The 72,089-nt window shown below is 40.8% G+C and overlaps 1 pseudogene across 1 annotated transcript; it reads left to right on the forward strand.

The window, feature by feature from the left end:
- The first annotated feature begins 23,238 nt into the window (after positions 1–23,238).
- On the forward strand, positions 23,239–31,979 carry LOC144890832 (perilipin-3-like; annotated as a pseudogene). Its single transcript, XR_013622527.1, has 9 exons — positions 23,239–23,375; positions 23,459–23,537; positions 25,781–25,976; positions 27,231–27,313; positions 28,815–29,058; positions 30,615–30,800; positions 30,951–31,154; positions 31,382–31,561; positions 31,685–31,979. The product of XR_013622527.1 is annotated as a perilipin-3-like (transcript).
- Positions 31,980–72,089: the final 40,110 nt, after the last annotated feature.

Consider the following 72,089-nt stretch of genomic DNA (forward strand, 5'->3'; position numbering starts at 1 on the left):
AGATTAATATTATGACAGGTAATACCACCCCATCTTCCCACTACCAAATCGGTTTGTATTCCTCGGCTTTCTATCCTTATCTCATTACCTTCCTTCTTTGTCATGCGAACCATCGCTATACTATCATATATTTTTCTTTTCTTAAAATCACGTATTTGTTGTTTACTAATTGTACTTCCACATAAATCCTTATCCTCACCAAGTGGATAATATTCTTCTTTACGAGACTGATTTAAATCATGTAGGTCTTCTATGTTTATTGAAAAAGACCAATTATACCCTAAATCAGGCATATCATACCCCCATTTATTAATTCGCATATTAACTAAATGTCCTTCTTTATAAAATTCAATTGTAAGCAGGTAGTTAAATTCAATGAGGAAAGGTGTATGGTCAGTATAACCAGGTGTTGTGGTTGTAAATTTTACTTCTTTCACAAAACGTGCTGTTTTCTTTAAAAATATATATTGTGATAAATCACTTAATCTAATTAAGTCATTCGCATCTGTAGGGTTTGGATAATTGATTAATTTATAAGTATTCTTCATATTAATATTTTTACTTACACTATATTTTTGTCGTTCAGCCTGTGCCTTTGTATAATAATTTGATAAATCAATATCCTGAGAGGATTTTCCAAAGATAGAACCATCTTTTCCAACATAAGTCATTTATATTAGATTAAAAATGATATCATAAAAATTTTCATTATTGTTGAGTTGAAATAATACATATAAACATAATTGACCACAACATTTAGAATTAATTTCTTGAACTTGAAATGTTTGATAAACACCATTCTGTAAGAATTGTATTACTTCAACAGGTGGTGGCATACCATAACTATCAAAATAATATTTATCCTGACTATTATGAATACAAACCCAATGAGAACCATTCTGTGTGTCTAAATTCATAATAATATTCTTTGTATTCTTATTTATATGTATTAATTCATCTCTCATACAGATTACCACATTATCAATTTTTAGTGTTTTACAATACTTGGCTAGTTCTATATTTGACGTTGTATTCTTTCCAAATTGTTTAAACCATTTATCCATTTATTTATGAGAAAGATACAATCCATTACCCCGTTTAGTTAGTTTAACACCCGCTTGAGCGATAGAGGAAAGCATATCACCAACCAACAATCTAGCTTTATCAGGTAGACTTTCAAGTTTTTGAGCAAAATCTACAATTACACCACTTCCACTAATTTGTTTCTCCAACTCCTTGTTATGTCTTTCCAATTCTTTTTGAGCTTTTAGTTGTGCCTTCCTTTCGTTAGCAGTTTTTACCGCTGCTGAAATACCACCAGTCAATGCTCCCGCCGCACTTAAACCAGCAAATAAAGGAATTAGAAACGGGAGAAATCCTCCTCTTGACTCGTCTATTGAATATTTCTTTAACATAGGTTTCGTCATTTTAATTTTAAGTGATCCAACATCATTTAGTGTTTTTACTTGTGTGTGTGTGAGTAAAACATCAATTCTTACAGCTCCTTTTCTTTGAATTGTATTAACATTAATAATACAAGGCTTTTGATTTTGAATACAAGATGTTAATTTATTAAGATTGATTTGATTAACATATACCCCTACCATTTATTTATGAGAAAAAACCTATGTGATATTAATCATAACACCATTATCTGTATTAATCTGTAATTCTGTTTCCTCCAAAAGCAAACAATAAGCATCAACTTCTTCATTCTCCCCTCTTTCAATGTATAGAGAAGTATCCACTCGATTAGACTTTATAGTTTCCTTTTGAGAACTCAGGTCAATTGCGTAGATTGTATATAAACCTTTAAATGCAACCATATCCAAAATAGGATCATTATTACCATTACTTTCACACACTTTTTGGTAGGACTTGTAGGCTTCCGCATAATCATTTTTTTCCCAATCAATTTCCAATCTATCTCGCGGATAAAATGTGCCATCAAGAGAAACCCGAAGTTGTTTCACCTTAGCATTATCACTCAGCGCATTATTCTTATTAGTACCCTCCTCTCCATCTGGTTTTTTAAAAATGAGCCATAGGTATCGTGGCTTTCCTTCAAGAACACCCAAATTCCAAGTGTAGGTAGTGTGTTCCAGTTTAACGTGTTGACATCTTCTTTTAAGGTATGATACATTTAGCGGTTTCTTTGAGTTAAGTCTTCTATTTAACATCTCTTCCGTTTTAAGATTAGGAGTATATTCACTGATATACCAACACAAATCATTAATAACAAATTTATTATTTTCTCCAAAAGCATTTTCATCCCCAAAAAGCAATCTATTTACATTATCATTCCTTTGTAGTTGAAATCTAATTTTAAGCCCATACAAAACTTTATCATAATCACAAAATCCAAATATACCTTTCAGAGGTACTGCTACGGTAAAACTATTCTCAGCTTTTGCGTCATCATTATACATTGACTTCCTTTGACTATAACCAGGGTCTGCGTTTGTACCCGTTGACATATCAGGAATAAAACCCTCAACAGCTCCCTTACCCATTCTATCACTAAACGAATATAGTGTAAATTTCATCATTTCAGATGTAGCAGAGACATAATCAACCGCTTCAACCTCTTGTGTTCCAATATACAGGCGGACACTGTCAAACATTTTCCAGAAGAAATCATTTACGAGTGTAGCATTAGTATTATTCGCAGCCTTAGTGAATTTAAATTTACACAGCAAGAAACTATCAGCTATATTCAAGTAAGTTTGTTGATTATTTATTTCAAAACTTTTTGTTCCGTTTGAATTCCAGTCTGTTCCTGTTATAGCATTTACCTTAAAATAGTCTTCCTTTTTAGTGGAGTTTGAAATGATAATCGTATCATCCAAATCATAGATACTATCAATCGCTTCCATACTTGTATTTATATAGCATTAAAATTGTTGAAACCCTGACCCAAGTATTTTAATGATTTTTTGTCGTTCTTGTGAAGATAGTTGAGTTTTACCTTTTTTTATTTCTTTGATTGCTTGTAATTTATGAGACTCCTTTTGAGCATCTTTTATACTCTTTATAGCACCCGCAACGGAGCCCACGGCAGAAGCAGTTGAACCAATTAGGTCTTTATGTTTAAGGATGGTTGAACCAATACCCATTAGAGTATCAATTATCCCATCTCCTTTATTTCGAAATTGATGACCTACACCTCGTTGTCTCTTAGGTTTATAGTATCCTCTACCCACATACCTTGTATAGTCTGGTGAAAGGAACATGCCCTCCCCTGTAATTATTTTATATTTTCCCAACTCGTGTTTTCTCACAATAACCATTATTTATTTATTGAAAAACTTCACGTAGGTGAATTCTGATGGATATAATTTCATCATTAAAGGATATCATACGATTATCTTGGTCGGTTATCCTAAAATTTACTCTGTATATGGTTTTTCCTGACACAGGTAAATAGACAAGATTTTTTGGTTCCATATTAAATTTATAACCAATCGGGGTTGAGTATGCACTGAATGAAAATATTGTATTTGTTCTTATTCCATCGTTATAAGCACCATCAATCAAATCACAATGAATTAATACTGAATTTATACCGGAGGATATTTGGATAACATTATCACTGTAAAACGTCCCGTTATTTTCAATCTTTTTTGAAGAGAAACCCAATAGCTCTCTAAACGAATTTTCAATCGTGAAATCAACTTTATAATTATTTTTAAGTTTAATAGTTGATTTTGAAGTGTGTTTTTGAATATCTATTACAATATTTTTTGGTTCATCACCTTTTTCTTTCATAAGGCGAGAGACTTCTGAAGATATTTGAGAAATCTCGTAAGCTCCAGGTGAAACGGTTATAGTTTTATATCCACTTCCTGGATTATAACTAAACTTGTTGTTTTTCTCTGTGATATTAAAAAGGGTATTGTAAGTTTCCATTGACAACAAAGATGCCTCATATGAGGTAAGGGGGTCAAGTTGTAGTGGGTAAGGGAATGAAGCTGTGTAATCGCTCGTTGTGAAATTAAAACTAAGAATTGTGCTTCTCATCTTATTTAATATCTAATAAAATATCTTTGTATTGACATTTATTAATTATTTTCATGTTCATCAACTGATCTAAAATGGCTGAGGATTCATTAAAACAATTGTTGTTTCCAGCCTTCTTACTACCTAATAACAATAATAGCCTATTAACTAATTGTGATGGGTCATTTGGAAGAAAACTAACACCCGAACCAAGCTTACTTAAAGCATCAATAATATGTTTCTCCTTCTCATTCTTCTTACTTTTACCAGCAACAGAAACTCCATAATCAAGTGTATTTAACAACTCAATATATACCCTATCTTCCTCTCTTTCCATATCAAGTGGTTCCTCAAAATATTTTGAACCGCTGAATCCGGGGTTTGTTAGAAGAAACATTAATCTTGGAGTTAATTTAACATTTGGTTGAGTAGAACTCAAGAACATCAATTCATCATTAAATATCAATACCTTTTCTTCCACAAGATGAAACACTGCTGGTTCTTCTGTTGGAATGAGACCTGCTCTGGTTTTTGAACCCGCAGAATATTCATTGTTTTGAAGAGCTTCCACAACATAATTAGGGGGTTGATTTACCTGCTCAAGTTTCCGAAATAATCCCTCGTCATCATATTCTAATTCACCAAGTTCTTGTTTTGTTATCTGACTAAAATCTTTGAGCATTTGAAGTTTTTTCGGAGTAAATTCTACCGTGGGAACTGTAGGGTGTTGAGTTTTCAAAAGTGGTTTAAAGAATTTCTCTTGTTTTCTTTCAAAGGCTTCTTCACCAGTTAGTTTCTGTCTCCGTTTCTTCTTTATCTCTTCCTGTTGTTTAACAACTTTTGAAACTAATTGTTGATGTTCCTTAAACTTTCTTTCTCTTTCTTCAGTATTCATTTTCTGTATTTATTTATTGAAAAATATCATTTAGTATCTCATCTTGTTTCACAACAATATATTTATATTTTCCAATCGTGTGTTTCATATAATTTTCAAATTCTTTTTTACTACATAACGTAGAGCAATTATCTCTCCAAAAATTATTTACATCTATTGAATTTAACTTAAATAAAATAAAAGTATTGGCATTGTTTCTTATTGAGCGTCGAGGGAGTTGAAAATATGATTGACTAAGATATATACAATTACAAGAAGAATGTCTCCCTCTTGTATAGTAGCTATCCATTACTGTTTGGTTTCTCTCATTAACACAATCATCAAAGATGACGAGGTTCTTTTTTGATTTATCTAAATCTTGAGGTGAAGGTATATCATCCGTATTATCACTGAGAATACAAGTTATGGGTTTCGATTTTGATTTCTGTGTATCACAAAATAATTGTATTATATCTTCAATATTATAATCATTCAGTTTGTTTTGAAGTTTAAATAAACCGATAATGTCTTCCTTTTTAAGACCTGCATTAAAACCCTGTGAGAGTAGTTGATACTCGGGTTGAAAACTTGACTTTGTAAAAATTATTAAATTATCATAATCTAAAAAATTAGGACCAAGGAGCATCTTTAAAAGTAAACAGGTTTTCCCACATCCGCTTGAACCAACTATTAGACATCTCAATGAATTTGGAATGTTTTTATGGTTATTAAATTTTATCTTATTTTCCCAAACGGGTAAAAAATCATTCATTTATATATTTGGAAAACAAGTCATCCAACTTTTTTTGAGCTATTTTAGAAACTCTATATTTTATCCTGAGTTCGGGTTTAATTTCAAAATAATTCATTATTTTATTTATGTCGTATCTTGTATTAACATTTCCATTAAAATTATTTTGAATAATAAATATCATTAAACCCTTATACATTTCCTCAATACAAAGAGTCTCTTTCCTTGTAAGAAATGGTGTATTATCACCATAATGCTTAACATTCATCTCTCTTATTAATCTTGTAAAGTAATTCATTTTTGGTTCTAATTTAAAAGAGTTATATGTTTTTTTATATTTCTTATTATCATTAATTAGAATATAATCACAGAATAAACATTGTTTATATGAATCCTCATCATTAAGCCCCACTCTATCACAAGCCGGACAATTCTCTAATTTATCATATGGAGAGTCTGGAAATTCTAAATATCCTTCAGAACTTATCATATTTATGTGGTAAATTTTTACTTAAACTAAACGCAAGTTTATTCATTAATAAATACAATGTTTCAAAGCACAAAAGACAAATTTCAATCAATCTCTACTTCGGTGGAAGATATAGAAAAATATGTCAAAGATGTTAAATTGAACAAAGATAAATATGGAAATTTTTGGGTAAAACCAGTTATGGAAAATAACATGAGCCCCTCTATTTCATTTAAAGGAAGAGCTCTAACTATACCTGGAAAGACATCCATTAAAGTAAATCTAACAAAAGTTTCTCCTCTACTCCTGGCAATTTATTCAAAGCTTGAAAAAGTGATTGACCACGATACTTTGAAAAAGAATGATAAGACCATTAATAATTCTAGAGGAGACATTTGTATTTTCTTTAATAATCCAAAGGGTGTAGATCTAAGTAAAATGAATGATGTTAATATTTCTGGTGAAATGTCATTTCGTTCTATGATAGTTAGAGATTATTTAAAGATAACTTTTGATATAAAAATTGTAGAGATTGAATCTGTTAATGAAAGAAAGTATATAGATATTGATGGGAATATTTTTCTTGCTAATTAAATATGAGTCAATACAGCAGTGAAGATTTTACTATTTCATTGAACTCGGACGATAGTGATGATAGTATTTCATTGAACTTGGACGATGGTGATGATAGTATTTCATTGAACACAGATGATAGTTATGATACTAATAGTTTGTGCTCAAATGATAGTTATGAGAGTAGCTTTATTGATGACTCTGAGTATGATTCTGAGTATTCATGTGATAGTTATGACTTAGATGATTCTGAGTGAAAAAGTGTTTTAGTTTAAGCACAGCGATATATATAAAACGGAGCTGTAAAGCTCAAAAGTGTTTTATTTTAAGCACAGTGATATATATAAAACACCACGTTTTCTCACGCTATAAATATGGTTTATTGTGATACTTGCGAGAAGGAAGTAAAATATTATAAACAACATATTCTCACCGCAAAACATACATACAACATTTTAAACAAACTTTCCCCTCTTCCACCTGAAACAAAACACTGTTCTACATGTAATAAAAATATCCTCAAGAAAGGCTTCAAAATACATCTTAAAACAAATCTACATTTATCAAATTTTATCACAACTAAAAACTCTGATGGAGCATTCAAAGGACATATTAAAATAAGAGTCTTTAACTTCAAACCTCCTGAACCAGAGTCTATAGTTGATGCTGTAGAAATAGTTAAACCTGCTGTTCAAACGTTGATTGAAAAAACACTAAAGGAAATGAAACCACTTAAATTTTATATGGGAGTAAAATTAGAAATGACAAAGGATGAAGGAGTTATAGATGCACCATACATGAGAACTGAGCCACACTTTATATCTTCATATCAAGATTTTAAAACATCAGGAGTCTATGATGAACTTATTAAACAAGAGCAAGATGTGGATAATTCAATCGTAGGAAGTGGATTCAATATAGGAAAAATTATTTACATAGACATTCATATTCTTAAATCAGATCCTCTAAAAGCTTCTTCTTACATTGATTTACCCAGTGTTATCAAAAATAGAAAAGCAGTTATCAATATCAAAAATAAAGACAATAAATGTTTTCTCTGGTCTATTTTAGCACACTTACATCCTCCACATTTTCATGATGAAAGAGTATCTCATTATAAAAAATATGAGAATACATTAAATACGAAAGATCTAAAGTTTCCGATGACTTTAAATGATATTCCTAAATTTGAAAAGATGAATAATTTATCAGTTAATGTTTATGGTCTAACAGAAACAAACAACATTCAGGTTTTAAAGCTTTCTGACAATTGTAAACAAACTCATATTAATCTTCTATATTTTAATTCAGACGAAAATTCACATTATACATACATCAAAGATATTGCTAAATTAATAAAACCACAAGTCTGTAAGAGAACAAATAAAATATATATTTGTTTGCGTTGTCTTAACTTCTTCAATTCACAAGAAAGATTAGATAAACATTCAAATTATTGTGGCGAACATAAATCAACGGTAATCAATATGCCTAAAGAAGGCTCAAAGATCACATTCAAAGATGAAAATAAAAAGATCAAACATCCATTTGTTATATATGCTGATTTTGAAAGTATTTTAGAAAAAATTGATACTGCTTCTCAAGATCCAAAAGAATCATACACAAATAAATATCAAAAACATACTCCTTGTGGTTTTTGTTATTATATCAAATCATCCGTTGGTGATAAATATAACAAGTTAGAGATGTATAGAGGCTCAAATACCCCAGAGGAGTTTGTGAAACGACTAGAAAAAGACTGTGTTCGATTAACCAAGATAATGAGAGAAACCAATAAACCAATGTCCTTAACAAGTAAAGAAAAAAGGGAATTTATAAAAAACAATGTCTGTCATATTTGTGAGGAGAAAATTGGTAAAGGTCTAAAGGTTAGAGACCATTGTCATCTCACTGGTAAATATAGAGGTCCGGCTCATCAAAGTTGTAATATTAATTATCAACTCCCCTCTTTCATTCCTGTCTTTCTTCATAACAACGCTCATTATGATACACATCTATTTATCAAGGAACTCTCAAAGACTTCTGGAAGTATCTCAGCAATTCCAAACACGGATCAGAAATACATTTCATTCACAAAAACAATTCACACATCTCCTATTACTCATATCAGATTTCTTGATACATTTAAATTCATGGCAAGTCCATTGGTTAACTTGGTTCAAAATCTAAAAGAGTTTCCATGTCTTTCAGAGTATTTTTTAGATAACGATTTTCTAACACAAAAGGGAATTTACCCCTATGACTATATGGACTCATTTGAGAGATTCAATGAAACACAACTTCCTTCAAAAGAAAATTTCTATAACAAATTAAATAATAGTCATATATCTGATAAAGATTATGTACACGCACAAAATGTTTGGGAAAAATATAACATCAAGAATCTTGGCGAGTATCACGATTTGTATCTCAAAACTGATGTGCTTTTATTGGCCGATGTATTTGAAGCCTTTAGATCTGTTTGTCGCACTGGATATGGATTGGATCCTGCTCACTACTACACAGCACCTGGATTGGCCTGGAGTGCGATGTTGAAAATGACAAAACAAGATTTGGATTTGATAATCGATGTTGATATGCTTTTGATGATTGAAAAGGCAAAAAGAGGTGGAATTTCACAAGTCTGCTCGAGTAGATACGCAAAAGCAAATAACAAATATCTTCCAAATTATGATCCAACGAAAGAGAGTTCTTACTTGATGTACTATGACGCGAACAACCTGTATGGCTGGGCAATGTCTCAGTCTCTTCCTTATGGAAAACTTAGATGGGTAAAGGAAAAAGACTACAAAAACGTTTTACAAGATGTATGTATCTCTACACAAAAAGAATTGGATGAAGAAAAAGTTGGTTATTATTTTGAAATTGATTTAAAATATCCAGAGGAACTCCATAACCTACACAAAGATCTCCCATTTGCTTGTGAGAAAGAAAGTCCAAAGAAAGAATGGTTGAGTGATTATCAACGATCGTTTGATATAGGTGAATCAACAGAAAAATTACTTACTACATTATATAACAAGAAAAATTATGTTCTACACCAAAGAAATTTGCGACAATATTTATCAAAAGGTCTAAGAGAAGAGAAGATCCATAGGGTTCTAAAGTTCAATCAAAGTCATTGGTTAAAGGGGTACATTGATTTTAATACACAAAGAAGAACAGAGTCAAAAACAGATTTTGAGAAAGACTTTTATAAATTAATGAATAATGCGGTCTTTGGTAAGACTATGGAGAATGTGAGGAAAAGACAAAATATCAGACTATCAACATCTTGGGAACAAGCATCAAAATTAATTAATAGACCGAGTTTTACTCGAGCTGAGGTCTTTACTGAGAACTTTTGTGCGATCCATTTGATTAAAGAGAGTATTGAAATGAACAAACCTATTTATATTGGAACAACAATTCTTGATTTATCAAAGTCATTAATGTATGATTACTTTTATAATAACTTGAGGAAGAAATATCAAAATGATGTTAATCTACTTTATATGGATACAGATAGTTTTATTTTGAAAATTAATACCAACGATGTTTATTCAGACATGAAAAGAGACATTAATATCTATGACACGAGTAATTACAGTCCAGAGAGTGAGTTGTTCTCTTCTAAAAATAAAAAGGTGATTGGAAAGTTCAAGGATGAATTAGGAGGAAATGTTATGAGTGAATTTGTGGGATTGAGGTCAAAGGCTTATGCTTATAAATACATTGTGAATAACGTTGAAAAGACTGATAAGAAGTTAAAAGGTGTAAAGAAAAATGTTATTAAAGAAACAATAAACTTTAAGGATTATTATAACTGTTTAACAACAAAGAAAGAAGAGTTTAGAAAGATTAATGGAATAAGAAGTTATAAACATCAATTATATTCAGAAGAGATAAATAAGAAAGCATTGGGGGCTTTTGATGATAAGAGGTTTATTTTAGAAAATGGAATTGATAGTCTCCCTTATGGTTATATAAGTATATAAGTGATAAGATATATATAAGTGATAAGATATATATAAGTGATAAGATATACATAAGTGATAAGATATATATAAGTGATAAGATATATATAAGTGATAAGTTAAAAAGGGGGGGGGGGGTTGGGGATTTTAACGGGCTACCGCCGCCTTTTTTACTATTATATAAATGATAGAACCAAGTATCAACCAGACTAAAGAGTGGAGGTGTAATCAACCTTGGTATATAAATGGAAAACATAATGAATGTGAAAAATATCAAATAGGTATAATTGAAAAGGCAACTGGTAAAAAAGTTCACAAAACAAATAAGAGAATTAATTTAAATACCGGTGAGTTGGGTAAAAAACATGGAAATATTTTTGAGTGGACGGAAAAGTGGACGGAAAACTTTGATGGTTGTCAGGAAAATATATACTATAATTTTAAAATGGTATGTGGCACTGGAGGTGCTCAAACAAGAACATTGAGGGAGGTTTACCATTTTATCTTAGCTCAGTTAAAATATCTTAATAAAGAACCAAACTCAAACATATTTTTTGTTAATATATTAGATGGTGAAGAGAGTTGTAGGAGAATTAAATTATTTCCCACGCATAAACAAATATTTGTAGGGTCGTTGTTTGAGTGGGTTATATTCACCAGATGATATTAAGAGTAAAAGGTTAAAAGGTCCATGAGGTCAGAAGGATCACAGGTGTTTAAGTGGTCTAATGAATAAGGATAACATGTCAAAAGGTTAGAAGGTTCGTAAAGAACAGGGTGAGAGAAATAGAGGTCTTTAGGGGCAATGAGGGAGGGGAAAAATTAATATGGAAGTGAATGGGTCAATGTTTGAGTGGGTCAAAGATTAATCTGCCAGATGATATGTAGAAGAAGGATGATAGGTCTATAAGAGAAAACAAATATTTGTAGTGTTTGAGTGGTCTAATGAACAACATTAAGGATAGGTACTACAGACAAAAGGTTCATAAAGATGAGGGTGGGAGAAATAGAGGTGTTTATGATTTTTGAAAAAGACAAGGGGGTAAATGACATTAGATAGGGATTTCACATGTTAAACGGAGGTGTCCCAGAAGCAACATTATTACACTACTCATCCCAGTTCCAGAAAACTCATGGAAACACGAACCAAGGGCAATCATTGAAATGAGGATGTCATGCTCACGTACGACCTGATGATTCCATCGAGCGTGAACATAGAATACAAAGCATTGTATCCGGACATTGTACTCAGGAACAAAAAGGAAAAGCCAGCATTGATGATTGAAGAATCAGTACTCAGCGATTTTGGCCTAAACAATGCAGAAAATCAAGAAAATGACAAAATACCAGGACCTCAAAATAGACGTCAAGAGATCTTGGAAGATGAAGAGCATCAAAATTGTACCAGTGATAATTGGAGCATCAGGAATGATGAAGAAGAACCTCACTGAGATATTAAAATCCATCCCAGGGAATATTAACACAAATGAACGACAACTGGAGGCAATCCGGGGTTCGGTAACGATCCTGAAAAGAGAACTTGGAACAAAACTCTGAAAAGTTGAACAGCTTGGTCTATGAACTGTGATCGCTTACTGAAGAGGAGGTGGATACTTTGGGTCCTGGGAGGACTCCGTTCCACCTCCTGAAACCCGCAAATGGAGATAACCAATTACACACACACACACACACACACACACACACACACACACACACACACACACACACACACACACACACACACACACACACACATACACATACACACATACACACACATACACAAACAGACATACACACATACACACATACACAGGAGGGGGGAGGGGGGAGGGGTGAGGGATGGGAGGGTGGGGGTGGGAGGGGGAGGGGAGAGGGGGAGGGGGAGGGGGAGGGGGGAGGGTGAGGGATGGAGGGTGAGGGATGGGAGGGTGAGGGGGGAGGGGGAAGAGAGAGGGGGAGAGGGAGGGGGAGAGGGAGGGGGAGGGGGAGGGGAGGGGGAAAAGGGAGGGGGAAAAGGGAGGGGGGAGGGGAGGGGGAGGGGGAAAGGGGAGGGGAGGGGAGGGGGAAAAGGGAGGGGGAAAGGGAGGGGAGAAAGGGAAGGGGTAGGGTGCAGAGGGAAGGGAGGGGGAGGACAGAGGGGGAAGGGAGGAGGAGGACGGATGGGGGAGGGGGAAGGGGAGGGAAGGGGAGGCATACCCGGCATTGCCGGGTGGGGGAGGGGAGGGGAACGGGGGGGAGGGGAGAAGAGGGGGGGAGGGGAGAAGAGGGGGAGAGGGGAGAAGAGGGGGAGGAGGAGGGGGAGAGGTGGAGAAGAGGGGGAGGGGAGGGGGAGAGGGGAAAAGAGGGGGGATGGGGAAGGTGAGGGATGGGAGGGGAGGGGGTGGGAGGGGTGGGAGGGGGGAGGGTGAGGGATGGGAGGGTGAGGGGGTGGGAGGGGGGAGGGTGAGGGATGGGAGGGTGAGGGGGGAGGGGAGGAAGGGGGGTGAGGAGAGGGGGAGGGGAGGGGGAGGGGGGAGGGGGGAGGGAAGGTGAGGGCCAGTCAACAATGACGTTGCAGTTCTCATGGTCGGAGAGCAGCAAAGCAATCGCGACATCGTCCTGCATCTTCGCAAGAGCACGAAGCAGATTTTGGAGACTCACCGATCCTGTGACCCACGCCCGCCAGTACCGGCGTTGCCGGGTGGGGGAAGGGAGACCCACACATTCCCAACCCGTACATTCGCCCTCTCGACTCAAACTCGTATTCGATTCGTATTCGAAATCGAAAGGGGAAATCCTTCGTATTCGAATTCGTAAACACGAAATATGAATTAAAATTTAATTCATATCGCACAAAATCGACACAAAACAAGATCGCATAAAGGTGAAAAAACGCAATGGCTTTTCGCCCTGAATTACGTGCAAACGTGTGACGTGTGACGGGATGGAACATCACGTGATCGCTCTGAGCGAATCAGCGAGCTGCTCGCACTGGCTGAGATTAGCGAGTACTTCGCTGAAATGCGCTGAGGTAAATATGAATAAAAAATATGGATCTCGTCAAATATTGTCTCGGCCATGTTCGTCCCAGGCTCAATGGTCATGTCTATGCCAAATATCAAGCACGTGAGCCTCTCCGTTTCGGAGTCTATCGGTAACACTACACACACACACACACACACACACGCACACACACACGCACACACACACGCACACACACACGCACACACACACACACACACACACACACACACACACACACACAAACTGTGTTTTATATATATAGATTACGTTTCTTGTAGAGCACTCGCCAAGTGGCTTACGCACTGAAGCAAGCACTCCATCAAAACCGTAGATAAGGAACGGCCAGCTTGGCAAACGCTAGCTAGTTGATTGGCAATGAAAGACACACCCCAACATTTGCAAGGGTGTGTTCAGTTACCAAGTTTTTCTGTAGAGACTCACCGATAGGTAATGGAACACCTTAACATGGCATTTTGTTTTCCAAAGGGGGGGGGGGGGGGGGTTGGGTTGTGGAAGGCAATAAAACATGGGAATTCTTCCGGATTTTTTGCAGTCAAATCTAAAGCACGGAGGGAGTGAGACCTCATAGGTGTGACACAAAGAAGGGTCTGAAGCATAATTTATGATAAATACCCTCGCCCACCAACACCGGGAGTGGCGCCACACGATGCTGAGACAAACACGTACCTATAGTGTGTGCTTTATTAACTCAGTGTAACATTGAATGGAGTCTATGTATTAATGCATTTTCATCCATTTGTGTTTTTGGGGGATGTTTTGGGCCAAAATATTTTTTGTGCCCAGGGCCTCAAAATATCTTAATCCACCTCTGGATGTAAGGGAGGATGCTATAGAATAATAAACCACCCTCCTCGTAAAATACGCCACACTCGGAAATTGCAACACAAGAAGAACCAAATTGTCCACAGCCTGGATGGACTACAAAAAAAGCTTTTGATAGTATCTCACATTCATGGGATCATAGTAGTGTCCCACATTCATGGATGATAAAATGCATGCAATTATATAAGATCAACCCCCAAATAATCACACTGATAGGGAAAGCAATGGAGCTTTGGAATACCACATTGAATACCATATTGCAGCACTCTGAAGGAAAGATTGAAATACCAGGAGTGCAGATACGTCAAGGAATCTTCCAGGGAGACAGCCTTTCACCCCTCTTGTTTTGCCTGGCCATGGACCCACTGAGCAACCTCATTAATGATCAAGGACATGGATACACCTCGACATCAAATAAGAGAATGTCCGAAGAGAAAAAAAACCGTAACACATCTAGTGTATCTGGATGTTTTTAAATCTTTGCACCAAACGACAAATTCAGATTGTAAATAAACACGAATACAACAAACCAGAGAAGGTATCCCTAACCCACCAAGCAAAAAAATTCCAAAGACAGGTGTGAATGGAAGATGTCACACAAGAAACCAAAACAACAATGAATACAGCCCCAACAATTGCAAAAAAGACAAAATAAAAATATTGTTACGGATAAAGGGAGGGTGTTCATGGGGTTCCAACGTCCCATTCTTGACACCAGAATGTTACGGTTCTCCTGTCTTCCATTTTTGGGCATCGCCTCTGGATAACTCCAAGAGGACGGCGTGTCTACTAGACCCCGGATGCTGTTTGCAACTATTAACTCTGGCCGGAGCCTCCCGCCCAAAGTCGGTTTACTGTACCAGTGAGATAAACGAAGCAAATGGGCACAGTCCGTGGGTTACGTGACAGATGCTAGTCAGTCAGCAGAGCGAAACCAATTTCATGTAATCAACCTGAGATCAAACTTGGATGACAAATCTGAGTTGGCCAAACGCCTCAGCAATCTTATGTCGCCATCGAAACGGACAGAATAAGTCAAGACACCATTTCCTAAAGAAATGGCATTTAATGCCCGTAACACCAAAAAAGGGCAAGTATCTACAATGACAAGCCAAGCAGGTATTTACAGGCAGATGGAACAATACAATTGCATATATGTCCAATAATTACAGCATTCATACATTCCCCTTATCCTCTACAGTCCACGCGAACATTCCCGCTCTCGGATCCTTATATGCAATGATATAACACTCTACAGTACATATGTCGGCATCATGCATCCGATCTGGAAGGGAAAGATTGGTGATTGACAAAGAATGATGGGCGGAATGATTGGCGATGAAGCCGAGCTGATAGACAAATAAATAGATGGGCAAAATGACGGACCCCTGTACACCTTACACTTGTTGACTCTGGCTCCCATGTCCTGACTGATGCTAGGACCCTCCGAGCTTGAGCTCCCTCCTGTACCTTAAATAGCTTTAAAACGCCCTTTCCTCCCTCCGCCTCTCATATCCGCTCATGCAGCACCCTTATATAATTCTCCGTATCTCCTCACACAACAATACAAAACGAAATATCAACAGATATACACTAACAACGAGGAGAATGACAAAAGCACAGGAAAATACAAAAAAATTATTGCACAGAGTGGAGATAGACAAAGAAGGCTCATTGGAATGGCTAAGAAGAGGTCAGCTCAACTGGGATGGAGAGCGAATCATAATAAATGCCAAAAATCAAAGATACTACACCAATGGATTAAAAAAGATGGCGGGACTGTGCCAGAGGGACAAGTGCAGATTCTGCAAGACAGAAACAGAAAGAACGAGTCACCTGCTCTCGGGATGCAAAAAACTACAATCAGAACTACTTTATTGGAAAAACGAAGGTGATGGCAAGTGGTAAAGCATGTGGTGAGGTGGAAAGAACTGGGAAGTGGCCGTGTGCTGTGTGCAGGAAAAGTGTCGGAGTGAATTACATTCAATGTACAATGTGCGCTGAGTGGGTTCATCAAAAATGTAGTGATTTGAGAGGGTCATTAACCAGTGTGGCAGCTACATTCAAGTGTAAGGTGTGCACAGAGGAAGCTGCAGATGGAGGAAATGTTGAGTTGGATCTTGGAGACGGCGTGAAGCTGGAAGGTGTGAAAACATTCTGTTAGCTTGGAGACATGCTGAATGGAGAAGGTGGATCAGACTCAGCAACGGTTGCTAGAGTGAGATGTACATGGAAGAAGTTTCGGGAACAGTGGCATGCTGACGAGGAGGGGAGTGTCGTTGAAGCTGAAGGGAAAGGTGTATGCTGCATGTGTGAGAAGTGTTATGATTTATGGGAGCGAGACATGGGTAATGAACGTAGAGCAGCAACGAAGGCTGGAAAGGGTGGAAATGCAAATGGTTCGGTGGATGTGTAGAGTATCGTTGAGAGAGAGGAAGACAAATGATGAATTGGGAAAGATGATGGGAATAGAGCCTGTGATTGATGCTGTGAAGAGAAACAGGTTGAGATGGTTTGGTCATGTGTTGAGGAAGGATGAAAGTGACTGGTTGAGAAGAGTGATGGAAATGAATGTAGAAGGAAGTCGATGACGGGGAAGACCGAGAAAGACTTGGCTAAAGATGGTCGAAGAAGAAATGCGGGCAAGGGGGTTAACAAGGGGAGATGCAGAAAATAGGGCAAAATGGAGAACATTGTCATGGGGACCACAAGGCTAACCCCCGCTCTAGCAGGGAAAATGGCCTGAAAATGCCTGTTGTTGTTGTTGTTGTAGAATTACTTTACAAACAATGTTACAACAAAGTACGCAAAGTGATTCATTGGCATATCTGCAAAAATGTAAACATCCCAGTTCCAGAAAACTCATGGAAACACGAACCAAGGGCAATCATTGAAATGAGGATGTCATGCTCACGTACGACCTGATGATTCCATCGAGCGTGAACATAGAAAACAAAGCATTGTATCCGGACATTGTACTCAGGAACAAACAGGAAAAGCCAGCATTGATGATTGAGAAATCAGTACTCAGCGATTTTGGCCTAAACAACGCAGAAAATCAAGAAAATGACAAAATACCAGGACCTCAAAATAGACGTCAAGAGATCTTGGAAGATGAAGAGCATCGGAATTGTACCAGTGATAATTGCAGCAACAGGAATGATGAAGAAGAACCTTACTGAGATATTAAAAACCATTCACGGGAATATTACCACAAACGAACTACAACTGGAGGCAATCCGGGGTTCGGTGACGATCCTGAAAAGAGAACTTGGAACAAAACTCTGAAAAAGTTGAACAGCTTGGTCCATGAACTGTGATCGCTTACTGAAGAGGAGGTGGATACTTTGGGTCCTGGGAGGACTCCGTCCACCTCCTGAAACCCGCAAATGGAGATAACAACCAATGACACACACACACACACATACACACACACACACACACACACACACACACACACACACACACACACACACACACACACACACACACACACACACACACACACACACACACACACACACACACATATCTACACACACACACACACACATACGCATATACGCACACACACACACACACACACATACACACACACATATATACACACACACACACACACACACACACACACACACACACACGAAGGGGGATAGATACATCGAGACCTGGGAGGGATCCATTCCACCTTCTGAAATCGGCATATGGAGTTAATATCCAATGACAAACAGTAAAGTGATTGCAGAATCCCCTTACCCCCGCGCAGACAGACAAACAAGCAAGACAGATAGACAGACAAACAGCGTCCCCTCCCCTCCCCTCCCCACACATACCCCCTCCTCACATCATCCACTCCTCGTCCGCATATCCTTTCCCTCTCCACTCCTCACATCCCCCCTTCCCCCTTCACATCCCCACACCCACACATATCCCCTCCTCACATCCTTTCTACCCCTCTTCACATCCTCCTCCTCTCCTCCCCTCCTCACATAGTCACATCCTTTCCCTCCCCCTCCTCACATCCCACCCCTCCTCAGTCCTCACATCGCACCCCTCCTCAGTCCTCACATCCCACCCCTCCTCAGGCCTCACATCGCACCCCTCCTCAGTCCTCACTTCCAACCCCTCATCAGTCCTCACATCCCACACCTCCTCAGTCCTCACATCCCACACCTTCTCAGTCCTCACATCCCACACCTCCTCAGTCCTCACTTCCAATCCCTCCTCAGTCCTCACATCCCACCCCTCCTCAGTCCTCACATCCCACACCTCCTCAGTCCTCACTTCCAACCCCTCCTCAGTCCTCACATCCCACACCTCCTCAGTCCTCACATCCCACACCTCCTCAGTCCTCACTTCCAACCCCTCCTCAGTCCTCACATCCCACACCTCCTCAGTCCTCACATCCCACCCCTCCTCAGTCCTCACTTCCAACCCCTCCTCAGTCCTCACATCCCACCCCTCCTCAGTCCTCACATCCCACACCTCCTCAGTCCTCACATCCCACCCCTCCTCAGTCCTCACATCCCACTCCCCTCAGTCCTCACACCCCAGGCGTCTCTCATTCTCCCCTCACAGCCTCCTGAAGGATCGACGCCCCTATTCTTTCCTTCCCTTCTCGTGCATTTCATGTCAAACTGCATCTGCCAACGAATTCAGTTATTAACGCACAGGTTGTAAACCTGGTGCGTTATAGCGTTTGCCTGGGAATTTCTGTCTCTCCAAAAGTGAAGCTAGTTTCTGTCACCCATTTCTGTCGCTCAGATGTGTAAACATGACGTCATCAAATCTATATTTATAGGATAGGTTAAAGGAGATATATATGTTATAGGATAGGAATATAGGACCCAAATGACCCAGAGGACCCAAATGACCCAGAGGACCCAAATGACCCAGAGGACCCAAATGACCCAGAGGACCCAAATGACCCAGAGGACCCAAATGACCCAAATGACCCAGAGGACCCAGAGGACCCAAATGACCCAGAGGACCCAAATGACCCAGAGGACCCAAATGACCCAGAGGACCCAAATGACCCAGAGGACCCAAATGACCCAAATGACCCAGAGGACCCAAATGACCCAGAGGACCCAAATGACCCAGAGGACCCAAATGACCCAAATGACCCAGAGGACCCAAATGACCCAGAGGACCCAAATGACCCAAATGACCCAAATGACCCAGAGGACCCAAATGACCCAGAGGACCCAAATGACCCAGAGGACCCAGAGGACCCAAATGACCCAGAGGACCCAAATGACCCAAATGACCCAAATGACCCAAATGACCCAGAGGACCCAAATGACCCAGAGGACCCAAATGACCCAGAGGACCCAAATGACCCAGAGGACCCAAATGACCCAGAGGACCCAAATGACCCAGAGGACCCAAATGACCCAGAGGACCCAAATGACCCAAATGACCCAAATGACCCAGAGGACCCAGAGGACCCAAATGACCCAGAGGACCCAAAGGACCCAGAGGACCCAAATGACCCAAATGACCCAAATGACCCAGAGGACCCAAATGACCCAGAGGACCCAAATGACCCAGAGGACCCAAATGACCCAGAGGACCCAAATGACCCAGAGGACCCAGAGGACCCAAATGACCCAGAGGACCCAAATGACCCAAATGACCCAGAGGACCCAAATGACCCAAATGACCCAAATGACCCAGAGGACCCAGAGGACCCAAATGATCCAGAGGACCCAAAGGACCCAGAGGACCCAAATGACCCAAATGACCCAGAGGACCCAAATGACCCAGAGGACCCAAATGACCCAGAGGACCCAAATGACCCAGAGGACCCAAATGACCCAGAGGACCCAGAGGACCCAAATGACCCAAAGGACCCAGAGGACCCAAATGACCCAGAGGACCCAAATGACCCAGAGGACCCAAATGACCCAGAGGACCCAAATGACCCAGAGGACCCAAATGACCCAGAGGACCCAAATGACCCAGAGGACCCAAATGACCCAGAGGACCCAAATGACCCAGAGGACCCAAATGACCCAGAGGACCCAACTGACCCAGAGGACCCAAATGACCCAGAGGACCCAGAGGACCCAGAGGACCCAAATGACCCAGAGGACCCAAATGACCCAGAGGACCCAAATGACCCAGAGGACCCAAATGACCCAGAGGACCCAAATGACCCAGAGGACCCAAATGACCCAGAGGACCCAAATGACCCAAATGACCCAGAGGACCCAAATGACCCAGAGGACCCAAATGACCCAGAGGACCCAAATGACCCAGAGGACCCAAATGACCCAGAGGACCCAGAGGACCCAAATGACCCAGAGGACCCAAATGACCCAGAGGACCCAAATGACCCAGAGGACCCAAATGACCCAGAGGACCCAAATGACCCAAATGACCCAGAGGACCCAGAGGACCCAGAGGACCCAGAGGACCCAAATGACCCAGAGGACCCAAATGACCCAGAGGACCCAAATGACCCAGAGGACCCAGAGGACCCAAATGACCCAGAGGACCCAAATGACCCAGAGGACCCAAATGACCCAGAGGACCCAAATGACCCAGAGGACCCAAATGACCCAGAGGACCCAAATGACCCAGAGGACCCAAATTCTATGTATGTTTCTATGATGATGTATGTTTTGGTGAAAGTACATAATGTGAATACTAGTAGCAATTTTACAAAAACCATGGCATAATTTCAAATCTTGACCCGAGATGATAATTATGCTACATCATAATTTCCATGTGCCAACCTGGGCGGAATCCAAGTGGATTCACTTGACTTGTTTTGTATCAAGAACGTACAACATGAACCATGTTGAGGAAGGTCCTCGTTTCGGTTGCTAAAATCGAGTCAGTCATCATAATAACGATTACTACTACTATTACTATTATTAACGCACAGGTTGTAAACCTGGTGCGTTATAGCGTTTGCCTGGGAATTTCTGTCGCTCCAAAAGTGAAGCACGTTTCTGTCGCTCAGATGTGTAAACATGACGTCATCAAATCTATATTTAGGCTAACCATGGGCTACCCCTTTGGCTGGTACGCGGCCGCTCGCTAGTACATAATATAGGATATATTTGTTATATGTTATGTTATAGGATATATAGGATATATGTTATATGATATAGGATATATATAGGATAGGTTATAGGATATATATGTTATAGGATAGGAATATAGGACCCAAATGACCCAGAGGACCCAAATGACCCAGAGGACCCAAATGACCCAGAGGACCCAAATGACCCAAATGACCCAAATGACCCAGAGGACCCAAATGACCCAGAGGACCCAAATGACCCAGAGGACCCAAATGACCCAGAGGACCCAAATGACCCAGAGGACCCAAATGACCCAGAGGACCCAAATGACCCAGAGGACCCAAATGACCCAGAGGACCCAAATGACCCAGAGGACCCAAATGACCCAGAGGACCCAAATGACCCAGAGGACCCAAATGACCCAGAGGACCCAAATGACCCAGAGGACCCAAATGACCCAGAGGACCCAAATGACCCAGAGGACCCAAATGACCCAAATGACCCAGAGGACCCAAATGACCCAGAGGACCCAAATGACCCAGAGGACCCAAATGACCCAGAGGACCCAAATGACCCAGAGGACCCAAATGACCCAGAGGACCCAAATGACCCAGAGGACCCAAATGACCCAGAGGACCCAAATGACCCAGAGGACCCAAATGACCCAGAGGACCCAAATGACCCAGAGGACCCAAATTACCCAGAGGACCCAAATGACCCAGAGGACCCAAATGACCCAGAGGACCCAAATGACCCAGAGGACCCAAATGACCCAGAGGACCCAAATGACCCAGAGGACCCAAATGACCCAAATGACCCAGAGGACCCAAATGACCCAGAGGACCCAAATGACCCAGAGGACCCAAATGACCCAGATGACCCAAATGACCCAGAGGACCCAAATGACCCAAATGACCCAAATGACCCAAATGACCCAAATGACCCAGAGGACCCAAATGACCCAGAGGACCCAAATGACCCAGAGGACCCAAATGACCCAGAGGACCCAAATGACCCAGAGGACCCAAATGACCCAGAGGACCCAAATGACCCAGAGGACCCAAATGACCCTCTGGGTCAATAAAAGTTGAAACTGGGCAAATGTCAATGAAAATTTGCCAGACCCAGACCAGAAAATGACCCAGAGGACCCAAATGCCCAGAGGACCCAGAGGACCCTGTGAATGTGAATGAATGTGAACATAATGTGAATACTAGTAGCAATTTTACAAAAACCATGGCATAATTTCAAATCTTGACCCGAGATGATAATTATGCTACATCATAATTTCCATGTGCCAACCTGGGCGGAATCCAAGTGGATTCACTTGACTTGTTATTATTATAATAACTATTATTACTGAGCTCCCAAATCAAGGCAAATCAACTGCCCACTTTCGCTTCCACGTGCCAACACTTGTGATGACGTCACGGAATAAACTTTGGAGGTTTCGCAAAGACAGCAAAGTTTTGTCATCATAACCTTTTACCTGAACTCAAGATGAACCCAAGTGATGACATCACGAGAACATTTCAACACTTCAACCGCTGATCCTTCCCCTACTACATTCCCATTCGTCGCACGTGACCCCGATCCTCCCCTCGCCACGCCTTCTTTGCCTCGCTTTTTCCGGTCCGATCGTTATAAAAGGGCGGGGAATGAACTTTATCATTTAACCTTGTTAGAGTTCACAGGTTTGCTTCGAGTGTGCCCGGTCCAGCACCTTTACCTCGGTCGTTTGCTGATTCGTTCTCCCCGTACCTGGCCCAGGTTCTCTTTGCTTCTCGTGACTTCGGTGCACGTGCTTCGTCTGTTTCTCGTGACTTTTCAGGAAGTTCTTGTGAAGGTGATCGACGGTCGTTATTTAATTAAACCGTCCATGATCGTGCCTCGAATGTTCCAAGTGTAATGAGTTTGTCTTTCCATCAGGTGTGAAACTGCAATGGCCGAGAGTAAAGCTCCTGCTGCCGTCGTCGGTGAGACTGAGCCTGAAGCTCAAGAGACTGAGGTGCGTCTGGGCATTGAGTGATTGACTTGCACGACCAGGGCGAAGTGCAGCGTTTGTTTGTCATGTAAAGTCACCATTGTTAGCCTTTGGGGCTCAACGCTGTTAATATGTTCCTTATATCTGTTAATATACCTAGATTAGGGTACCAGGCTGGAGCTGGTTTGTGGGTTTTTTTGTTTGTTGGTGCAACGTAGACAATTTGTTTTAATTAATTATAAGTGGCTGCTTTACTTTACAGGTTTAATTACCTCCACCAAAGGTAGATGGAGGTTTTCACGTCTGTCTTTGTGAACAAAATATCTCGGTTGTGGACGGATTCGGACGAAATTTGGCAGAGATGTCGCGTACGTCACAAGGACGAAATGATTCGATTTTGGCGAAGATTCGGATCCGGCTTCTAGAATTTTTAAAGTGATTCTTCACCATTGAGTGATGTACTCACCCTGGTGGAGGTGTGCTCTCTACCGAGTGCCGTGCTAGTTTTGACCTGGAATCGTTGTAGTTGAAAATGATTTAGCCAAAACTTCTTCACTATTTATTTATTAATTAATGCAATGTGGTGTTTGTGGGACTATGTATAGATGTGTTGGGTACGTACCTGCCTACGTATAGGTTCCTACAATAGATGGTTGGATTAATCCATTGTTTTGTGGGATGGAAAATATGTAATATACATCTTTGGGGGGGGGTGGTTTGACAGGCCACTGTTTTGGGGGAAGGGGGAAGGGAAGGAGGAAAATTTTACCCGTGCAGAGTGCTTTAACTTGTGTTGCTCAGATAAAGGAAAGTTTAATACCCTCTGCCACAATCACCAGGTGCTGCTACACTGTACACATTTACATAGAGAATTTATGCTCCTCTCCCGGTCCCCCGCACCCCCGAATGAGGCCACAGCCGCATAACCTATGTTAACCCCGAGCCAAAGTTGTATTTGTACCCTGAGTAAAGTATGTGTTCTTAGCTAGAGTACACGGCGTTGCTGAAGCGAAAAAGAAGCATTAACCTATTTGAAATGAAGGCAAATATAATGGAAAAGCAATTGCAACAGCATCCATCACAAATGTCAAGTCATTTCACCTTTTTGTTGAATATATGCTGATGAATCATCACGAGTTCATGTCACGTCAAATGAGTTCATCACGTTTCTGAGTTGAGTATGGTGACTTTCAGGAAGAAGCTTTACTACAAACTTTGTACACTTCTGGAATTTTTGTATTTGTGAATGTGTACTTGTATATAATTGTCATTAATCAAAAGGCTTCAGCACTATAGTTTTTTTTTTTTAGCTGCGTCGCAGACGCTGGTCATAGTGCCCTCTGTTCTTTTTCTTGTTCTTGCAGAGAAGACGACCTCAAAGCTCCACCCATTCTGGGAACCATAGCTCCACCCATTCTGGGAGAGCCTTCATATAAACAAATATCCATTTTATTAACTCGCATAGCTTTGAGGCCTGTTTTGTAGGCCCGTGGTGTCTTCCCCTCAGTTTTATTTCAAATCAAATTCGATATATCATTTCATTTTTCACAGTCGCTAACATAGTTTTAGACTCGGTTGAAAAAAAACGGAGAAAATCCGATGAAAGTTGCCCTTTATAGAACGAAATGAATTCTCAAAGGCCTGTAACCAAGTCCATTGAGATATATATTTTTTAAATCGCGGCATGGTCAGTCATACACCGCCCAAAATAACAGATGGGAAAATGCCGAGATATATAAAAAATTCGTCGCCACACACGCGAAATTGCCGAGATATATTTTCACTTTGCACAAAAATAACATAGTAATCGAATCAATAGGAATGTCCTGTGCCTATAACATCGACGTTATAGGCACAACCATCTAGGCATTGTGTAACATCGACGTGGCTTTTGTTTTAATTAACTTTTTGTACTTGTTTAAAATTAAACTCCAAAGAAACTAACTTAATATTTTTTTTTTTTGGGCCAAAAACATTCCCAGGCACGCACTGATGAACCTCAATTTGACGAAGATCCGTTCAGCTATCTCTGAGAATGGCCACACACACATGGCTCTTATATAGTATTCATTTTCTAATGCTAGCTGATGGGACACCCAGCTTAACATCTATCCATGGGGTTTCATGCTTTGTGATGGCAATGCCCCCCTGCCTGAGGTGCCATCTGAAATCTAACATGGTACTGTGTATGTATTAGTCATGTGGTAGACTGATCAAGATGAAGCTTTTGTAATTTGGGTTATAAAATCGGTTTATTTATTTTTCAGACCATCGTGGCACGTGTTCTGAACCTTCCAATGGTCAGTACTGCATGTGACGTGGTGTCAGCTGCATATAGCAGCACAAAGGAGCAGTATCCTTGCGTGAAGTCTGTGTGCGAGGTTGCAGAAACTGGTGTCAAAGCAGTTGCTGGTGTGACCATGAGTACGGTGCAACCGCTGGTGGACAAATTGGAGCCTCAGAGTAAGTAATGTGCCATTTCATTTTCATTGATGTTCCAATATAATTATCGCATTGTTTAAAAGGGTGGATATTGTAATCTGCTCCTGTTTGACAATCTTGTGATCACCAACAACACGGGTGCACAAGCAGAATCTTTTTTTTTTTTTTTTTTTTTTTTTTTTTTTTTGCCCTGTCCCATGTGGGATGGTCACAACGTCAATGCAATTGCAGGCACATTTTAAAATGAAACTTTGTATATGTTCACTCCACATTAGGGCATGCATGAAATCTAGTATTTATTTTTGGGGTGGGGGTGGTTTGACCAGTTTGTCCCCAGGGGTTGGACTTGGGTATGAAATGGAAATTCTTAACTTTTATTGGGCAATGGCTGGAACTTTTTTGCCATCTTTTAACTTCTTTTGATGCACAGTGGGGGGGATTTGTGATGCCATGCCATCAACTTCGCTGTAGTTGGATTTGGTATTGTGCCGCTGCTTAATGTGGTGTACCAGGTGTCGAATTTCACCCATGTTAAAAAAATTAAACATTCTGCTTATCGGATTACTACCTAGTATGATTTGCTGGGTTTACTTTCAGCTTAAAGTATTAACATGAATACTAATGTTGAAGGCAAAAAAATAGTTGCTCATTTCGGTGACAAAATGCTCTTCGTGCCTGCACGCGGTGGTTGTGGACTTGCTTCATGGCTTGGATAATAAATGATCCTCTTGTAGGTGCTCTATGTACAAGGAGTGGCCTGTAGAAATTGGATGGGCAAAAAGACCAGATAAGTTGGATTTTCCATTTCATTTAGGATGACGAAGCATTTGAGCAATCAAATTGTGAAAATGGGCATGATGCGAAGCATCGTGGTGCATCTTTTATCGGCTTGTGTATTGCAGCAACATTCTCCATAAGGATTGAGTGGATCTGGTCTGGTACAGTCTGTAGTTGTATGCTTCACCTGGACCAACTCCAAACCTGAGATTGTTTTGCCAAATCTTGTTCTTAAATCTCCACTGCCCCACCTCAGGTGCTTGTGCATTTAATAAATGTTATCTTGAATCTTGTGGTAAATGCAACTTGCAATTTGGTGTCCAATGCATATTGGGTTCAAGTTTATTGTACTGATATAATGCAACTTGAGTAATCTAGGCTATAGGGTGATGGTGCAACAGTTGAGCAATTGTGGTTGTGACTACATGACAATGCTGCTTTAAAACTGACTTTCTTGTCTAACGAATAACCTAATTGTCCTCAACCCAACCACTCCAGTTGCTGCTGTGAATACCTATGCTTGCAAGGGTTTGGACAAACTTGAAGAGACTATGCCCATTTTGCATGAACAACCAGGAAAGGTATGACAAAGCTGCTTGCTGTCATTCTGGAAATATTGATTTATTTGAGTAGATTGGCTCCTGGTGTACATTTCTTGCACCAGGCATTCCTAGCTTGGTGTTGGCTAGCTTGGTGTTGGCTAGCTTGGTGTTGGCTAGCTTGGTGTTGGCTAGGTATCCTAGGATCCTGGGTTAGAATCCCGGTCGATCGCTGAATTAACGCCAGGGGGGTTGACTCTGCCTGTCCTTCCGAGGTCGGCAAATTGAGTACCAGCTTGCTGGGATGAATGACCCCGGTGCGTACCCCGGTTTAGAATAGGTACACCGTATCCCTGTGCATTGTAAGAGTGACCAAGGGTTGGCGTCGAAGGGCATCCGGCCATAAAAACATTGCCTCAAACAGGGAACCATGATTGACATGGGGCCCGCAAGGCTAACCCCCGCTCCAGTGGGGAAAATGGCCTGAAAACGATCATTCATTCATTGTACATTTCTTGCAGCAGTTTTGTTACATGTAAGATGCTACATGGGGCATTTTTAATTAATGTAATCGAACACCTGGGGTCAAAAGGTCAAATGCTGAAAATTGACTTATGGGCACATTTTAAAATGAAACTGTATATTCAAACAACATTGGAGGGGGGGGGCACCTGAAATCTAATTTTTTGACTTCTGGTTCATGCCCCAGGGCTGTGGACTTGGTTATAAGGGTCAAAATGGGAATTTAAACTTTTTGATATTTGGTTATTCCTACTGGAACTTTTTGCCATTTTCCAACTTTGCTTTAGGTGGTTATGCATGGATTTGTGATGGCATGCCATTGACTTCAAGTTTTTTTTTGTTTGTTTTTTTTTTGTTTTTTTTTGCCCTCTAACTTTAAAGGGCCATGATGGCTCTATTTTAAATGTCAAACCTTGGTTAGCAGCGACTACAATTGACAATACTCCCCTCTGTCTTGTCCAAGCATGCTGGATAGACTGAATTAAGAGGTTAATATCACATCTTCAATATACTTTATACTCGGACTGAAGTGTGCTCCTTGTCACCCATTCTGCATGATCCTGAAAGGCAATGTTCTGACCTTTTGGTTTATGAATATGGTTCCTTCAATTGTTTAACATTCATGCAGATGGTTCCTCATTCATTGCACTAGTGACATTTTGCAGATATGGTGAACCATTTGAAATGGATTGTTGAGGCCTATTTTGCATCATCCCTTAAAGATTAACATGCACATTCATTGATTTCAATTTTGTAGCTGAGCTTTGTATACTTGAGGCTGCATTGCTTTGTTAAGCTACCTTTCATGCCCAGAAACCATGGAATTGCTCCATCCAACCCTTCCCTTCTCCCTTGAGGTTGTCCCAGGCCTTTTAAATGCTCATGTGAAGAGGTCCGTGCTGTCTGTACTCATGCTGTAGCATTGCTATTCCTATTTGACTGTTTAGCATGCCCAATAGATATTTGTTAAAATCTCATGCATTAGTGGTGTATTGTATGATGTTGGCACCATGTTTTTCAGGTTGCATCTGATGCTAAGGGGATGGTATCTTCGACGGTTAACACCATGACAGGCATGGTGGATAAGACAAAAGGTGCAGTTGGAAGTGGTGTAGAGAAGACCCGAGAGGTTGTATCCGGTAGCGTGAACACCGTGATGAGTACCCGGATGGGACAGATGGTGACTACTAGTCTTGACACCGCTTTAACAAAGACAGAAGAATGCTTGGATTATCTCATGCCTCCTGGAGAAACTTGTAAGATATTTTGATTGCTGCTTTTGGTGTAATTTTATTGCCTTTATATATACTAGGGCATGCCCGTACTATATCTATATCTAAAATTATATCCCCCCCCCTCTATTTACATGAAATGGTTTGGTCCAAAGCGAACGGCTTGCGGAGTTTGGTAAAGAAATCGCCATAGCGTGCACAAACGCGCAGGAAAGCGAAAGAATCGCAAATTAGTTTTAAAACATAGTTTAACGCCAACATAGCGGCAACATAGTTTGCCAACGTGAAATAAATGAATACGCTCTCAAATGTGCCGTCCGAGGCAGAGTCTGTTCGCCACGTTCGGCACACGTGATAACTCGCTGCTCTCTGATTGGTTGAATCGTTTTTTGGACATAGCTCGGTAACTACTTGTCCGATTAATATGAAACCTTGAAAAGGCACATCCTCGGGTCCCCAGCAATATACCTGGCAAGTTTCAAGTATATCGGACCGGTAGTTGTCGAGAAACAGCGGTCGCATACACACACACACACAGAGATCACTGGAATTATAGATAGATATATATATATTTTTTCCTTCCAAGTTCAATTTGATTACAGTAATGGTGGTAGGTTCAAGGGGCTATGAATCTGGACAAAATAGGAGAAAATGAGTGGGATTAACTTTCAAAGTCCAGGAAGCAGAGCTAAATCTTAAGTTGAACTTTTGCATTGACAAAATCCTGGTATAAAAACTTTTATACTTAAAAAAAGAAAAATATTCATTTTCGTTTTTTAAACTAGTCGTTGCCTGGAAAATCATGCAATTTAGTTTTTGATATTCTGTTTATATCCTTCTGTTAAGTAACACTACATTCTTTGTGCTGTTTTTGTATGAAATTTTGTATGTCTGAGGAAGCCACGCCCCTAGTCTAAATCTGATGCACCCATGTTTTTGTTGTGAAGTTACTCCCCCCACCCCATGGACCCCTTCACCCCTCTGTCACCTGAGGCTGTCCATGAGGCACAACCAGACGTTCACAAATAGGGTTATAGATAAATTGGTGGGACAAATTTGTTAGGGGGAGACAAACAAGCAGAATAATCGCTTTTGTTGTTTTAAACCCCATCAGGTCAGTGATGTCAAGCTCGGTGAATTGAATAAAATGTAGGCCTGGTTTCTCCAGCAAAGTTGTATAAATAACATTTCAATCTACGATTAAAATTTTCAGTGCACCACTTTAACAGTAATGTGGCTGATAAGCCATGTCGTATCTTGTGTTCCAATTTCTACATCCGTGGGCTATTTAGGGTAGTTTATAAAAATTCATCTTTCTCATTAATTGCCTTTTACCGAAGAGCCTAATTGCTGTTTCATTAACAATCCAGAAGTCTTATGTGCAATTGTTTATGGTGGCCTCTTTCAAAAGATCTTTCTATTGCATAGGATTTGCTTCTTGCTCATCTCTAGCTTAGGTCTATGGTACTGAAATAAGGAAAACATTCCTTGTAGGAATCATGATCTTCCTATTTTTATTTGCTGGGGATAAAATGGGGGTCATTGTTGCATGTTGGAAGTGCTTTATCATTTGTGCTTTGTTGCTCCAGCTCAACCAGCGATTGAGATTGCGGGTGATCAGAGTAATGGAACCGAAAGAGCAAGTTATTATGTGCGCTTGGGCTCATTGTCGAGCAAAGTGCAGCAGCGTGTACGATAAGTCTGTGGGACAAGTCCGCAACCTTAAGCAGCACAGTACTGATGCTGTGATGCGCCTGCAGCATGCTGTGGATTTGGTGAGATTGAGTGGCCATTTGGGTTGTTGCTGTGAGCACTTTTTGTTGGGGTTTGGGGGAGGGGGTTGTATCGTCCAAGTATTCTTGGTATGAGTCCTTTCAAGTGAATAATAGCAGTTGAGGAAATAAAATTGCCAATTTTAAAATGTATATTTTATGTATTTTTTTCCCTTCTCCAATTGTACCAAGGTCTGTCTAAATGGGATGCTTGTACCTTTCAGATCGAGTTTGCAAAAACACAGTTGGGTTCTGCCAACAACAAGATGCATGAGACCCAGGAGAAGCTGCAGCACATGGTCAATGAGTGGCGTGAGACTCAGAGAACAAACGGAGGCAACTGACCAATTGGCTGAGGTATGCACAAGTATTAAAAACAAAACTTTTTTTTTAATGCATTGTACTTTTGTAGGATTTGGGAGAACCATGAGATTGCATAAAAGATCCTTGTATAATTATATTTAACAGTTGAGCTGTTATTCCAGAGTAGAGCAGATTCAGGCATTGGCTGACCTATGAAAAGTTTGGGGTTTTAGATCATGCTGTCTTTACAATCGCACATCAGATTTGCATCTACCTTTCAGACGACGGAATCACGAATGCTGCGTATGGTTCGGTCCTTGAGCCAACAGCTCCAGGTTACAGGCCAGAACCTCGTGAGCAATGTCCATGGGTTACCCGAGCATGTGCAGGAGAAGGCGCAACAGGTGCGCCAGGCTGGTGAGGCTTTGGCCACTGCCTTCCATGCTCAAACTTCCTTTCAGGTATGAGCCCGAAATATTTTTCCTGAAACGTGTTTAATTGTGGCCTAAATATAATTTGCATTTTTCCCCTTCGTGTGGTTTAAGGCTGGGCTTAATCCCTGTATTTGCAATTTCCATTGACAGGATATTCCCACAGCATTGCTTGCTCGGTCGAAGGAGCAACTTTCCACGATCGGTGGATCTGTGGATGTCATCCTTGACTACTTGGTGCACAACACTCCTCTCTCCTGGATGGTGGGTCCCTTCAAAAAGCAGCATGAGGGGTTGGAAGCTGTTTCCATGGAAACATTGGAGAAACCATCCACCACGCATACTTAGTAAATGGCTTTTTGGGGTTTTGTTCCAGAAAAATGTTTTCACTTGTCTGATCACTTTGTAACGATGCATGTCTTGTCAAATAAAGAGCATTGGAAATGAAGCTGTGTTTTTGATGTACGATTAAGTGAATGACTGTTGAAGTGCCCCCTTTTAACAACACTTCAACTACATACAAATTCCAGACTAAACCGACTAATTGGGATTTTAACTTGTGACATGTAAAGACCTGCATTCTACTCAAAGGTAAGTGGCCGCTACTTTTTTTTCTCTCCCCCCCCTCACTGAGTTTGCAAAATGGTGCTGCTGGCTTTGCTTGCTTTTGTGGAACAATCGTGGGATAGTGGACTGCCTTGATCCTGATTCTTGCTGCTTTTTTTTGTTTGTTTTTTGCTAGGCTTTTGAAATTTTTGACCTGCGCTTGGCGTATGATGAAGTGTTTGACGTTGTGCATGAGAGTTTCTCAGATTTTTGAGCCCTGCTAAATACAAAATACCCCCCTCCCCCATTCGTTGATTCTCAGGCGATTGTGTGATGTTGTTGTACATTAAAATTAAATTGCTGTGGCCGCTGTGCCCATTTCTTTTCCCCATTTGTTGCATCTCCTCTTACTGGAGTAAATTGAAATGGCTAACGGGTTTTCATGATTAATGTATTTCTACAAATCAATTTGACTTGTTGGCTTCAAGTGTTGACTTTGCCCATTTATTGCTTGGTGATTGGCTGTTAACTACAATAAATGCTTTGGATCAATCACAACCAAATTCCTTTTTGTAAGGTAAAGATACCAGCAAGTATGAAATATATATTGGGGGGGTGGGGGCAGGCTTTCAAGTAAAAGTCCCTGTATGTATATATGATGTGTATTGGTACACAAGTTTTTGTTTTTTGTAAAATTAAATTAGGCATGAAATTCTAGGTGTAGACCATGTAGCAAGTAACATGTCTGCTTTGAGGTTTAGTCGTATGATTCCTCAATGGTTTCCCCCTTAAAAAAAAAAAAAAGTATTACTATTTTATACATTTTTCCCTTTCCCCCCCCCCCCCCCCCCCCCCCCCCCCCCCCCCCTAATTACGTGTCGACATGGATTTATTGTGACCTGGTGTTTATGTATCACAGGCAAAAAATGGTAATCTTCCTGTAGTTTGACTAATCCCTATATGCACCAGCCCTTATTATTTATTTTTCTCCCCCACCCCCAATATATATTTTTTGTGTATATATATAAAGTCCAGGCTGGTGAAAGAGTAAACACGTACAACATAAAATACAGGGAGGGGGAGAGAAAGGGAAGCACAAGATCTGTGGAAGGGTGAGTGCTGGCATGAGGTACACAGGATAAACAAGATGGACACCAAGTACCTACATGAAAAATTTGAAGGTGGTTTAACAGGGGCTAGAAAAGATCAACGTTTTAGATGAAAGAGAAGAGATGGTTAACAGCTATGTTGAGGGGAGGGGGGGGGGGGCAAAGGTGAGTAGTGAGTCCTGATTTGGTCAGTTTTACCAAAGAGGGTTGTTGGCAGATCTTGTCTTTCAGGAATATTTGGGGGATGGAGAATGGGGGTAGCAAGGCTGGAGAGGAGTCCATAGAAAACCAAGACCGCCAACCGCCCTGCGGTGAGTGAAAAGCCCTCGGAATCGGGTTCATCATGGGAGATACCAATGAATCTAAAAGCCTTGGTTGCTACAGCATGAAGCCCATTTCGGTGAGGCAGGTGCACCAGCCCAGAGCAGAGAGCAGTATTCCATGCTGACAACTGATATGGAGATTCAGCATAATGCTGCTACATTGATTCTAGGCCTTGACTAAGCTTTGAGGAGCAGCTTAAGGAGATAGGATTTGGCCTGAGATAGCTGATGGCAGCAGAAACAACAAGGATTGGCGGGGATGGGAGGTAACTATGTAATGGATCAGTGATTGTAAACGAAACAAATCCTTTTATTAGCTCACCTGGAACAAAGGTCAGGGGAGATTATTCGACGGTGCGTCGTCTCCGTAAACACTTGGAACTTCTTCGAAAACGCTAATGGGATTGTGACCAAATTTGGCACAAATTATATTTGTTGTGACAAAAGTTTGTTCATGGCATCAAATAGTCAGGGTCTACCTGGGGTGAAAGTGGATCCAGGCTTGACCCCCCCCCCCTCCCCCTCCCCTAAGTAGTTATTTGCTCTTTTCTCTGAAACTACATACACAATTTCAATGAAACTTCACCTCAACCTTAATCACCTGTGATGTACCAATGTTTGTTCAAGGCATTACAAAAATTGGGGTATGAGGAGGTATGGTGGTAGGTGGGAGCGTTGCCCCCCAAAATAGGTAATTTTTTGTTTGTTTAAAGTCATGATTATGTTAGTATGATTCGACGTGCTACCCTGTCTTCTTGCATCCATTGAAATTGGTTTAAAATACCTTTGGTCAGGTGTGGTATACTGTTTATTCTACCAGGTGAGCGCCAGGGCTATTGCCCTTATGTGTATTACCCTCGCCTGAAGAAAGGGTGTTGCATTTTAATTTGTTTGTTTGTCCGTTTGTTTATTTGTTTGTTTGTGTGCACATAATAAATATGATTTTCTCTGCAACCCTTGGTCTGATTGACAGGGAATTTTCACCATAGATGCAACTTCACCGGTATAATTTTTAATGATAATTATGACGTCATACGTCACGTGGTATGGGCGCCATCTCGGGAAAGCCGAAAAACTTTGCACCACTCTATCTCCGAAAGCGCTGCAAAGAAAAAAATTGAGACATGTGGCTCATTGTAAAGAACTCTCCATGGGGAATAACATGAAACTAGAACGGCACTCAGTAGAGAGCATACCTCCACCTGGTTGGCCATATCACTCAATGGAGAAAAATCACTTAAAATTAAATAACTCTCGTATCCAAATCCATATTCACATATTCACCAAAATCGAATCAATTCTTCCTCCTCACACCCAACCGGTCCACCAAGTTTCGTCCAAATTCGTCCACAACTTCTTGAGATATCTTGCTATGTATCGTTTTTCGCCCGATCTCCCAATGGTGAAGAATCACTCAAACATTCTAGTAGCTGGATCTGAATCCGGATCTTCACCAAAATCTGATAATTTCGTCCTTGTCACATACACTACCAGTCAAAAGTTTTAGAACACCTCAATTTTTCCAGTTTTTATTGAAATATACGTAGTTTAATGTCCAGTGAATAACCTGACATGGTACAAAGGTAAGCAGTAAACTGCTCGAGGTTTAAAAAAAAGCTTAGGTTAGCAAAAACGGGAAAATAATGTAAATTGCACAGTTATATTGTAAAAAAGAGGCCTTCTTCAGGGAACAAGTAATGGATTAACAACTTACAGCTGTTCTGCACCAATGTAAGTAAATTAAGCCTTGAAAGTTGATGCAAACAATTCCTACAGGTGTCCCAACCTCTGCTGATTACTTGATTACAACCCCCTGTCTGTATAAAAGCAGTATTGGAACAGACTGTTATTACACCCTCTGAAGCATTATTTGGACAATATTGCACTGCAGGAAGTAGTATATTGGAAACTGGAGGAAACTCTGACAGGAAGAGGTCTGGCAGACCCAAAGCCACAACAGAATCAGAAGACAAGTTTCTGAGTCAACAGCTTGCGTGATAGGCGGCTCACAGGACAACAGCTTCAAGCACAGCTGAACACTGGTCGAAGTAAGCAAGTCTCAGTTTCAACTGTGAAGAGAATACTTCGAGCTGCAGGTTTGACAGATCGAGTGGCAGTAAGAAAGCCGTTGCTAAGATGGCAAAATAAGAAAAAGAGGCTTGCCTGGGCCATGAAGCACCACCAGTGGACGACTGAAGACTGAAAGAAGGTCTTATGGACCGATTAATCAAAATTTGAAATCTTTAGTTCATCACGTAGGGTTTTTGTACGCCGTTGAGTAGGCGAAAGGATGGTTCCTCAGGGTGTGACACCAACTGTCAAACTTGGAGGAGGAAGCTTGATGGTCTGGGGCTCTTTTGCTGGATCCAGAGTCGGCGACTTGCACAGAGTGACTGGCACCCTGAACCAAAAGGGCTACCACAGCATTTTGCAGCGCCATGCAATACCCTCTGGTATACGTCTAGTTGGTCAGGGGTTCACCCTGCAGCAAGGTAATGACCCTAAACACACCTCCAGGCTATGTCAAAACTACCTTCGAGGAAAAGAACAAGACGGTAGGCTTCAAATCATGGAATTGCCAGCACAGTCTCCAGACTTAAACCCCATCGAGCTGGTTTGGGATGAACTGGACAGAAGGGTGAAAGCAAAGCAACCTACAAGTGCAACACATTTGTGGGAACTTCTGCAACAGTGTTGGGAAGAACTTCCCGAACAATATTTGATTTCCATTGTCGAAATAATTCCACAAGTGTGTTCGGCGGTTATATCTGCAAAACGTGGCTACTTTGCTGAGTCAAAAATTTAAATTAAATTTTGTTAAACAAAATGATTCTATGATTTCTTTTTTATCTCGAATTGTTTATTTATTCTTTGCTTAATTTCAGAGTACATTGAGACATTAAACTGCGTAAATTTCAATAAAAACTGGAAAAATTGAGGTGTTCTAAAACTTTTGACCGGTAGTGTACAATACCTCTCTGCCAAATTTCGTCCGAATCCGTCCACAAATTTTTGAGATATTTTGCTCACAAACAAACATGCAGACAAACAGATGAAAAATCGGTCAGAGACCGAGGACTTGCTGGAATTAAAAATACTAGGGCATGCCCGTACAAAATTATATCCCCCCCCTCTATTTACATGAAATGGTTTGGTCCATTCGCAAAGCCAAAGCGAACGGCTTGCGAGTACGGTGACAATCCCCCCCCTCTATTTACATGAAATGGTTTGGTCCAAAGCGAACGGCTTGCGAGTACGGTGACAATCCCCCCCCTCTATTTACATGAAATGGTTTGGTCCAAAGCGAACGGCTTGCGGAGTTTGGTAAAGAAATCGCCATAGCTCGGTAACTACTTGTCCGATTAATATGAAACCTTGAAAAGGCACATCCTCGGGTCCCCAGCAATATACCTGGCAAGTTTCAAGTATATCGGACCGGTAGTTGTCGAGAAACAGCGGTCGCATACACACACACAGACACACACACACACACACACACAGAGATTACTGGAATTATAGATAGATGGCGGCCGAACCACCTGACAGGTGACGTCATCATTATTTGTTTTCTAAACTAATTTATTCCTACATTATGCTCAATAAATTTCATCTTGATCAGATGAAGTTTTGTATTTGTCGAATTATGACGTCATAATGGAGGCACCTATGACATCATCATTAACATATTTTATTCCCCATGGAGAGTTCTTTACAATGAGCCACGTCTCAATTTTTTGTATTAGGACTTTCGGAGATATGGAGGTGCAAAGTTTTTCGGTTTTTCCAAGATGGCGGCCGAACCACGTGACGGATGACGTCATCATTATTTTTTTTCTCCACCAGTTTATGCCGACGTGGCACTCAAGAAATTGCATCTTGATTGGATGAAGTTTTGTACTTGTCGAATTATCTAATTATGACGTCATAATGGAGGCCTTGGGCCTAGAGAGTTAAAAATTGGGCACAGACTATTCCAGGGTAAGACAAATATGTGTGTAAAGTATGGCGATTCTATGTGCAACGGTGTAGACGTAGTACTGCGCACAGACAGACAGACACAAACCAACATACTTGCCGGAATCTTTTCCGGCAAGTAACAAACAGACAAACAGACGAAAAATCGGTCAGACCGAGGACTTGCCGGAATTTACCTTTTTATCGGCCATTTAGGACAAACATGGCGGCCAAACCACGTGACCGATGACGTCATCATTAACATATTTTCTTCCCCATGAAGAGCTCTTTACAATGAGCCATGTCTCAATTTTTTCTATTTAGCACTTTTGGAGATATAGAAGTGCGAAGTTTTTCGGTTTTTCCAAGATGGCGGCCGAACCACGTGACTGATGACGTCATCATTAACATATTTTATTCCCCCATGGAGAGTTCTTTACAATGAGCCATGTCTCAATTTTTTCTGTTGAGCACTTTTGGAGATATAGTGGTGCAAACTTTTGCCGTTTTTCCAAGATAGCGGCCGAACCACGTGACTAATGACGTCATCATTAACATATTTTATTCCCCATGGAGAGTTCTTTACAATGAGCCGTGTCAATTTTTTCTATTCAGTACTTTCGGAGATATGGAGGTGCAAATTTTTTCGGCTTTTCCAAGATGGCGGCCGAACCACGTGACCGATGACGTCATCAATTGGGCACAGTCTAGTCCTGGGCAAGACCAATATGTGTGCAAAGTTTGGTGATTCTACGTGCAACGGTGTAGACATAGTGCTGCAAACAGACAGACAGACAAACAGACAAACAGACAGACAGACAGACAAATGAAAAATCGGTCAGAGACCGAGGACTTGCCGGAATGTACTTTTTTATCGGCCATTTAGGACAAATATGGCGGCCGAACCACGTGACCGATGACGTCATCATTAACACATTTTATTCCCCATGGAGAGTTCTTTACAATGAGCCATGTCTCAATTTTTTCTGTTCAGGACTTTTGGAGATGTGGAGGTGCAGAGTTTTTCGGTTTTTCCAAGATGGCGGCCGACCACGTGACTGATGACGTCATCATTAACATATTTTATTCCCCATGTAGAGTTCTTTACAATGAGCCATGTCTGAATTTTTTCTGTTCAGCACTTTTGGAGATATAGTGGTGAAATTTTTTGCCGTTTTTCCAAGATGGCGGCCGACCACGTGACATATGACGTCATCATTAACATATTTTATTCCCCATGGAGAGTTCTTTACAATGAGCCAAGTCTCAATTTTTTCTGTTCAGCACTTTTGGAGATATAGTGGCGCAACGTTTTTCGGTTTTTCCAAGATGGCGCCAGAACCACGTGACTGACGACGTCATCATTTACGTATTTTATTCGCCATGGAGAGTTCTTTACAATGAGCCATGTCTCAATTTTTTCTGTTCAGTACTTTCGGAGATATAGAGGTGCAAAGTTTTTCGGTTTTTACAAGATGGCGGCCGAACCACGTCACCGATGACGTCATCAATTGGGCACAGTCTATTCCAGGGCAAGACCAATATGTGTGCAAAGTTTGGCGATTCTACGTGCAACGGTGTAGACGCAGTGCTGCAAACAGACAGACAGACAAACAGACAAACAGACAGATGAAAAATCGGTCAGAGACCGAGGACTTGCCGGAATGTACTTTTTTATCGGCCATTTAGAACAAATATGGCGGCCGAACTATGTGATACATGACGTCATCATTAACATATTTTATTCCCCATGGAGAGTTCTTTACAATGAGCCATACCTCAATTTTTTCTGTTCAGGACTTTTGGAGATGTGGAGGTGCAGAGTTTTTCGGTTTTTCCAAGATGGCGGCCGACCACGTGACTGATGACGTCATCATTAACATATTTTATTCCCCATGGAGAGTTCTTTACAATGAGCCATGTCTCAATTTTTTCTGTTCAGCACTTTTGGAGTTATAGTGGTGAAAATTTTTGACGTTTTTCCAAGATGGCGGCCGACCACGTGACATATGACGTCATCATTAACATATTTTATTCCCCATGGAGAGTTCTTTACAATGAGCCAAGTCTCAATTTTTTCTGTTCAGCACTTTTGGAGATATAGTGGCGCAACGTTTTTCGGTTTTTCCAAGATGGCGCCAGAACCACGTGACTGATGACGTCATCATTTACGTATTTTATTCCCCATGGAGAGTTCTTTACAACGAGCCATGTCTCAATTTTTTCTGTTCAGTACTTTCGGAGATATAGAGGTGCAAAGTTTTTCGGTTTTTCCAAGATGGCGGCCGAACCACGTCACCGATGACGTCATCAATTGGGCACAGTCTATTCCAGGGCAAGACCAATATGTGTGCAAAGTTTGGCGATTCTACGTGCAACAGTGTAGACGCAGTGCTGCAAACAGACAGACAGACAGACAGACAGACAGACAGACAGACAAACAGACAGACAAACGAACAGATCAACATACTTGCCGGAAAATTTTTTCCGGCAAGTAACAAACAAACGAACAGATCAACATACTTGCCGGAAAATTTTTCCGGCAAGTAACAAACAAACAGACAGAACCACAAACGCAACCGACCAATATACTTGAAAAATCTTCGATTTTGCAAGTAACAAACGAACAGATCAACATACTTGCCGGAATCTTTTCCGGCAAGTAACGAACAGATCAACATACTTGCCGGAATCTTTTCCGGCAAGTAACAAACAGACAGACAGACATACAAACAAACAGATCAAGATACTTGCCGGAATCTTTTCCGGCAAGTACCAAACAGACAGACAGATGAAAAATCGGTCAGATACCGAGGACTTGCCGGAATGTACTTTTTTATCAGCCATTTAGGACAAATATGATGGCCGAATCACGTGACCGATGACGTCATCATGAACATATTTTATTCCCCGTGGAGAGTTCTTTACAATGAGCCACGTCTCAATTTTTTCTATTCAGCACTTTCGGAGATACAGAGGTGCTAAGTTTTCGGTTTTTCCAAGATGGCGGCCGAACCACGTGACCTATGATGTCGTCATTAACTTATTTTATTCGACATGGAGAGTTCGTTGCAATGAGTCATGTCTCAATTTTTTCTGTTCAGCACTTTCGGAGACATGGAGGTGCAAAGTTTTTCGGTTTTTCCAAGATGGCGGCCAAACCACATGACCGATGACGTCATCATTAACATAATTTATTCCCCATTGAGAGTTCTTTACAATGAGCCATGTCTCAATTTTTTATATTCAGGACTTTTGGAGATGTGGAGGTGCAAAGTTTTTCGGTTTTTCCAAGATGGCGGCCGAACCACGTAACTGATGACGTCATCATTAACATATTTTATACAACATGGAGAGTTCTTTACAATGAGCCATGTCTCAATTTTTTCTATTCAGGACTTTCGGAGACATAGAGGTGCTAAGTTTTTCGGTTTTTCCAAGATGGGGGCCGAACCACGTGACCGATGACATCATCATTAACATATTTTATTGCCCATGGAGAGTTCCTTACAATGAGCCATGTCTCAATTTTTTCTATTCAGCACTTTCGGAGATGTGGAGGTGCAAAATTTTTCGGTTTTTCCAAGATGGCGGCCGAACCACGTGACCAATGACGTCATCATTGACATATTTTATTCCACATGGAGAGTTCTTTATAATGAGCCAGATCTCAATTTTTTCTGTTCAGCACTTTCGAAGATATGGAGGTGCAAAGTTTTTCGGTTTTTCCAAGATGGCGGCCGAACCACGTGACCGATGACGTCATCATTTGGGCACAGTATATTAGAGGGCAAGACAAATACGTTTGCAAAGTTTGGCCATTCTACATGCAACGGTGTAGACGTAGTGCTGCAAACAGACAAACAGACAAACAGATGAAAAATCGGTCAGAGACCGAGGACTTGCTGGAATTTACTTTTTTATCGGCCATTTAGGACAAATATGGCGGCCGAACAACGTGACCGATGACATCATCATTAACATATTTTATTCCCCATGGAGAGTTCTTTACAATGAGTCATGTCTCAATTCTTTCTATTCAGTACTTTCAGAGATATGGAGGTGCAAATTTTTTCGGTTTTTCCAAGATGGCGGCCGAACCACGTGACCGATGACGTCATCATTAACATATTTTATTCCACATGGAGAGTTCTTTACAATGAGCCATGTCTCAATTTTTTCTTTTCAGCACTTTTGGAGATATAGTGGTGCAAAGTTTGGCCGTTTTTCCAAGATTGCGGCCGAACCACGTGACTGATGACCTCATCATTAACATATTTTATTCCCCATCGAGAGTTCTTTACAATGAGCCATGTCTCAATTTTTTCTGTTCAGCACTTTCGGAGAAATGGAGGTGCAAAGTCTTTCGGTTTTTCCAAGATGGCGGCCAAACCACGTGAACGATGACGTCATTTTATTCCCCATCGAGAGTTCTTTACAATGAGCCATGTCTCAATTTTTTCTGTTCAGCACTTTCGGAGATATGGAGGTGCAAATTTTTTCGGTTTTTCCAAGATGGCGGCCAAAACACGTGACCGATGACGTCATAATTTGGGCACAGTATATTAGAGGGCAAGACAAATATGTGTGCAAAGTTTTGCGATTCTATGTGCAACGGTGTAGACGTAGTGCTGCAAACAGACAAACAGACAAACAGATGAAAAATCGGTCAGAGACCGAGGACTTGCCGGAATGTACTTTTTTATCGGCCATTCTGGACAAATATGGCGGTCGAACCACGTGACCGATGACGTCATCATTAACATATTTTATTCCCCATGGAGAGTTCTTTACAATGAGCCATGTCTCAATTTTTTCTATTCAGCACTTTCGGAGATATGGAGGTGCAATTTTTTCGGTTTTTCCAAGATGGCGGCCGAACCACGTGACCGATGACGTCATCATCAACATATTTTATTCCCCATGGAGAGTTCTTTACAATGAGCCATGCCTCAATTTTTTCTATTCAGCACTTTCGGAGATATGGAGGTGCAAAATCTTTCGGTTTTCCCAAGATGGCGGCCGAACCACGTGACCTATGACGTCATCATTAACATATTTTATTTCACATGGAGAGTTCTTTACAATGAGCCATGTCTCAATTCTTTCTATTCAGTACTTTCAGAGATATGGAGGTGCAAATTTTTTCGGTTTTTCCAAGATGGCGGCCGAACCACGTGACCGATGACGTCATCAATTGGGCACAGTCTATTCCCGGGCAAGACCAATATGTGTGCAAAGTTTGGCGATTCTACGTGCCTCCTGTTCTCTCTCCACTTATCACTGCAACAATAAACTCCTCCCTGTCTACAGACATCGTCCCACCATCCCTCAAAATTGCTGCTGTTACCCCCATTCTGAAAAAACCTGGACTCAACCCTGACACCCTAAACAACTTCAGACCCATCTCCAACCTACCCTTTCTGTCAAAAGTTTTGTAACGCGCTGTAGCCACTCAACTTAAACATCACCTCCCTGCCAATAACCTGTATGAAACATTCCAATCCGGATTCCGCTCCAACCACAGTACTGAAACTGCTCTCCTCAAAATCACCAACGACCTTCTCCTCTCCTCTGACGCTGGCAACCTCAACATTCTCATCCTCCTCGACCTCAGCGCCGCCTTTGACACCATCAATCACACCATCCTCCTCACCCGACTTGAAACCACCTTTAACATTACCGGCACTGCCCTCTCTTGGATCAAATCATACCTCTCCGACAGACGCCAGTTCATCTCCATCAATAACTGCAAATCCCCCACTGCTCCCCTCCCCCAAGGTGTCCCCCAAGGTTCAGTTCTTGGCCCCCTCCTCTTCATCCTGTACCTGTCCCCCCTTGGTCATTTAATCCGCCGTCATGGTCTCCAATTCCACTGCTTCGCCGATGACATCCAGCTTTTCATCTCCACCAAGTCCATCTCCACCGCCACCCACTCTATCCTGACAAACTGCACCACTGAAATAAAATCCTGGCTTCAAATCAACTTCCTCAAACTTAACTATGATAAATCTGAAATAATCATCATTGGCCCAAAAACGCTCACCAAATCCACCCATAACTTTGCCCTCAACATCGACGGTTTCCCAGTATCCACCTCCCCTCACATCCGGAATCTTGGCATCATCTTTGACCAAACCCTCTCCTTCGACAAATACACTAAACAGATCACAAAGACAGCCTTCTTTCACCTGAAAAACATCGCCCGTCTCCGTCCATCCCTCTCCTCCACGGCTGCAGAAACCCTCATCCACGCCTTCATCACCTCCCGTCTGGACTACTGCAACAGCCTCCTCTTTGGTTCACCCTCAATAATCATCAATAAACTCCAATACATTCAGAACTCCGCTGCCCGTCTACTCACCCATTCCCGGACCCGTGACCACATCACCCCTGTCCTTTACAAGCTTCACTGGCTCCCCTCCCCCAGAGAATCCAGTACAAAATCCTCCTCTTGACCTACAAAGCCCTCCATAACCTGGCCCCATCCTACCTGACTGACCTCCTCTCCAGACACACTCCCACCCGCAACCTCCGCTCTGCTGGTACCAACCTCCTGACCCCCCCCCCCCCCCATGTGGACCAAATTCAGATCCTGGGGGGACAGGGCCTTCTCCATCGCTGCTCCCACCCTCTGGAACTCACTACCTCACACCATCAGAGACTCCTCCTCACTCACCACATTCAAAACATCACTCAAGACCCACCTGTTCAACACTGCATTCAACATTTAACCCACAGCATTTAACCCCTGACTATCTCTTCTCCTTCTCCTTCCTTTTGCTTTGATTATTTTCCTGTTGATTTTTGTCTTTTTGCACTTGTTTTTTTGTACTCTGTCAAAGCGTCTTTGGGCTTCTTGAAAAGCGCTATATAAAATAAATGTATTATTATTATTATTAAAGTATGTACTATTTAGAATGTTACATCGTCTACAAAGTATGTACTATTTAGAATATTACATCGTCTATAAAGTATGTACGATTTAGAATGTTACATCGTCCACAAAGTATGTACTATTTAGAATGTTACATTGTCTATAAAATACATACTATTTAGAATGTTACATCGTCTATAAAGTATGTACTGTTTAGAATGTTACATCGTCTTTTAAGTACGTACTATTTAGAATGTTACATCATCTATAAAGTATGTACTATTTAGAATGTTACATCATCTATAAAGTATGTACTATTTAGAATATTACATCGTCTATAAAGTACGTACTATTTAGAATGTTACATCATCTATAAAGTAGTACATGCATCACCTTTTTAAATATCATATTTTGAATACATATTTGTTACATCATCTATAAGGTATGTATGTAGCTAAATATGTATGTAGTACTTTTCTAAATAAATTCTAAATATGATATTTTAAAAATATGTATTCTAAATACTGTTTAGAATGTTACATCGTCTATAAAGTATGTACTGCTGAGAACGTTACATCATCTATAATGTACATGTACTGTACCATTATTTACATTGTGAGCACGTCTATAAAGTTTGTACTACAACATTTGTAAATCATTAGTGGAATAGAGTTAATAAAGGCGCTCTTGTCACATATTCTTGACAAAACTCTTTATAACCAGAAATTACTGATACATCAATTAAGTTACATATTTAGCTTCAGTAAAGAATGTACTCCACTTCAAATTCCTCTTATGTACCCATATCATTCCACCCAAAGGGGTGGGGAGGGGGATGGCTTGTGTTTAATACAACACAAATCATAATAAGAAAAATTCCGTGCAATAACAATGAAATTCTGCAGCATGTAAATACATTTCTAAAAAAAGTATAAGCAAGTAATAAAAACGTTTTTTTAAATGTCAAAGGATGTGGATGTAATGTAAAATGATGATGTCGGGATGTAACAAGGTTGGGATGTGTGTGTGTATGTGTGTGTACGTGTGTTTGTATGTGTGTATGTGTGTGTGTGTGTGTGTGTGTGTTTGTGTGTGTGTTTGTGTGTTCGATATAACTTTACAATGATGAAAAATGTATATACAAATATGAAACATATGCATGTGCTTGAAATAAATTATATGGAAAAAAGAATGTTAATTTAAGTGACTGAGCAAAAAGAGAGAAACTCTCATTTAGTGCAAAATAATCGATCACAACAACCCACCAAAACCACAGCAACCCACCAAACCCACATCAACCCACCAAACCCACATCAACCCACCAAACCCACATCAACCCACCAAACCCACATCAACCCACCAAACCCACATCAACCCACCAAACCCACATCAACCCACCAAACCCACAACAATATTTTTTCCGTTTTTACTACAAGAACAGTATCGACCATTTGGTCAGGTAGGTTACATTTACTCTTGTATCTGACTCTTGTTTCTGGGAAACAGTCAGAAGCAAGTCATATGTAATATGTGCACCGAGTAGGCAGTGATTGTAATATTAGAACAGTTTAGAGTGAGGTTGTGTTATGTCTGTCCTTCTGTATAGGTAAGGCCAGGTGAGGACCTGGGCACAAAAGGGCACCAGGAATGTGCTACCTGCTTTGAAAGGAATCACCATCACCAACTGTTTAGTGATGGGCTGCAAGATGACCTGTAGAGCTCTGGGTGAGGGTGGAACAAGTTTGAGGAGATGGCTCTAAAGAAGGTGCCCCCCCCTCAGGGAAGCAAGCAGGTGGTCAATGAAAGGCACCCGCCGTAAATGAGGGTGGTCCTAGAGGTGACGAAGGCCTTGACCGCATTTGCACACCAAGTTGGAGATGGGCTTCGGAAAAGTAATATATCTCTGTCTCTCTCTCTCTGTTTCGTTGCCCAAATGAGAATGATGCATGATACCAGAGACCGAGGTCACCATCTCCCTGGCATCACAGTTCTTCTTCCTCTCACCTTCATCCCCATCATGAGCTTGCATGCCACCAGGGCATGCCTGCCATAAGACCTTGTCTGTCCCTTTGTTTTTCTCAGACGAGTCTGGTATTTTGGCACAATAGCGTATTTATTTATTCCTTCTCGTAGATAAGTACAGACTTGGCATTTAATATGGAATTTTTTTTGTGGGGGTGAACGTACTTTTCAAGATGACTTAGAACCAAAAGTTCATTGGAATTATGTTGAAATGATTCTAGATTTTGTTAATGTGACCTTTAAAAGAAACAAAAACCACATTTGACATTTCGAAGCAAATAAATTGATCCTTGAAAGTGATGTAAAATTGTAAACTGATATCGAACTCAATTCATGGACAGTACCGTGTTAAACTTCTGTACGTTTTCCAGAAATATCTCTTTATTTTGCACATTAGCCAAAAAAAATTTCAACAAAAACAAAAGCTAAATTATGACTGGGATTACGGACAGTAGAATTACAGTTCAGTACTTCGTGTAACCCCCACGAGCATTCAGGAGAGCACGTACACGTCGAGGCATGCTGTTCACGAGATTTGCTAAGGTTTGGATAGGAATCGCTTGCCATGCAGTGACAATAGTCTGCTGCAATTCACGCACAGAGGTACGCTGCTGGTCCAAGTTGTCAATTTGACGTGTTAATTCTGCCCACAAGTTCTCTATCGGATTCATATCCGGGCACATGGCAGGCCACTCCATATGCTCTACACCACGGTCAGCAAGAAAGTGTTGGATCATGAGAGCACGATGAGGCCGTGCATTGTCATCTTGGAAGACAAAGTTTCCTCGAAAGGCTGCACGAGCAAATGGAAGCAAAGTTTCTTCCAGAATGACCCTGTACTTGAACTGGTTCAGGTTTCCATTCAGAACAACCAGGTCAGTTTTGCCCCCTGCATGAAAAGCAGCCTAAACGGTCACCCCACCACCTCCAGCTTGGACTCTTGGCACTATACAATCTTCGTTGTGGGCTTCATGCACTTGTCTGCGCACTCGGACACGGCCATCTTGACGATCGACCAGAAATCTAGACTCGTCACTGAAGGTCACGTGATTCCAGTGTCCTGGCTGCCATTTACGGTGCTCTCTGGCCCACTGCAATTGGCGCTGGCTGTGTTGTCTGGTCAGGCGTGGCTTTCTCAGGGGACGCCTGGCACGATAGCCTGCTTGAACCAGTCGTTGGTTGACTAGCCTTCTGGATACAGGCACATTTGTCAGTTGCTGCCACTCAGCCCTAAGCCAATTAGCTGACTTGGTACGGCCATTGCAGACTAACCGGTGCAGCTGGCGATCATCTCTCCTTGTGGTTCTGCGTGGACGTCCTGGCCTCGGTATTGGAGTAGGGACACCCCTCTGAGCATTTCGTTTCAGGATCTTTGACACCTGACCTTGAGTGATGCCATAATGCCGAGCAATAGCACGCTGTTTCATGCCAGAATTTCGTAAAGCCACCACTCCATGACAAACAGCATTGTCAAGTTGAAGGACCATCTCCAGAGGAAGCGGCAATAACTTTTGTAGACGTGCAGCAGTTGTTTTCCACTAATTCAGAACGCAACAACCCTTATATACCCGATTGTGAAGCCAATCGTCAAATGTACCTGTCCTTACATTTTGTCACACCACCTGTGATATAATCCTGTTATTGACTTCTTGCTGCGAAAGACAATCAGTGACATGGTTCTTTCATCAAAGACATCACCGAAGGGTAAAATAAACTCACCAGATTGATATACTGAGTTCAGAAAGTAAACCCAAGTCAAGAAAAAAAAAAATTCCATATTAAATGCCAAGTCTGTAATAAAACTGTAATTGTAACGCAGCAACTTTATTATAATTCTGGTCATTAGGGGAGCTCAGACCATCCGGCTCAGACGGTCTTTATTAACGGAGGATGTCTGACGTGACATTACCTTTAAACTGTGTCGGCTGATCTCAGATTCATGAGCTCAACTTTCAAAGAGCAAATCCGGATGTGACAAAAACCACAAAACAGGAACCAAAATCACAAATTATTTCGACAAAACCGACAATGCCGTTTACATCGAAAAAGTGTCACGATTTTTGAGCTCCCATGATGTTGCTCATTGAGCTTTTTCCAAAAACACAGATTAATGGCGGTGATGCAACCGCGGAAAGATCCAGAGGACGACCTTGCTGAAGCCATGCGTCTTGGCATTCCACCTTGAGCAGCCACACGAGGCAGGCCCCGGGCCCAGAGCAATCCAACCCGTGGGATTGAGAGCCTAAAACAATTTGAACTCCCAAAGGAAAAGCTTGGAATAGGAATACCGTGGACATCTGCGAGAGGTTGAATGTGAAATTATTCTTGGCTTGCAAGTTCTCTTTTAAAAAGCAATGTAACCCGTAGTGAGAAACAGCTGGGGAAGCTATAACCACTTAGTTCAAGGAGGAAAAAAAGAGGTGGATTTGCATGCACGAGCTAACTTAATAAAATGTAACCGTTTTTATAGTATTATGGTCTTCATGTGCACTGATGCATTTGGAAAGTATAAATTATTCTTAGCGGCTGAAGATTGATAAATGAGACGCGTGTTCACATTTGGGCATCGTAAACTATTTCAAAATAAAAATTACTGTTTTCAAAACCTCCTTTTCATCTCCTTTTCATCACTTATTAGACCGACCCCTGCCGAGCAGAACACGGGGTATTGTAATCACTTCTGTCTGTGTATCTATGTATATGTGTGTATGTGTGTGTATGTGTGTGTACATGTGTGTGTATGTATGTGTGTGTGTATGTATGTATGTGTGTGTACATGTGTGTGTATGTATGTATGTATGTATGCATGTATGTATGTATGTATGTATGTATGTGTGTGTATGTATGTGTGTGTGTGTATGTGTGTGTGTATGTATGTGTGTATGTATGTGTATGTATGTATGTATGCATGTATGTATGTATGTATGTATGTATGTATGTATGTATGTGTGTATGTATGTGTGTGTATGTATGTGTGTGTGTATGTATGTGTGTATGTATGTTTGTGTGTATGTATGTGTATGTATGTATGTGTGTGTGTGTGCGTGTGTGTGTGCATGTGTGTGCATGTGTGTGTTTGTATGTGTGTGTGTATGTGTGTGTGTATGTGTGTGTGTATGTGTGTGTGTGTGTGTGTGTGTGTGTGTGTGTGTGTGTGTGTGCGTGTATGTATGTGTGTGTGTGTGTGTGTGTGTGTGTGTGTGTCTACGTGTATGTACAGTCACGTGAAAAAGTAAGTACACCCCATGTAAAGTTTTGACTTTTTCAGCATATTTCAACATACAGCTATTTGATCTTCATTTCAACAATATTGATAGATAAAGGTGATATAATATAACAAATATCATGAAACATTTACATTTTGTAGTCCATTCTATAATTTAAATAAACATAAATGCAAATTTCGCATGTGGAAAAAGTAAGTACACCCTTGGCTCCAACAGGTGGTATTGCTAGTAGGGTCAACATAGGAAAGAAAACTCACCTAACCCCAAAAAAATTGATACAAAAGGTTTTTCAATGGATTCTGGTACCATTGGGCATGCTAAATAACATACTAAAAACCTAGTAACATCTGACTTCCGGAAAGGGGTCATTTTCAAGATGGCGTCCAAGATGGCCACCGGGAGCTTAAAATGGCCATATCTCAATTATTATTCAACCTAGAAAGGTGGTTTTGGTGTCTAACCCTAGGGTTTAGGGCTGTGGAAATGTAACTCATTGATTGTAACTCAGTATAACTCATTGGTTGGAAGCAGGTACTAGCAGGTGGTTGTAAGAATGTCAGGAATGTATCTCGCTCTGTCGAAGCTGGGAGTCCTTTTGTCCACCTTTATTACGACCCCGGGCTAACACACATTCCCAAGCCCGCACTATTTGTTTTTGGACATCGGGATGCAAAGAGGGTGAAGAACCTCCCCAGCAGGGAGGCGGTTGTGGATGACCAAGGAGCTTCAGCGCACGGAGGATTAACATTCAGCGCACGGAGGATTAACTCCAATTTGCCCATATAAGCAAGAGCAAACTTTGAGTCAGGAGGACTTGCCACGAGAACATCTGCCCGACGGACGAACGAGTATGCAATGGGAAAGCAGCGCCAGGAGAGCACCGGCCAATGAGGAAGAACCAACGACTTGAATTACTAAATTCGTTATGGTATTGTAGTTCCTTATTATATTGAAACAAGTGAACTAGTAGTTAATAAAGTCTTGATCTTTTGTAAACCTGTTTCCGGTCATTGGAGTCTCGAGTCCCAAACACACTTCCACGACAACTTGGTGGCTACCGTACGTGGATCGAGTGGACATCGCCAAGGTAAGCATGGCTTCTTGGGGATTGTCCATTATGAAATACGAACCTGTGTTTAGTTTTTGTACATACATGGTGGAGGAGGTGGTGTTGGACTTCCCTACGCACCGATACCACGATATAGGTAACGTAACGATAATCCGAGGAGTGTAACGTATTTTTGCGCTGTGTAAATAGATGCGCCAGTTCGACGCTGGTTATTAGAAGCCTTACCATGAACTAGGAGCAAGATCGTGCCATGAGTGCACCATGGGACGATCTGCTTCCAGGACGTGTAAGGCCGGTACACTCGTTTACCCACCAGCACACGGATAAAGTACTACTTTTTTTTTTGCACTTGTTCGAAGCACTTGACTTGATCGGCGCTTGGCGAGCGACAGGGAACCGGGAAACGGAATTATATTTATATATATATATATTTCCAATATGGTACACCGGCCACAACGATTTTAGCGATTATCCGAGTTTTTTTTAACGATTTCTGTAAATACGTATTTTTCCTGCGCTGTGTAATTCTTCTGACACGCGCCACGAAGAAACGCACCACTGATGTGCATGAGGCGATTTGTTTGCCGGGTCGGTAAGGTCCGTACACGTGTACAATCGTGTACACCCGTTTTAAATAGAGAATTTTTTTTCAGTTTTCCCGCCATAACTAAAACCTGTTGTGTTTTTTTTTGACGAAATTTGCTAGATAAATAGCATGGGTGACACGGATTAAATGATTTTATGATTATGAATTAATGAGAAAATGATTTTATATTTAAATATAAAAATTGATCTGCTTGGTGTTAGTTTAAGGGCTGTTCCAAATTTATCTTGATTATGAGACAAAAACAGCAGAATGGGAATCAACAGACAATGGAACAGCTCGCGACGAGTGTTTGTGGGTGACAACCACCCTCTGGTCGAGGCTCATAGAAGGGGTGATGCTTACTGATTCGGCACGCTTAAAATAGGTGTTAATGGTGGGATGTCAGAGGTTTTGGCGTGGGCTTAATAGTCACACTGTTTGAAAAATAATGCTCGATGCAACATGATCCTAAAAAGAACCCATCCCTACATCTACCCCAGAGACAGACAAAAAGAGATAGACAGAGTGAGACAAAGTGAGAAAGAGAGACAGACAGAGAGAGATAGACAGAGAGAGAAAGAGAGAGAGACATAGAGACAAACAGAGATAAAGATGATAGTCAGACACATAGAGAGAGACAGACAAAAAGAGATAGACAGAGTGAGACAAAGTGAGAAAGAGAGACAGACAGAGAGAGATAGACAGAAAAAGAAAGAAAGAGAGACATAGAGACAAACAGAGATAAAGATGATAGTCAGACACATAGAGAGAGACAGACAAAAAGAGATAGACAGAGTGAGACAAAGTGAGAAAGAGAGACAGACAGAGAGAGATAGACAGAAAAAGAAAGAAAGAGAGACATAGAGACAAACAGAGATAAAGATGATAGTCAGACACATAGAGAGAGACAGACAAAAAGAGATAGACAGAGTGAGACAAAGTGAGAAAGAGAGACAGACAGAGAGAGATAGACAGAAAAAGAAAGAAAGAGAGACATAGAGACAAACAGAGATAAAGATGATAGTCAGACACATAGAGAGAGACAGACAAAAAGAGATAGACAGAGTGAGACAAAGTGAGAAAGAGAGACAGACAGAGAGAGATAGACAGAAAAAGAAAGAAAGAGAGACATAGAGACAAACAGAGATAAAGATGATAGTCAGACACATAGAGAGAGACAGACAAAAAGAGATAGACAGAGTGAGACAAAGTGAGAAAGAGAGACAGACAGAGAGAGATAGACAGAAAAAGAAAGAAAGAGAGACATAGAGACAAACAGAGATAAAGATGATAGTCAGAGTCAGACACATAGAGAGAGACAGACAGAGAGAGATAGACAGAGAGAGAAAGAGAGAGAGACATAGAGACAAACAGAGATAAAGATGATAGTCAGACACATAGAGAGAGACAGACAAAAAGAGATAGACAGAGTGATGACCAAGTGAGATTGGATTGTGGTTTCAAAGTTTTGTTGTTGTTGTTTGCACGCATGTTTTTTGCAAGCACGTACGGGCGAGCACGTACGTGCGGGCACGCCCTAGTATATATAAACCAGAGGTAATATTAAGTTATGGAATTAATTGCTTTCAACAATGCAAAGGGTGACAAAATATGGGATTTTAATGGGATTTTTTAATGGGATATTGGTTTAGGAATGTTTAGAGGTCATTGCAATGTGATAATAACTTGTTGGAACTTGCTGTTGGCACTTGTTGGAACTTGCTGTTGGAACTTGTTGGAACTTGTTGTTGGATCTTGTTGTTGGAACTTGCTGTTGGCACTTGTTGGAACTTGTTGGAACTTGTTGTTGGAACTTGTTGTGGGAACTTGTTGGAACTTGCTGTTGGAACTTGTTGTTGGAACTTGTTGTTGGAACTTGTTGTTGGAACTTGTTGTTGGAACTTGTTGTTGGAACTTGTTGTTGGAACTTGTTGTTGGAACTTGCTGTTGGAACTTGTTGTTGGAACTTGTTGTTGGAACTTGTTGTTGGAACTTGCTGTTGGAACTTGTTGGAACTTGCTGTTGGAACTTGTTGTTGGAACTTGTTGTTGGAACTTGTTGTTGGAACTTGCTGTTGGAACTTGTTGTGGGAACTTGTTGGAACTTGCTGTTGGAACTTGTTGTTGGAACTTGTTGTTGGAACTTGCTGTTGGAACTTGTTGTTGGAACTTGTTGGAACTTGTTGTTGGAACTTGTTGTTGGAACTTGCTGTTGGAACTTGTTGGAACTTGTTGTTGGAACTTGTTGTTGGAACTTGTTGTTGGAACTTGTTGTTGGAACTTGTTGGAACTTGTTGTTGGAACTTGTTGTTGGAACTTGTTGTTGGAACTTGCTGTTGGAACTTGTTGTTGGAACTTGTTGTTGAAATGTTGGGTTTTGCTAACGTTTCCACAACGTCGCCACAACGTTTCACTTTCGTTGTTGCAACGTTTTGCTCCAACGTTTTGGGGACATTCGAATGTCAAGTGAATCGAATGAGAATTCAGGAATTATTTCATTATTAACGATTAATGAAGTACTTATTTAATTAATTACATTTCTTATTACATTACAGTAATTACATTACAGTAATTACCTGAGGTAATTACAGTAATTACAGTTCCGGTAATTACAGTAATTACAGTAATCATTACAGTAATTGCAGTAATCTTATTACAGTAATTACATTACATTAACTCAGGCACCTTTTGAGTAAGGAAGCTGATATTTGGACATGACACTGACCAAGTGATGTGGCTGTCAAGGAAAATATTGATTTATTGATTAATCATTTAATAAATTAACTCGTTGATTTATAAATGACTTATTTAATTAAAATTCCTGAGAGATACATCTTCGGATGAAATACTTGCAGATTGGTTATGCTATGAGCCAATTGATTAAGGAAAATATTTTGTGATGGCCATATTGGCAATTTCGTGGCCATATTCGTGGCAACTCAGTTAGTAACACCACACCTTTAAAATGCATCCCTGCGTTCATTTTTCGATCGATTGAGTTGAAATTTTGAACAATCGGATCTGGACTGTCGTTGTTAACGACTCTAGCACGCACTCGTCCAATCAGGATGGAGCGGTATGGTCCCCGGATCATCACTGCCCGCAGTTTTAATTAATTTTACTTTTTCTCTTGGTCATATAATTTTGAAGACATGCGTGTCATGATAGAGGAAATGTTTGTTCTGTTGAACGGAATAAATGTTGTTTATTTGTGTGGGAGTGTATTTTTGTGTATTTCTTGTGTATTTTGGATATATTTTCACGACTAATTCCAGTTAACATCCTGCAAAATTTGCTCGTTTGCTGGCCGAGTCGAAATTGCGTTGAGTTTCTATGGCATGCGCCATTAAAAGCGCTGTGTAATGGTTGAGCTCCTTTTATTTCGGTTTGGTCATGCGGATGAGCAAACAAAGTGACAAATGCTGCGGCTGGAGCAGTAGAAGCGATGTTTTTTTTAATGGAAACGATGTAATGAGTAATTAAAAGTGGGAGGGGGCAACACCACGCATACCTCTTTTAAGGTGTGTATAAACCCTGGAATATTTCAGCAATCAATACAATGCTGAAACTATGTAAGTTAAGTTAATGAGTAATTTAATGAGTAATTTAACGAATAAGTTAATGAGTAATTTAATGAGTAATTTAATGAGTAATTTAACGAATAATTTAATGAGTAATTTAATGAGTAATTTAATAAGTAATTTAATAAGTAATTTAATAAGTAATTTAATGAGGAATTAAAAGTGGGAGGGGGCAACACCACGCATACCTCTTTTAAGGTGTGTATAAACCCTGGAATAAACGTGGGAGGGGGCAACACCACGCATACCTCTTTTAAGGTATGTATAAACCCTGGAATATTTCAGCAATCAATACGATGCTGAAATGATGTAATTTACTGTGTAAGAGGGTCGACCTTGGGTTTGTTTGGGTTTGTTGTTTATTTTGTGGATGTGTATTTTTTGTGTATTTTGGATATATTTTCACGACTAATTCCAGTTAACATCCTGCAAAATTTGCTCGTTTTCTGGCTGAGTCGAAATTGCGTTGAGTTTCTATGGCATGCGCCATTAAAAGCGCTGTGTAATGGTTGAGCTCCCTTTATTTCGTTTTGGTCATGCGGATGAGCAAACAAAATGACGAATGCTGCGGCTGGAGCAGTGGAAGCGATTTTTGAATTGTTCAATGATTATTCGATATTGTTATGACTTATTGTCAATAGGTATACTGAGTGGCCATGAGGTAGCCTGTTGCTATGTACAGTTTTATTCTATTGTTGATTATACCACATAATTGTGGTGATAAAGGAAATGTTCGTTTTAAATAGATGATTATGATATGACCATGACTATAAAATCATGATGATTATTATGAATGATATCATAGGGTTCAAATGCAGAATGATTGCATGAACTTGGGAAAGAACTTTCAAGCCCTATGGGATAAATTGGGTGTTACAAGCAATGGAGCTTCAAAATTTAGCATGATTGAAGGAATTTTACAGTCTTATTTCAGTAGTTTTACGAAATTTAAATTGCCAAGAGATTTTGGGTACTATTAAAGAAAAAAAAAAATGATGAGATATTTTTTCCAATGAACTTTAATATCTGCCATCCATTTTGGCTGTCTCACGAATGAAGGATGAGTTGCCTTTAGTGGTTGCAAAGAAAATTTGTGGAGACCAGGCAAAATGGGGAAATATGTCAGATATGACCCTAGGACAGGACGGTGATTCATCAATTGACATGAGGTACGAACCAGAGGTGACGACCGATGAGTCGATCTCAGTCAATGGATGGACCTGTCCTGACATCATTGGGGAAAGGGCTTATGCAAGGAGTCATTCAAAATGATTAATTTGATTTATTGATGAATATTGATGAATTAATTGAAATTGAATAATTGATTGAATTGTTAATTGATTGAATCTAATTGATTGAATTTAATTGCATAAATTGAACTGAATAAATTGAATTGAATATATTGATTGTTTGATTGATGAAAATGCGGTCTCAAGAAAGAAGCTTTGATATATTTGCGAGATATTATCAATGTGGAGACAACCTGGGAAAATTGAGCAAGGTGGTGAGTTTATATACAGATATATATGTGCGGTTACCATTGTGTGATTTCCCCATCAAACAGAGCGGACACCTGAGGATTCACCCATTTCATACTGACCCTCCGGCTCATCTGCAAATACTGATCTGTGAGATTGGATTGTGCAAAAGCCACAGCTGAGGGAGATTCTCTGGAAATCACCGTGTGAACAGGTGGAGAGATCCTTCCTGGAGGTACGAGTGAAGCTTTAGAGGAACCTGGAACAAGCTACAACACATCCAACGCTACTTTGATAAAAGGCAGAATGGGAAATGGAGCCTGCAAGAATACACAAGGACAACCAGAAATTCCACAAAAAGGTACTTGTACACATCATATGTACGACCGTTATGGTGCCGAAGCTATAAGACAGGTCGAGAATTGGTATTTGTGGACAAAGGGACATGATGAGGAGTTTCCAAGAGATGGTACATTCGAGCGAAGTCGATTGGAAAGATTGGAACAAAGATTGAAAGCCAGGAAGAGACAGAATCTAACGGTAGACTGGCTTGCATTCCATCTTTGGGATGGTGAATCCAGACAACGGGAACAGCAAGAACGGATAACGGATCTAGAACTTAAAATAAAAAGGATACAGGATACAGTGGAGGAGACAAATGCACAACTGCCCTCGAAATTAGGAACGAAAGTGACAGTTGTCCCATCAGATTTCCAGTTGTCTCCCCAAAAAGGACGGTACAGAGAATTTTTTCGTGTTTCAGGAGATAACGAGAGATTGCAGTGGCAACTCAGGGATGTAGAGATGCAGCCCAGCAATACAAGTGCACAGGTGCACAGATCAGACAACGACAGAAACCGGTGTTTCAAATGTGGACGGATGGGACATTGGAAAAGAGGATGTCCGTATCCCAAAAGGAAGACAAGTTAATAGGGTAAACCAAGATCAAGGGTACCAGTGCTGACCGATACCTCAGACAATGATTAGGCCTTCATTGCTGCAAATCCCAAATGATGATTGGCCTCAACAGATTCGATTACTGGACAAACATGAATAACTGTCGATGATTCTTGTGTCTGAAAAGTTTTCAGAGCAAGAATGATTCATTTTTTCTTTTTGCTTGTTAACAAATTAATAATTAATTGATCAAATGCCAAAATTGGATCTTCTATTTTGGGCACAGCAATTTTAAATTTACAAAGTTTGGAACAATTGCGTTGCAATTGTTGGCAAACCAAGTAACAAGAGTCACATGATGATCAGGTGGGAATTTCGGACTATTGTTCCGCACGATTGATAGGTCAATGGTCGACTGACATGCAAATGGGTGTGTAGTCAAAATTTGGATAGATTATTGTGAAGGCAGAAAGGGTAATTTCAATGTGACATCATAAGGGTTTTCTAAGAATGGACTTTTGGTTTATTTGTCTATAAGCATTTTGAATTTGATTGACAAATTTTATGAAATTGAAATAAAATTGACACCCATCTGATCTGTAAATAATGGTTCCAACGCAAACAAATATGCATAATGCATGTGTGTGTGTGTTTTTGTGTATCAATCTTACAAGATTGTTGACACCGACAGTGTGCCTGTCTGGAAATGGATAGTTATATGTGGATGGGATTGGGATATGTGGATGGGATTGAATATCCAGAGAATCCGTAAAATAAAATAGAAATATAATTTGATTATGAGCATTATCTCTTTTGTCAAGGGAAATGGAATATAAAAATTTGATGTGCTGGGTTATGAGCAGCCATTAATTAATAGTAAAATTGTGAGTAATTTTGGGATTCCATTTTTGATAGAATGTATATGAGAATAACATCTATTTATGGATATGAGCTTCATAAAAGGAAATGAGGAAGTACAAAATCATCCAAATTTGGGAGAGGTCTTACACTGACTTCCCAGAATACTCTGCTCATGGATTTTATATATATAAACTTGAATTTTATCAGCATATAAATTGTGCTGTATGTATGGATGTGTTTTAGGCATAGATGATATGGGAAAAGAGTAAAGAAAATTTTGCTGGTTTGAACTATTGTGGGTTTTCAGTTCTGGAGTTTAAACAAAGTCACTGGTTAACAGATGAGAAAGGATAGTAAATAAATTATTCTCTGCTGGGCAAATTAAGTACGATATTACTAAGACTTATGAGAGCTATTGTTCCGCCTTACAGCAGTGGAAAATTATTGGAAAAAATTAGATCCAACATAATGAATCTATAAAAGAATGTGATAAGGATAATATCCTCAATTTGTACTAATTATTTGATTGTGGGTAAAGGAATTAAGTCATCGTAGTGGATTGTTAACAGCAGCCTGAAAATGTCCTGAGAGTGTGCATCCATGTAATCAGAAATCCCAGATTTGTTTTTACAAACAACATTTTGGTAGAGGTCTTGTGTGGAACACTTCCTTGGTAGATAAAAAACGGTACTGCATGCTGGCAGCCACTTTTGCGGCCAGTTAGGCCAAACAAATTGAGAGGAAATTGTAGTTAAATACGTAAGTTACACATGGCTATTTGTAAAAAGGAAATTTGTTGAGATGGGAAACATTTTTTCGAAGGTTTATTAAGGTGTTATAATATGACATGTGGCAAGGCAAACTATTGGATGGGAAAATTAGATCTGGCTATAGAATAAATTTATTGACCCCTTGAAGTTAATCCTTCGAATCATTGTTTCACTGGCATTTTTGTTCAAATTGGAAATAGTTTGGTAGAGCTTTGGTTAAAACCTTTGGTTGCGGTATCTTGGAACGAATTGATAAACCATAGGAGATTGATAAGAATAGAAACAAATATGGACCCAAAATAGAAAGTTGGATTCATGCCTCTCATTGCAAGCAAGCACATGGGGCTAAGGTGGACGATCCCACAGAAAATGAGGCTGCACCTAGCAGCCCAGCAGAACATTCAGTGGTAGAAAAATGATAGTCATGATTTACAGTCATTTGAATTACATTTTAACACCCCTTGCATTGATAAACATTACATTTTCAACATGTGATATTCCTACTTGGAATAGTGACATTTATTTGCCTACATGACATACAATTACCTGCTGATATTAATACAGCATGAGTGAAAAAATGTATCACAACTACACCCATGATCAGGGGATTGAGTTCAACCCCGGGAGATAGGGGGATCAGGGTAAGACAAATAATCTGATTATGTTACATATTAAGGGATTTTCTTTATTTACCTTTTAGGAAGCTTGTTAGTTTGGTATATAATGTTAAATGTCATCGACATATAACTATGTCATAGATATGAATATATACAAGGAGTAGCAGACTTGTTTGTTGGTTTAGTAGTTATATTGGCAATTGTTTTAGTGGTGGCTTGCTTGAAAGCCTTAGTGACGGTGTGTTTGAATAAGGTAACCAACAACACGATGATAACACATGAAGTGACAAATGAGGAAAGAAATGTGGAACCAAAAAAGGAAGACTTTTATGGCGACATAAACAGTAGAATTAAGATAATGGCATAACGACAATGTTATGAGTTGTGTCAATTACAATATCAATGAACTCATATCACCACGAGTGACACACTGTTAGGAAAAAAAAAAAAAAAAAAAAAAAGAGGGAAAAGAAAAAGTGGAGAGGAATTATGGTAATTATACATTATGCTTAATTTGTTGGTTTGGGAAAATTGTTGTTGGGAATTAGGTATTCCCGTTTGTGATTGTAATCATATACAATGCTATTCTTAGTTTAGTAATAAAATACATACCTGATTGAATATTATTTGTGTGACGCATATAAATTAATATAACTTTTTGTGTTAAGGAAAAACAACAAATTGTTGAATGTGAAACTGTCGGAAGATATACATGATTATGCTGATTTCATGGTAAGATGTACCCTATCTGATTCAGTGTGTGCGGAAAGCAGATTCAGATATGACTGAGCATAAGGATAAGACGAGATCACATTTTGGAGGGATTGCTAACGGAATTGGGAAGAAGAAAGAAAGAAAATTTGTGGCTAAAAAATGAAGTTAATCGTGGCATACACCCTCTTTCTCAAAGAATGATGAAGACATTCTCCCGTGTAACTTGGAGATGGATGCTTACCTTCACCAAGGAAATTTATGTGACCATCTGCCTGGATCACACTGCAACATATGAAAGAAAGGCGATCACTTACTCTTGTTCGAAGGCTTGGAACATTCATCACATCAGAAGTTGCAGGACAACGACATTTTACCTGCAACCTCTGTGAAATGCGGGAACATATGTTATTACTTCACCAACTTGCAGGGAGCCAGCATGGAGCTGCAAACAAATGGCTGTGCCTTTTCACAACAGCTGTGCACAATTCCGCTGGTTGCTCATGGTATGGACCATGGATGACCTGAACACCATGGTCCCAACATCATTGTGGATGCATCCGGCATCCCTGTTCCACATCTTGCTGGCCAATCAACGTCACACCAATACTTGCTGCCCACTCATAATGAGGGAAGAGGCAAGTCGACTACAACTGGGCGAAGGCCTTGTTCAGGAATTATTATGGTTTACAGCAAAAGTGGCAAGAATGCTACATGGAGAGCAGGGTCAGTCTATGACTCCGCACTGTTACCACAACAGCGAAATCCTACACGAAGTAGTGCAGGTGTTATGAAGACAGAAAATGTTTCATACCTGGATTCAAACACAAGTGATCAGCCCTTCCTTTCAAACAAAGAGTCAACATTTGTGTGGAGGCAAACGTTTTTGCCAGATGTTGCAGATGCTTTACAAAACTTGAAAATGAAGTGAAATTGTTGTATCTTGGTGATGGTGAAGTGTTGTTTTGAAAAGATATTTGTGATGCAAATGCAATAGATTGAACAATATGGAAGGAGTCAATGACCAACGAAATGTTTTGTGATTCTTGCAGGATGACGGTGTATGCCCAAGGGAATGTAATTACCTGAGTTGTGGTTTGAGTACTTGTATTGATATTTACTTATACTTGTATTGATGTTTACTTGTAGTGATTGATTGTTTACTTTTATTGATGTTTAGATTAATGGTTAATATAAACAAAAACAAAAAGATGAGGGAATTGTGGAAATGTAACTCATTGATTGTAACTCAGTATAACTCATTGGTTGGAAGCAGGTACTAGCAGGTGGTTGTAAGAATGTCAGGAATGTATCTCGCTCTGTCGAAGCTGGGAGTCCTTTTGTCCACCTTTATTACGACCCCGGGCTAACACACATTCCCAAGCCCGCACTATTTGTTTTTGGACATCGGGATGCAAAGAGGGTGAAGAACCTCCCCAGCAGGGAGGCGGTTGTGGATGACCAAGGAGCTTCAGCGCACGGAGGATTAACATTCAGCGCACGGAGGATTAACTCCAATTTGCCCATATAAGCAAGAGCAAACTTTGAGTCAGGAGGACTTGCCACGAGAACATCTGCCCAACGGACGAACGAGTATGCAATGGGAAAGCAGCGCCAGGAGAGCACCGGCCAATGAGGAAGAACCAACGACTTGAATTACTAAATTCGTTATGGTATTGTAGTTCCTTATTATATTGAAACAAGTGAACTAGTAGTTAATAAAGTCTTGATCTTTTGTAAACCTGTTTCCGGTCATTGGAGTCTCGAGTCCCAAACACACTTCCACGACAGGGCCCAAGGAATCCAATTGAATCAATAAAATTACCATCAGTTAATTATTTATTGACAAGTTCAAGATGGCATCCCAAGGTGACATCCTGATCCACTAAAATGGCTCTGCCGAATAGTAGTCAACCTAGAGAGATTTTTTCAGTGTGTATACCTCAGTTTAAGGCACCCAGGAAATCATCAAAATTACTTAAATAAGCACAAAGTAATCAGGTAATCCAGTAAGCCAGGTTTACCAGCCCATTAGGCATTTGTTGTCTTATACAGTTAGTCGCTATTCATCGTCATCCTCCGACTACTCTGGAAGAAACTTATGTGGATTGTCACATTCTTCAAGTTGGCACGGTCCACAGGCAGTAGTACATGGTAGTCCATATCGTCTACAAGAGCAGCGGAGTGTCTTGCAGGCAGTGGAGCAGTTACAATGAATGACCTTCAAGAGACTGTCTGGAGCTAAATATGGATTTTGGACTAAATATGGACTAAAAAATACGGATTTTGTTTATGCATACATGTACCAAATAATACACTTATTCCTTTTGAGATGAAAATAAATTGTTTGTCAGATTTTTCAGTCCCCCCCCCCCCCTCCCCAATATAAAATAGTCTGTCCCTTGCCATAACCTCTCAAGCTTTGTACAAACCTTTGTCTGTAATGATCACTGAATACTGTGGACTGGAGTCACAGGTGGCAGTGGTGTAGACACATTACACTCTTATCTCCAATCTGAAACACACACTTGGTTCATTAGCTGGTGAGTCGGAGGATGACGATGAATAGCGACTAACTGTATAAGACAACAAATGCATAATGGGCTGGTAAACCTGGCTTACTGGATTACCTGATTACTTTGTGCTTATTTAAGTAATTTTGATGATTTCCTGGGTGCCTTAAACCTAGGTATACACACTGAAAAAATCTCTCGAGGTTGACTACTATTCGACAGAGCCATTTTAGTGGATCAGGATGTCACCTTGGGATGCCATCTTGGACATGTCAATAAATAATTAACTGATGGTAATTTTATTGATTCAATTGGATTCCTTGGGCCCTAAAACCTGGGGTTAGACACCAAAACCACCTTTCTAGGTTGAATAATAATTGAGATATGGCCATTTTAAGCTCCCGGCGGCCATCTTGGACGCCATCTTGAAAATGACCCCTTTCCGGAAGTCAGATGTTACTAGATGTTTAGTATGTTATTTAGCATGCCCAAGGGTACCAGAATCCATTGAAAAACCTTTTGTATCAATTTTTTTGGGGTTAGGTGAGTTTTTTTTCCTATGTTGACCCTACTAGCAATACGACCTGTTGGAGCCAAGGGTGTACTTACTTTTTCCACATGCGAAATTTGCATTTATGTTTATTTAAATTATAGAATGGACTACAAAATGTAAATGTTTCATGATATTTGTTATATTATAATCACCTTCATCTATCAATATTGTTGAAATGAAGATCAAATAGCTGTATGTTGAAATATGTTGAAAAAGTCAAAACTTTACATGGGGTGTACTTACTTTTTCACATGACTGTATGTGTGTGCGTGTGTGTGTGTGCGTGCGTGTGTGTCTAAGTGTGTGTGTGTCTGTGTGTGTCTAAGTGTGTGTCTGTCTAAGTGTGTGTGTGTGTGTGTGTGTGTGTGTGTGTGTGTGTGTGTGTGTGTGTCCGGGCTGTAACTTTTTACCATTTGAGCTATTGCCATCAAATTTTCACCAAACCTTTATTATGATAATACGGAGAAGGCAAATTCATAATTTTGTCAAAAGGTCAAAGGTCAGAATCACCTAAATCATCAATTTTCATCCAATTGACCTGAAATTTCAATCCACCATTTGAGTTTTGTCATCAAATTTGAAAACAAAGCCTTATTATTAGGATATAGAGAAGCCAAATTAATAATTTGGACAAAAGTTCAAAGGTCAGTGTCACATAAATTTTTAAATTTTCATCTGATTCCCCTGAAATTTTAAGAATTTGCATATTGAGTCACTGAGTGGGTTCACCAATCAAAAGCTACAAGCCAATTGTTATTTTTTTAAATCAAAAGGTCGAAGGTCAAGGTTGCCTAAAATCACCAATTTTCACCCAATTGACCTACAATTTCAGGAATTTGCACATCGTGTCACTGAATTGGTTGACTAATCAAAAGGTAGGAGTCGATTGTCTTTTTTTAGAACAAATGGTCAAAGGTCAGGTTGCATAAAATCATCAATTTTCCCCTAATTGACTTGAAATCGAAAGAATTATTTTTTTTTGTATACAAGATCGAGGCTCGTACAAGAGCTAACATTAATCACAAAAAACAAACGGACATGTAAAAAAAAACATATAATAAAGGGAGCAGGAGACAAGATGGGGAGAGAGAGGGAAATACATATGTACAACAGTAGAGAACAGGGACCTCGGGAGATCTGTGGGAGGGAGAGGGCTGGGCTGGGGGGGAAGGGCCATGGGAAGGGGAGGGGGTGGGGGTGGGAGAGGTATAAAACACATGGACACTGCTAGGACTTCCAGGAAAGAAGTCGGTATTTCAAAAAAGTGGATCCGAGGTGAATTAGCGGGGGTAGAAAAGATCAAGGTTTTGAAAGGAGGAAGATAAGAGATGGTGGTGAACAGGCGTTTTAAAGACCTGGAGGGAGGAGTGGGATAGAAGAGGGTGTGGGAGTTTGTTCCAGAGGCGGGAGAAAAGAGGAATGAAAGAGTGAAGGTGAGCAGAGAGTCTTGATTTTGGCAGTTTCACTGAAGAGGGTTCCTAGCAGATATTGTGCGACCTGTAGGAATATTTGGGGGACAGAGCACAGATAGAGCTGGGGGAGCAAGGCCAGATAGGAGTCGGTAGAAGACAGAAAGACCATCAACCTGCCTGCGGGGAGTAAGTAAAAGGCCCTCGGAGTTAGCTTCATCGCAGGAGATTCCAATGTTTCTGAAAGCTTTGGTTTCAACAGCGTGAAGCCGAGCCAGGTGTGAGGCAGGAGCACCAGCCCAGAGGAGAGAGCAGTATTCCATCGAGCTGCGGATGAAAGCCTTGTATGTGGTGAGGAGCTCAGGTGTTCCAAGGAAGGACTTCACACGACAGAGGATGCCCAGTCGGCGACTGGCTTTGGAGGCCAGCTTGGAAATGTGGTTTTCCCAGGAAAGATCATGGCAGATCGTGAGACCCAAAAGCTTGAGTGACAGAACTTCTTGGAGAGGATTGTTCAGAAAGTAGATGGGAGGGTTGTCCAGTCGATCTTTTCGGATAGACATAGTAAGAGTGTGAGATTTGTCAGGATTGAAAGACATGTTCCACTTGTTTGACCAGTCTGTGATTTTGTCCAGGTCTGCAGAGAATGAGGAGGCTGCAGACTGCCGATATGAGGGATGAGGAATGGAGCGACAGAGAGTGGAGTCATCAGCAAAGAGATAGAGAGGGTCTTAAAAATATAGAGAATATAAATATAGAGAAATTTACAGAAAATATAATAAATACAGAGAAAATATAAATAATAAATGCAGAAAAAGAGATAGAGAAATTTGCATATTGGGTCACAGAATTGCTTCACCAATCAAAAGCTAGAACATGATTTTTTTTTAGATCTAAAGCTCAAGTTCAAGGCTGCATAAAATCATCAATTTTCATTTCGTATTTTCTTTTTAACTGTTTTCGTTATTTTGATCTTACAGAAGAAGAAGATGACTGAATGCAAACGGATGCTGACGGGCTTAAAGTACCTTCTCAAAGAATTAACTAGTGTACATACATGTGCAAATACCTGTGAGATGAGTAAACATTTTCCTCATCATAAAAACTATGAAACTTGGAGAACTCATCATCATCAAACAAACACATCCGCAAAACTAACACATCCACCAAACCAAGACATCAGCCAAGCCAATACATCCGCCAAACTAACACATCCACCAAACCAAGACATCAGCCAAGCCAATACATCCTTCAAACGAACACATCCATCAAACCAATACATCCACCAAACTAACACATCCACCAAACCAATACATCCGTCAAACGAACACATCCATCAAACCAATACATCCACCAAACTAACACATCCACCATTCCAATGCATCAGCCAAGCCAATACATCCGCCAAACTAACACATCCACCAAACCAATACATCCGTCAAACGAACACATCCGCCAAACTAACACATGCGCCAAACTAAGACATCCGCCAAACTAACACATCCGCCAAACAAACACATACGCCAAACTAAGACATCCGCCAAACTAAGACATCCGTCAAACCAACACATCAGCCAAACTAACACATGCGCCAAACTAACACATGAGCCAAACTAAGACATCCGCCAAACAAACACATCCGCCAAACTAACACATCCGCCAAACAAACACATCCGCCAAACTAAGATATCCGCCAGACTAAGATATCCGCCAAACTAACACATCCGCCAAACAAACACATGCGCCAAACAAACACTTGCGCCAAACTACGACATCCGCCAAACAAACACGTGCGCCAAACAAAGACATCCGCCAAACTAACACATCCACCAAACAAACACATCCACCAAACAAACACATCCACCAAACAAACACATGCGCCAAACTAAGACATCCGCCAAACAAACACACCCGCCAAACTAACACATCCGCCAAACTGAGACATCCGCCAAACTAACACATCCGCCAAACAAACACATGCGCCAAACTAACACATCCGCCAAACAAACGCATCCGCCAAACAAACACATCCGCCAAACAAACACATCCGCCAAACTAACACATCCGCCAAACTAACACATCCGCCAAACTAACACATCCGCCAAACTAACACATCCGCCAAACTAACACATCCGCCAAACTAACACATCCGCCAAACAAAAACATGCGCCAAACTAAGACATCTGTCAAACTAACACACCCGCCAAACAAACACATGCGCCAAACTAAGACATCCACCAAACTAACACATCCGCCAAACAAACACATGCGCCAAACTAAGATATCCGCCAAACTAACACATCCGCCAAACAAACACATGCGCCAAACAAACACATGCGCCAAACTAAGACATCCGCCAAACAAACACATGCGCCAAACTAACACATCCGCCAAACAAACACACGCGCGAAAAGAACACATCCGCCAAACAAACACATGCGCGCCAAACTAAGACATCCGCCATACGAACACATCCGCCAAACAAACACATGCGCCAAACTAAGACATCCTCCAAACAAACACATGTGCCAAACGAAGACATCCGCCAAACTAACACATCCGCCAAAGAAACACATGCGCCAAAGAAACACATGCGCCAAAGAAACACATGCGCCAAACTAAGACATCGGCCAAACAAACAGATCCGCCAAATAAACACATGCGCCAAACGAAGACATCCGCCAAACTAACACATCTGCCAAACAAACACATGCGCTAAACGAAGACATCTGCCAAACTAACACACCCACCAAACAAACACATGCGCCAAACTAAGACATCCGCCAAACTAACACATCCGCCAAACTAACACATGCGCCAAACTAAGACACCCGCCAAACTAACACATCCGCCAAACAAACACATGCGCCAAACTAAGACATCCGCCAAACTAAGACATCCGTCAAACCAACACATCAGCCAAACTAACACATGCGCCAAACTAACACATGGGCCAAACTAAGACATCCGCCAAACTAACACATCCGCCAAACAAACACATACGCCAAACTAAGACATCCGCCAAACTAAGACATCCGTCAAACCAACACATCAGCCAAACTAACACATGCGCCAAACTAACACATGCGCCAAACTTACACATCCGCCAAACAACACATCTGCCAAAGTAACACATCCGCCAAACCAATATATCCACCAAACCAACACATCCACCACACCAACACAGCAGCAAAACTAACACATCAGCAAAACTAACACATCCACCATTTCAATGCATCAGTCAAACCAACACATCCGTCAAGCTAACACATCCGTCAAACCAACGCATACGCCAAATCAACACATCCGCCCAATCAACATATCCGCCAAACCAATACATCGGCCAAACCAACATATCCGCCAAACCAATACATCCGCCAAACCAAAGCAAATGCCAAATCAACATATCCGCCAAACCAATACATTCGTCAAACCAACGCATATGCCAAATCCTCATATCCGCCAAATCAACATATGCGCCAAACCAATACATCCGCCAAACCAACATATCTGCCAAACCAATACATCGGCGTAACCAACATATCCGCCGAACCAATACATCTGCCAAACCAACACATACGCCAAATCAACATGTCCCCCAAACCAATAAATCAGTCAAACCAACGCATACGCCAAATCAACGTCTGCCAAACCAATACATCCGTCAAACCAACACATCCGCCATTCCAATGCATCCGCCAAACCAACACATCCGCAAAACCAATACATCCGTCAAACCAACACATCCACCATTCCAATGCATCCACCAAACTAACTCATCCGCCAAAGTAACACGTCCGCAAAATCAATACATCCGTCAAACCAACACATCCTGTAAGCCAACACATCCTACAAACCAACACATCCGCCAAACTAACACATCCGCAAAACCAATACATCCACCAAACTAACACATCCGCCAAAGCAATGCATCCACCAAACAAACACATCCGCCAAACCAACACATTCGCCAAACCATCCCCTCGACCAAACCATCAACTCCGCCCATCCAATACATCCGCCAAACTAATACATCCGCCAAACCAACTCATCTGCCAAACTAACACATCGCCACCAACACATCCGCCAACCCAACACCTCTGCCTAAACATCAGATCCGCCAAACCCTCTACTCCACCAAACCATCATCTCTGCCAAACCAACACATCCGCCAAACCAACACATCTGCCAAACTAACACAACGGCCAAACCAACACATCCGCCAACCCAACATATCCGCCAGCCCAACACATCCGCCAGCCCAACACATCTGCCAAACCATCAGATCCACCAAATGAAGACATCCGCCAAACCAACAGACACGCCAAACCAAGACATCCGACAAACAAATACATCTGCCAACCAACACATCCACCGAACCAACCCCTCTGCCAAACCAACCCCTCTGCCAAACTAACCCCTCTGCCAAACCAACACATCCGCCAAACCAACACATCCGCAAAACCAACACATCCGCCAAACCAACACAAAGAGTTTGCCAAAACACACCTGAACAAGCCAAAATCCTTCTGGGAGAATTTCCTGTGGAGAGATGAGACCGAATTAGAGCTTTATGGTAAAGCACATCATCTCTATGTTTACATAAAAGAAAATGAAGCCTTCAAAGAAAATAACACCTTCCCTGCAGTCAAACATGGAGGAGGTTCAGTGATGTATTGGGGTTGCTGTGCTGCCTCTGGCACTGGGTGCCTTGAATGTGTGCATGACATCATGAAATTAGGAGATTACCAAGGCATTTTGGAGCGCAATGTTCAACCCAGTGTCAGAAAGCTGGGTCTCCCTCAAAGGTAATGGGTCTTGCAGCAGGACAATGACCCCAAACACACTTCAAAAAGCACCCAGGAATGGTTCAAGGTAAAATGCTAGACTGTTCTGAAGTGGCCAGATACGAGTCCAGATCTAAATCCCATTGAAACCTGTGGGGAGATCTGAAAACGGCAGTTGGGAGAAGACACCCTTCAAATCTGGGAGAACTGGAGCAGTTTGCACAAGAAGAGTGAGCCCAACTGCCATTGGGGAGGTGTAGGAAGCTCATTCATGGCTATAGTAAGCGCTTGACTGTTGTTATTTTATGCAAAGGCTATTTTGTGCATCCAAATATTAGGTCTTGGGTGTCAATAATTTTGTCAATGCCATTTCTTTTTATTTTCTAATTTAAAAGGATATAATAAGTTCTGAATAAAAACAAAGGTTCTGTAATATTAAAATTGAAATAAAGAATTGAGGAGACCAAATACTTTTGTCAATTTCAACTTGTTTTAAAGAAAATTGTGAGTTATTTGAAAAAAGTGCAAGGGTGCCAATATTTTTGGCCACGACTGTATCTTCCTCATAATTTGTCCGTCACACCAGCGTCCAGAGACGTTCTCGGCCTATGCAAAAGGATGACAGATACCTGCAATCAGAAGGAAGAGCTTTATCTATAAACAGCCAGATCTAAATAGAACCAGACATTCTTAAATTGGTGTCAGAAATGGGATTTGCAGAGAAGCAAAGAAACATCTATTTATTACATAGAGACAAGAAGAGTGGGTTTTGAGTGGAGAAAAAGAAAGAGAATGGGACAAAGATGAGGGTGACGAGAGTGAGAGGATTGCAGAGAGAATGGTAAGGACAAGTAGATGCACACTTTTGGGGGAAGGAGCAGCAATTTCACCTCATACATAAAAAGGTTGCTCCCTTATAGCAAAATACTTCAATACAAAATGTTAATTTTACAAAAATGCTGTTGAGGTATGCAGAAGGTAAACGTGGTACCAGAAACATAGTTGTCAATTTGTGGTAAAAATCCAAACTTTTGCTACATTCCAATAACAGTATTGTACTGCCAAGATGGCCATGGAGGAAGAGTTGGCAGTGGAGTGGGCACCAGGGCCATGGAGGAAGAGTTGGCAGTGGAGTGGGCACCAGGGCCATGGAGGAAGAGTTGGCAGTGGAGTGGGTACCAGGGCCATGGAGGAAGAGTTGGCAGTAGAGTGGGCACCAGGGCCATGGAGGAAGAGTTGGCAGTAGAGTGGGCACCAGGGCCATGGAGGAAGAGTTGGCAGTGGAGTGGGCACCAGGGCCATGGAGGAAGAGTTGGCAGTGGAGTGGGCACCAGGTCCATGGAGGAAGCGTTGGCAGTGCAGTGGCCACCAGAGCCATGGAGGAAGAGTTGGCAGTGGAGTGGGCACCATTGCCATGGAGGAAGTGTTGGCAGTGGAGTGGGCACCAGCAAAAGCAAAGACCACCGGAGGAATGATCGGTTTGGGTAGAGGGTCAAAGCATGGGCACACAAAACAGTAGGAAAAGCAGGATAAGTCAGGAAGTTTGGAAGGCATTCAAGTAAGGATAACAACAAGTTCAAAAGACCTACTAATAGCGAACAGTACTGCCCATCCAGAAATGCCGAAAAGTCAAAAACAATGCAGTGATTTCAAAATAATTTGTACATTATTACACAAAATTGCAGCCAAGTTCTTATAGGCAGGTGTTACGTCAAATATCATGTTGACATTAATACCATGACATGACATGACTGTGAAACTCCACAAATAAGGAATGCTAAGGGGATGCGCGGTAGATAAATGAGGACAACTTTCCAGTTCAGACTTGGCAAAACAAGATTTCACTGGAACAACAAACAAGACAGGTATTGGCCGAGGGCAGAAATAGCCTCGTGCTGTTTTTTTTAACCAAATACACCACTTAAATTGACCCGAATTAGGAAAATATGATGCTTCGTGGTCATAACCACATCTCGCACACATGATCCGCAACAACTGACAACTGCCTTCACAAAATCAAGTTTTGCATGAACATATTTCCTTTTTTTTCTTGACCCAAAGCCAAAGTTTTTGAAAAAGTCAAAAAAAAAAACATTTTTCCTAAAACTCAGGCTATGTTGCGGAAAGCAAACTCAGGTATTGTGATGCGAGATACAGCTTGGAAACCAGGAGTGGTGGAGATGATATTCCCACCATATTACACACACACACACACACACACACACACACACACACACACACACACACACACACACACACACACACACACACACATTTGTGGCTTAAGAGGTATAATGAGGATACTGTAGTTTGTTGAGTTGTGAAATAATCATTAAAAAACAAAAACACAAAACCAACTACATAGACAAAAACAAAACAAAACTAGAAAGCACCTGAAAATGCAAAGCCCGTCCGCATCCGTTTGTATTCCGCAGTCTTCTTCTTCTTCTGCCGAAGGCTCAAAATAACAAAAACAGTTTTAAAAAAATGCGAAATGAAAATTTCTGATTTTATGCAGCCTTGACCTTTGAGCTTTAGATATAAAAAAAAAAAATCAGCTTCTAACTTTTTATTGGTGAACCAATTTGTTGACCTGATATGCAAATTCGTAAAATTTGAGGTCAATCGGATGAAAATTGTCAGTTTTGATGTAGATAACCAAAGAAAGC

This window comes from Myxine glutinosa, chromosome 2, assembly GCF_964187855.1.
Source record: "Myxine glutinosa chromosome 2, kmMyxGlut1.1, whole genome shotgun sequence".
NCBI classification, from domain to species: Eukaryota; Metazoa; Chordata; class Myxini; order Myxiniformes; family Myxinidae; genus Myxine; species Myxine glutinosa.